The 52,580-nt window shown below is 37.1% G+C and overlaps 2 protein-coding genes and 2 pseudogenes across 2 annotated transcripts; 3 read left to right on the plus strand and 1 right to left on the minus strand.

The window, feature by feature from the left end:
• The first annotated feature begins 12,743 nt into the window (after nt 1-12,743).
• OR7G61 (olfactory receptor family 7 subfamily G member 61) lies at nt 12,744-13,745 on the plus strand. The gene has a single exon (XM_005612264.3). It carries the CDS (start codon nt 12,744-12,746, stop codon nt 13,743-13,745), a length of 1,002 nt encoding a protein of 333 aa, XP_005612321.2.
• On the plus strand, nt 17,836-18,736 carry OR7G78P (olfactory receptor family 7 subfamily G member 78, pseudogene; annotated as a pseudogene).
• OR7G66 (olfactory receptor family 7 subfamily G member 66) lies at nt 28,235-29,152 on the plus strand. The gene is given in 1 exon segment (NM_001391174.1): nt 28,235-29,152. A coding segment is annotated over 1 exon segment (918 nt).
• Nucleotides 42,377-43,320, minus strand: OR7G71P (olfactory receptor family 7 subfamily G member 71, pseudogene; annotated as a pseudogene).

Consider the following 52,580-nt stretch of genomic DNA (forward strand, 5'->3'; position numbering starts at 1 on the left):
TTTTGTTTTTCATTTTGTTGATGTAGTGTATCACGTTGATTGACTTGCGGATGTTGAACCATCCCTGTGTCCCTGGTATAAATCCCACTTGATCATGGTGTATAATCTTTTTGATGTATTGCTGTATTCGGTTTGCCAGAATTTTGTTGAGGATTTTTGCATCTATGTTCATCAGTGATATCGGCCTGTAGTTCTCCTTCTTTGTGTTGTCCTTGTCAGGTTTGGGGATCAGAGTGATGTTGGCTTCATAGAATGTGTTAGGGAGTACTCCATCTTCCTCAATTTTCTGGAATAGTTTGAGAAGGATAGGTATTAAATCTTCTTTGAATGTTTGGTAGAATTCTTCAGAGAAGCCGTCTGATCCTGGACTCTTATTTTTGGGCAGGTTTTTATTACTGTTTCTATTTCCTTACTTGTGATTGGCCTATTGAGATTCTCCATTTCTTCCTGATGCAGTTTGGGGAGGTTGTAGGAGTCTAGGAATTTGTCCACTTCTTCCAGGTTGTTCAATTTTTTTGGCATATAGTTTTCATAGTATTCTCTTATGATGCCTTGTATTTCTTTGGTATCTGTTGTGATTTCTCCTCTCTCATTACTAATTTTATTTATTTGAGATTTCTCTCTTCTTTTCTTGGTGAGTCTGGCTAAGGGTTTGTCGATTTTGTTAATTTTTTCGAAGAACCAACTCTTTGTTTCATTGATCCTTTCTACTGTCTTTTTTGTTTCAATATCATTTATTTCTGCTCTTATTTTTATTATTTCCGTCCTTCTACAGACTCTGGGCTTTGTTTGTTCTTCTTTTTCTACTTCTGTTAGGTGTCGTTTGAGGTTGCTTATGTGAGCTTTTTCTTGTTTAGTGAGGTGAGCCTGTATTGCAATGAATTTCCCTTAGGACTGCTTTTGCTGCATCCCAAATGATTTGGTATGTCGTGTTCTCATTTTCATTTGTCTCCAGATAATATTTGATTTCTTCTTTAATTTCTTCAATGATCCATTGTTTGTTCAGAAGTGTGTTGTTTAGTCTCCACATTTTTGCACCTTTCTCTGCTTTTTTCTTGTAGTTGATTTCTAGTTTCATAGCATTATGATCAGAAAAGATGCTTGAGATTATTTCAGCTCTCTTGTATTTCTTGATGTTTGCTTTGTTTCCCAAAATATGGTCAATTCTTGAGAATGTTCCTTGTGCACTTGAGAAAAATGTGTAACCTGCTGTTTTTGGATGAAATGTTCTATATATATCTATTAAGTCCATCTGGTCTAATTTTTCATTTAATTCTATTATTTCCTTGTTGATTTTTCTGTCTGGATGTTCTGTCCATTGGTGTTAATGGTGTGTTCATGTCCCCTACTATTATTGTATTGTTGTTGATGTCTTCTTTTAGTTCTGTTAAGAGTTGCTTTACAAATTTTGGTTCTCCTGTGTTGGGTGCGTATATATTTATAAGTGTTATGTCTTCTTGGTGGAGAGTCCCTTTTATCATTATATACTGTCCCTCTTTGTCTTTCTTTATCTGTTTTGCTTTGAAGTCTACCTGGTCTAATATTAGTATAGCAACACCTGCTTTCTTTTGTTCATTATTAGCTTGGAGTATTGTTCTCCATCCCTTCACTCTGAGTCTGTGTTTGTCTTTGGGGCTGAGGTGTGTTTCCTGGAGGCAGCATATTGTTGGGTCTTGTTCTTTGATCCATCCTGCCACTCTGTGTCTTTTGATTGGGGAGTTCAATCCATTTACATTTAGAGTGGTTATTGAGATATGGGGGCCTAGCGCTACCATTTTATGTCTTGTTTTCTGGTTTTCTTCAATTTCCTTTGTTTCTCGTCCCATGGTTTAATCTGTTCTGATGAAGAGCTGCTACTCTCTGTTGTCCTTCTACTTATCTCCTCTGCTCTTGGTTTTGTAGTCCCTTTCCTTTTTTGGATTTTTCAGGACTGAGGGTTTTCCTGAGGATTTCCTGAAGAGGAGGTTTTGTGGCAATGAACTCCCTTAATTTTTGTTTATCTGGGAAAGTTTTTATTTCTCCATCGTATTTGAAGGATATTTCCACTGGGTAGAGAATTCTTGGCTGTCGGTTTTTGTCCTTCAGATTTTTGAATATATCATTCCACTCTCTTCTAGCCTGTAAAGTTTCTGCTGAGAAATCTGCTGATAGCCTGATGGGGGTTCCTTTGTAGGTTAGTTTCTTTTGCCTGGCTGTCCTTAGTATTTTCTCCTTGTCGTTCACTTTTGCTAGCTTCACTACTATATGCCGTGGGGTTGGTCTTCTTGCATTGATAAAGTTTGGAGATCTATTGGCTTCTGTCACCTGAAGATCCATCTCTCTCACCAGATTTGGGAAGTTCTCTGCCATTATTTCTTTGAATGGGCTTTCTGCCCCTTTCTCCTTCTCTTCTCCCTCTGGTATACCTATAATCCTTACGTTGCATCTCCTAATTGTGTCTGATAATTCTCGGAGAGTTTCTTCATTTCCTTTTAGTCTTACTTCTCTCTCCTCCTCTGCCTGCAGCATTTCTATATTCCCATCTTCCAAATTGCTAATTCTTTCCTCCATATTATCGGCCCTACTGTTCAGTGCATCTAGATTTTTCTTAATCTGCTCTATTGTTTTCTTCATTTCCAGTATTTCTGTTTGGTTCTTCTTTATCGTATCAAACTCTTTTGTGACATAGCTCCTGAACTCGTTGAGTTGTCTAACTGAATTCTCTCAACTCATTGAGTATTTTAACGATGGCTGTTTTGAAGTCATCGTCATTTAGGTTATATATTTCATTTTCTTTGGGACTGTTTTCTGTGTATTTGTTATTTTCCTTCTGTTCTGGAGATTTAATGTATTTTTTCATATTACTTGATGTTGTAGATTTGTGCCTCCGCATAGAGATAGAGTTTAGTTGCTCCTTCCACTTGTTTCTGCTGGTGTGGTGGGGGAGCAGCTGTTTATACTGCACCCACCAGGAACCCTATCCGCAGTTGCTAACTGGGCCTGGGCCCCTCCTCATAGTCACAGTGGTCCTTTGGATTCCCTCTTCTGCCATGGGGGCTGTCATGGGGCGGCTTCAGGCTGCTGGTGCCTACTGTTGCAGCCCACCTAGACGTGCTCCCTCCTTGGGGTCTGCAATGGTGTTATGGGCTTCTCCAGCAGCCAGGGGTAGGATCACTTATATTTGCCACTCTGTCACTGTCGGCACCCACAAAATCTCACTTGTCCACTATGGGTCACAGCAGAGCTATTGGCATCTTCTACAGTCTGTGGTTAGCTCACCTAGCTATGCTACTTTTGTCCTGGTGTCTTCCAGCTTTGTGGCTGCCGGATGGGTGCTCTCTACTAGTGCTGTGCAGAGGCTTTCACTGAGGCTGCTGTGAGCCTGTAGGGTTTCCCCCTAGGCTATGGAGCCGGGTTGCTGGAACTCCACCCAGCCCCAGTCCTGTTCCCCAGGAACTCGGGGAGCCCTTTGCCCTGTCTTGGGGATAGCCAGAGATCCTGATTTCAGTGGTAGCTGGTCAGCTGCTGCCCTGCCTGATATTCTCCTCTCCGGGACCCTCCCGGTGTTGTGGATGCTGGGCGTGGCCCCTCCGCTAATGGCAGACAGAGAGTTTTGTCTGCTGCCCGGGTGGAACTCTGGAGCTTCCCCTCCGGGCCACGGAGCTGGCCTCTGGTGCTCCAAGCAGCCCCAGTCCTCTCTGAGATCTCCAGAAATCCCTTGCCCCATGGGGAGGGCAACGGCAGCTGGGGGTCGCCACGCCCTCTGGGATTCTCTCCGGGACTTTCCCAGAGTTGTGAATGCTGGGCGTGGCCCCTCCGCTAATGGCAGACAGAGAGTTTTGTCTGCTGCCTGGGCGGAACTCTCGAGCTGCCCCTCTGGGCCGCGGAGCTGGCCTCTGCAGCTTCACCCAGCCCCAGTCCTCTCTGAGATCTCCAGCAATCCCTAGCCACACCATGCAGGCAGTGGCAGCTGGGGGACCGCCGCACCCTCTGTGATTCTCTCTGGGACCCTCCGGGCACCGTGGACACCAGGTGGGACCTCTCCACCAATGGCGGGGTGAAACTCTTCCCGTGGGCTCAGGTGTGTAACTCTAGAGTTTCCCTCTGTGTTTAGGAGTAATTGCGGGGGGTTTAGGTAGGGCTCTGGTCACCTGTTTCCACCGTCTCTCCTCTGGTGTGTGCTTGCTCCTGCCCTAGGTGTGTGTTGATCTTCTGGAGGCATCCGTTGGAAGAAAGCCGCTTGCAGGTACTAGGCTGTTCAGTCGGGGTCGGAGAGTTTTCACCTATTTCCACCTCCTCCCGGAGGGAAGTCCGTCTGCCTTCTGATGTACAGTCGCATGGGTCTCTCAGACGTCCTGAGATGCCATCTCAAGAATGAAAATAATTTTTAAAACAACACAGAATCACACAAAAGAAAATTCAGATTTGAACTTCAAGTTAAAATATTTGGCCATGAGATTATCTAGTCATTTTAGAATAATTTGCTGACATAAGAATTAGGCTCAAAGAAATATAGGTATCCATGTACCAGAAAAAGAACTGAAATATAAAATGATAGGTGGGCTGGAGCCAAGCAGCTCTGCTGATTTCTTTTTTGACCATATATTGTATGATTTATTTATATGAAATGTCAAGAATAGGCAAACTTAAAATACAGAATACAGATTAGTGGTTGACAAGTACTAGTGAGTGTGAGAGATGGAATGTGAATGCTAATGGATACAGGAGTTCATTTGTTTTTGAAAAATTATTTTATTATTCTTTTTATTGCAGTAGCAGTGGTTTATAACATTATATAAATTTCAGGTGTACATTTTTATATATTTTTATTTCTGTGTAGATTACAACATATTCACCATCCAAAGTCTAATTACAATCCAGCACCACACACATGTGCCTATCATCCCTTTCTCCATCCTCCCTCCCTCCTTCCCCACTGGGGACCACCAATCCAATCTCTGTTTCTATGTGTTTGTTTCTCATTGTTTTTATCTTCTACTTATGAGTGAGATCATACAGTATTTGACTTTCTCCCTCTGACTTATTTCACTTAGTATAATAACGTCAAGGTCCATCCATGTTGTCACAAATGGCTGGATTTCATCATTTCTTATGGCTGAGTAGTATTCCATTGTGTATATATATCACATCTTCTTTATCTATTCGCCCTTTGATGGATACCTAGGTTGCTTCCAAGTCTTGGCTCTTGTGAGTAATGTGATGAACAAAGGGGTGCATGTATCTTTATGCATTTGTCTTTTCAAATGGTTTGGATAAAAACCCAGCAGTGGAATAGCTGGATCATATGGTATATCTATTCTTAACTTCTGAGGAAAGTCCATACTGTTTTCCATAATGGCTGCACCAGTGTGTACTCCCACCAGCAGTGTACGACAGCTCCTGTCTCTCCACATAAAATGCTGCTAAGACTGATGTCAAAGAGCATACTGCCTATGTTTTCTTCTAGAAGTTGCACAGTTTCAGGTCTTAAATTCAAGTCTTTAATCCATTTTGAGTTAATTTTTGTGTATGGTATAAGGTAATGGTCTACTTTCATTCTTTTCCATATGGCTGTCCAGTTTTCCCAACACCATTTTTTTATCTTTTATTTTTTCTTTTCATTTATTTGTTTATTTTAGGATGTACATCATAACATATTTCTAATTCTGTGTAGATTAAATCACCCGAAAACTAATTATAGTCCATCCCCTCACATGTAAGCTTAATCATCCCTTTTGCTCTCTCTCCTCCCCCCTTCCCTATGGTAACCACCAATCCAATCTCCAATGCTATGTATTTATCGTTGTTTTTATCGTCTACTTATGAGTGAGATCATACGGTAGTTGACTTTCTCTCTCTGACTTATTTCACTCAGCAGAATAACCTCAAGGTCCATCCATGTTGTCACAAATGGCCGGCTTTCATCATTTCTTACGGCTGAGTAGTATTCCATCATGTATAAATATCACATCTTAGATACCATTTTTAGATAGCAGCGACATCTCTATCTAACTAATGATATCAGAAAATTAGACTCTAACTTTAAGTGTGAAAACATAGTTTATATATGTGGGTATAAAATATATATTTATAGATACAGCTTAGCTCTTGTAAAATGCACTCAAAGAGGTTTCTTTCTAAGAGTTGCTGAATGTTTCTTGAACCTTAATCTTTATTCTATATATTTTATACAGCAGATTCCAATCCAAAATCTGCAAGCAATTTTGACTGTGATCAATATAGATGGATTTTATGATTTTATAAACACCATTTTCAATTTCAACACAATAGTTTCAGTGTCCATTTTTCTTTCACATTAGGCGATCATGCATTGAAATTATGGCTCTTTTTTTTTAATAGAATAATGCGAATTTATAATGTCACTGCCAAAGAATTAGTATGCTGCTCCATCTATCCTCTCACTAGAATGAGCGAGATTCCAACCATAATTTAATAGGTGAAGATGATGCTCTAGGTTAATACTTAATTATAAACTTTCCTTGTGAATGAATTTAATATGTTCATTCATTTATCAGTTTATTTTACCACATGATAACTCTTTCCATATGAACTTTGATTTTTAATCAACAGAGTTCTTGATATAGTATTTGAAAAAAGCATGTGACAGGATGGCATTTGAAGGTCATCCATTCACTTCAACACACTAAATAATAGGAAAAATATTAAAAGCCATAGCTGGTCTCATAAAACAAGGGAAAGGTTTCCATGTGCCACAAAAATAACTCAAACAAAGAGTGAGCAGACAAAAGCCAAAGTTCCTATGGATTTACTTCTGTAATGAAGGAGTTACTCTCTCCAGGAAATGAGCATCCTGGAAGCTAGATGTCCTAGAAGAGATTAGGTGCTTGAGGTCAAAGGAAAAAGTGGAGCTTCTATATTTGAGAAATGTAGGTGAACACGAACATTGTGGACACTCTCTGGGCCCATGAATGTGGACTTGCAACAGCTGAAAGTTTCAGAAAAGCTGCAGGGAAGAACTTAACCAAGTTACCTTCTGGTGTGGTGACTGGATTTGTGATACAACATATCCAAGCAGCAGGAGATTCAAAACTACACTTAGGACTGGAGAACTGATTGGTGATTGGTGAAGCTGCTAGATGAGAAAACATGAGCCTATGGGTGAAAAGAGAGAGAGAGTGGAAATCCTTCCCACCCAAATAGAACCTGAAAATCAAAATGTACATAGGAAGAAAAATAATCCTGAAACAGATAATTACCATAATGAATGAACAGCACATGAGGAGGCCAGCGTGGCTGAAATAGAATGAAAGATGTGGAAAATAGTGAAGAGGAGGTAGTGTCAGCCTGACTACACAAAAGGCTACTGATAAGGGCAGAGGCAGGGTAGCCCAGCTGTGGTGGAATTTGAAAAAACCTCTCACAAGAATTTCTGTCTGTGCACAGTTTCATCACCAGCACCTAGAAAAGTGATTGACAAGAGTGTGCTCTCAATTAATATTTATTGAATGAATTAATAAAAATCATATGTGTGTATTAGAATTCTAATGTGATTTAACACATTTATAAGGTAAGAGTAAAATATATCATTATTTTCAATAGATGGAGAAAAGAATTTGAAGAAAAAGCAATATCCTTCCATGATAATAAAAATAGTGAAGTAAGAATAGAAGAAACCACCTTAACTCAAAACAGAGCATTTCAGAAGTAATCTATATTAAATGAAATGGTCAATGGTAAAATATTTTAAAACCATTCTCTTTAAACTGAAGAAAATATAACAGATAGCAACTGACACTACTTTCATTAGAATAACACAGTGTAGGTCTGAGCTATTGAGAATACATGAACAAGTCACAATTAGAGATAAAATTAGCTCCTGGTAGAGAATGCCAAGGAATATATAGATAATTTATTAGAGAAAACAATAGAATGTAGCAAATTTGCTTGAATGAAAATCGCTATAAAAATATAAATTGCATGCTTTTACAAAGGAAAATTTATTTGGAAAGTGTGATTTCTAAAAGATATTTTTAACAATCTCATCAGATAAATACTGGAAGAGATCTGAAAGCATGCTATGGAAAAATCTATAACATTTTACTGAAGGGCGCAAAATAAGAACTAAAAATGGAGAAATATTCTCATTTTGAATAGACATACACGGCATCATAGATATGTCAATTTTCCTCAGATATCTTTATATATTGAAGGCAAGTACTGGGATTTTATTGTATTTGGCAGGCTGATTTTAAACTTTATATGAAAGAGAAATTGAAAAAGAAGATTTGACTTGACAAATAAAAACAAAGTGTAGTACTTGCCTTACAAGACATATTATGGAACAATAGTAACTAAAATGATAAGGTTATGTAAAAGACAGAAAAACCATACCAATAAAACCCTTATCTATATGGAGATTTTTTTAGGACAGAGGAGGCATTGAATACTGTAAGACAAAGTGGCATTACAGGGAAAGAAGAGTGCAATTAAGTTAATTTTTCAGTTAATAATTCAGTTTAATTTTCAGTTAATAATTTCAGTGCTGAAATTATTGTATTCATATCAGAGAAACTAAAATTTGATTGTATCTCAAAGCATACTAAAAAATCATTCCAAAGTAACAAACCCTTAAGCCTGAAAGACAAAACGATTAAGTGTTTTGAAAACAATATAGGAAAACATCCTTATCATGTTGGAGGGTAAGTATTCTTTAAATAATATAATCACAGTACAAAAAAGAAAAGAGTGAGGGGCTGGCCCCGTGGCCGAGTGGTTGAGTTCGCGTGCTCCGCTGCAGGCGGCCCAGTGTTTCGTTGGTTCGAATCCTGGGCGCGGACATGGCACTGCTCATCAGACCACGCTGAGGCAGCGTCCCACATGCCACAACTAGAAGAACCCACAACGAAGAATACACAACTATGTACTGGGGGGCTTTGGGGAGAAAAAGGAAAAAATAAAATCTTTCAAAAAAAAAAGAAAAAAGAAAAGAGTGAGAAGTTCAACTACTTTAAATAAGATGATAATGGCTTAATATCCTGAAAATATAATGAACTCCCACAACTCAACAACAAAAAGCACAAAATATAATTTAAAATGGGAAAATGACTTGCATAGACTTTCCTCAAAAAAGAAAACTAGAATTCATTACAAAGGAGTGTGTGTGCATGTGTGCAAGGTATGTGGAATGAAGGTGAACATGAAGAGGTAGAGAGAACTGGGTGGTGTACACTTGGCCTAAAAAGGTCAGGGATTAGCCATCATGAATTTCTCTCTTCTACTGTCTTGGTCTTTAAGGATTTGCAGTGCCCAGGGGTCAGAATGACACTAAAAATATTTGTTTAATGAGGCACCTTGGATATTGATCTCCAAGGGATATAGAGACTATAAAGAGTCAGCCTGTGCAACCTCATTCAACAGCCCTTGCCTGGTCAGGAGCAAGCACAACTGAGGCTCCATCCAGCGATGATCTGCCTTGGCCAGGAGCCCATTGCCTCACTTGGTGCTTCCTTCATTCTTAAAGGTATATCTTCTGTCTTTAAAGTCCAGGTAAATTGTCAAGCATCATTCCAAAGTGATGACAGTCAGGTAACTTGAAGCCCCTGAGTTAACACTTTGGTAATGAGGATAGCTGTTTTACTACAAATTCATTTATGTGTAGAAATGAGGAGAATACACACATGAAATGATCAGAACCAAGCTTCCATGGGACTGAAGCCTAACTGTCTTTTGTTGACAAGTTCTCATGTACATATGTACGAATATACAACCAGCTTTCAATCTGCTAGTCTACTATTTTTGGTAAAAAATGGCAGAACCAATTTTCCTCCTGAGCAGAAATCTTCCCCTTAGCAACCATAATGACCATTCTAAAACTTCCTGACTTTGTAGTGAATTCTTGTTTTATCATGAAGAAGGGGTTTGGTTAGCTTTTCCTTTCATTTTCAGTCCTGGTTCTTGACACACTGCTATATGGAGGAGGGTTTGTATTATCCCTGTAGCTGGGCTGTGAAAACACAGGGGCAAGAGTGGAGACACAGAGACATAGCCAGCTACCTTCCGAGTACACCTGTTTCTCTTTATAAAATTATCAGGTATTTTATGTAAGAACAACACAGAGAGTATCATAAATAAAAACATATGACCACCCTTCAACTCATTCCAGAGTTCACAAATGTTGACATTCTGCTATATCAGCTTCAAGTCTTTTTTATAAGGCAACAAAATAATATGCGTACAGAGGGCACCTCTTTTGTATCCCTCTCAGCTCTTGTTTTCTCCTTGCTAAAGACAGCACCATGTAGAATGTGATGGTATCCCCCGAATGGCTTTATATTTTATGTGTATTCATAGGCATATATGGGATGAAAGGCATAACCATAATACCTATCATGTAAGGAACAGAGAAGTAAAACATGAGGTAAGAAATAGTGGACGCTCTTCGGTAATTAAAATTAATAAAGCAGGATTAAATATATCAACAATAAAGAAGAAATAAATTACATAAGAATGCCAAATGTAAATGACATGAACTGTATGGTTTTGTTTATATAAAGCTTTCAAAATACAAAACAATGCAATTGTTTAAGGAACAATAATATTAATTATAGTAAAAATTGTACAGGAGTAATATATATGAAGTTCATGTAGTGGTTCCCCTGAGGAAGGAAAAGAATGAAGAAATTGCAGATACATGATGTAGGTGCTTCCTACATACCGGTATTATTTATTGCAATAAAATATGTAGAATGAAGATAGTGAAGAGTGTGAATTTTATACTGTTGACTAGCAGATACCAGTACTTCATTGTTATCTCTGAATTTTTTTGGCTTGAATAATCTATAACAAAAATAAATGTACACAGATTCGTTTTTATTATGGATTATTACTTGCAAGGGTTCCAGATATATTTAAAATTTTCTAATGATGTGTACTTTATGTAATTTGAAAATATTTCTCATAGGTTTCCATTATTTTTATTGTAACATATATCTAATTCATTTTATTACTTTATTTTAATTGTTATATATTTCGTCATGTGTCCATTTCAAATGAATATTATTATCCTTAATGTTTCTTTCATTCCTTTTCTACATAATGTAGGTTCCCAGATAGAGTTTCAATGCAGAAACTCTCCCCTGAAATTTGCAGTTAACATCCAGGGATGTTCTCTCTTTCTATTTTCTTTCTTCAACTAGCCTCACTCCATTGTTTTCTTCTGAGGAGTGAAACGTGCCAGGAGATTTCCTCATGGTGGAAAAAAAGGAAATGTCGGTATAGGGTCCCGTATGCTGAGTGCTGTGCTGGATGCCTTTCTTCCATTCATTTTTCATCTTTGCAACAACTCCATAAGGTTTTATGACTGTTCCCATTATACAAATGAAGACACCAGGATTCCATACAGGTGAATGATTTTCCCCTTCACAGAGGATGTGCTGGTCTGGATTAAATTCAGGGTTTGAATCTAAGTTAATACATCAATAATAAAGACTGTTATAGCCACTTCTGTCTGCTCCAGGTGATGGAGAACCACTGCTTTACATGGACACTCCTGTTAGGACACCTGATTATCTTGTAAGTCAAATAAGTCTGTCTTATTTTGTAATTCTCTGTCTTCCAAGGACCAAAAATTACTGCTATTTTAATCTATTTTTTTAATTTATTTTTTCTATTGCTTTTCATTCTTTCTCTCACTTACCTGTTTCTTTTAAATGATATGCCATCTATCATCTGAGGAGAATAAGTCCCCTTAGGACAAAACAGAGAATGCCATTTACATTTACAAAGCTTCTCCTAGAATTAATTGTTAATGTAGATGAATAGCATTTCCATGCTGGAGTCTTATGAGCTCCTAGCTTATAAGCAGCATTTTCAAATTTTTGCTCAGGTGCAGAGAATATATTTGGATGGGTGCCATGCACCTACCACACAATACTTCATGGGTAGAGGTGGAGATTCCTTACAGGGAAGTGAAAAGATTTGGGGCATTGGGATGAAATATTACAATTTTAAAGAGGAATTATGAAATATGATTGTTGCATCAGGAATGCTAATTCTGTTACACAGAGGCATTAAAAATGATTGGTCAAGAGAGTCATCTCAGCCTTCAGATGATCTGAGCTTAGACCTAGTCTGTGCTGTGAACTAACCATGTACTTTGTATCCATGATGTTACCTTATCTTACCTAAGTTTCCCTGTGGATAAATGTAGTGACTGTATACGCTAACTCATTTATAATTTGACAAGCTCTTTGGATGTTTCTGAGGCATACCAAATTGGGGACCAGACTCTACAAGAAAGTTTTATAAGTTCGTTCTAGTCTTTCTGTTTGTTTGAAGGTAAGGAATATTTCTGAAGGAAAGATCATGTCTTATTCTTTGTTTCAATCTCAGCACTTGGCACAAGGTGGGATACAGAGCTGGTGATAAATAAAAAGAAGGATCAGAAAAGGAAGTGGATGGAAGAGGAAGTGTGAAAAATAATGGAGAGAGAAATCAGCGGAGGAAGAGATTAGAATATTCTCATGGGTTCACAATATAGAGGTTTTTTTTTTTTCTTTTTATTCAAGCATTGGCTCTTAAGCTTTAGCACATTTCAAATTAATCTGGAGGGCTTGTTAAAACAGGCTGGTGGTCCTTATCCCAGAATTTATGAGCAGTAAGTCAAGTAGTACCAAGAATTTGCCTTTCTAAATAGCTCCCAGTTGATGCTTTTGCTGGCCATCTGGGGACCATTAATTTCATTTTCCTTTCACCCTAACTTTTTCATCAGATTTATCAACAACATGGAACCCAGAAATCACACAGATGTTTCAGAATTCCTTCTCCTGGGATTGACAGATGATCCAGAAATTCAGTCCTTCTTATTCTGCCTGTTCCTGTCCATGTATCTGGTCACCATCTTGGGAAACCTGCTCATCATCCTTACTGTCAGCTCTGACTCCCACCTCCACACCCCAATGTATTTCTTTCTCTCCAATCTATCTTTTACTGATATCTGCATAAGCACAACTACAATTCCAAAGATGCTGCTGAACATACAAGCCCATAATCAGGGCATCACTTATGTAGGTTGCCTCACTCAGATTGGCTTTGTCTTGGTGTTTGGTGGATATGAGAATTTTCTCCTTGTAGCAATGGCCTATGACCGCTATGTGGCCATTTGTCAGCCACTGCTGTACACGGTCATCATGAACCCCCAACTCTGCGGCCTGTTGATTCTACTGTCTCTGTTTCTTAGCATTGTGGTTGCCTTGCTCCATAGTGTGATGGTGTTTCAGCTGTCGTTTTGCAAGGACCTGGAAATCCCTCACTTCTTCTGTGAACTTGCTCAGGTCCTCAAGCTTGCTTGTTCTGATACACTCATCAATAACATCATCATAAATTTTGTTACTGGCCTATTTGGTGGTATTTCTCTCTCTGGGATCATTTTCTCTTATACTCAAATTGTCTCTTCCATTTTGAGAATGCCATCAGCAGAGGGGAAGCTTAAAGCTTTTTCCACCTGTGGTTCTCACTTCTTAGTTGTTTCCTTATTCTATGGGACTGTTTTTGGAGTGTATCTTAGTTCTGCAGTTACTGAATCTTCCAGGAAGACTGCGGTGGCTTCAATGATGTACATTGTTCTTCCCCAAATGATGAATCCCTTCATCTACAGCCTGAGGAACAGGGACATGAAGAGAGCCTTGAGAAAATTTATCAGTGGAATATCTTCTTTTCTGATATTGTTTCATCTACTTAGAGCTAGGGTTTCTAGAATGAAGCAAAGTGATAGGAATCCTAGGTGAGCCATAATGCTTGATTCCTCTGTCACCAAATTCTTCTAAAATGGCTAGATAACATAATGGCCAAGTTAATACTAAGTTAGCTTTGAAACCTTACTTTATTTTTGTTTAGGTCTATGATGTCTGACACATGATTTCAATTCTCTAAACTCAATTTCATTGCTCAGATTCTATAGTGGCAGAGCCTGAGGGAAATTTTCTAGATTTTAGTGATTTTTTTGGATCACTCTCAGAAGAAGGAAAGTTGCAGAAGGTGAACTGGACAGGGACAGTAATGAAGCAAGGCTCATATCTAGAGACTAAATTCCACCTTATCCCATGGTAACGCCATGTCAATTTCATCCTGGAATTAGGCCTATAGTGAAGTAAGGGAACAGACCTTATACACACTTTTTTAGTAATTAATTAGATTGTTCACTGGTAAATCATATCCCTCTGAAGAACATTAGCATCTGCCATAGCTTCATTGTCTATGAAACTTTCCTAATTAGATTATCTCAGTCGTTTGAGATGATTGGGAGATATTTAAACTTCATCAGTGAGAAACCCTTCAATTTTAATAAGAAAAAGAGTCTCCAACTTTAATATGCCCAAACAATGAAGAGAGTTATTTTTCATTAAAAGGATTTCAGAGGTAAAGAAGGTATAGGAACAGGGGAATAGGGATTTATTTAATCCTCCATGTGTTGTTTTGTCCTAGGACTGGCTGTCCCCAGAGTTACCAATTGGTGGCACCAGATGGAGATGTCATACCAGAAAATAATTCCCAGACAGAACTCTGATCATTCTTCTTTGTGTCAGATAATTATGAATTTCCCATGGAGTCAACCAGAAAATATCTCTGTAGTAGATGAATAGGGGCCCTCAAAATGATTTGTCCATATCCTATTTCCCCTAAATTATTAATAATATATGATTAAATGAGTGAATGTTGCTTAGTTGAAATTAGAGTCTTTGTAGAAGACAAGCTTGTCTTAGATTATCTGAGTAGGCTGTAAATATAATCATATGTATCCTTGTAAGATAGACAGAAGTGGAAATGACACAGAGAAAAGGAAGAAGCAATGTAACCATGGTGACAGTAATTGGATTGATACAGCCAGTATTTGATTTCCAGTATTTGATCATTTTTCCCAGCTTTATTCAGATATGATTGACATATAAAATTGTATATGATTAAGGTGCACAACATATTGGATTGGTACATTTATATATTGCAGAATGATTTCCTCTATAACATTAGCTAAAACCTCCATACTATCACATAATTGCTATTTCTTTTTAGAGTTGAGAACATTTAAAATCTACTCTCTCAGAAATATTCAAGAGTATGACACAAACTTATTAGCTATAATCATCTTAAATATTAGGTACACAGAACTAAATCTTATAACTGGAAATTTTGTACCCCTTAATCAACATCTTCCTATTTCCTCCACATCCCACCGCATGGTAACCACCACTTTGCTCTCTGCTTGAGTTTGGCTGTTTTAGATTCCACATGTAAATGATTTCACACAGTATTTGTCTTTCTTTGACTTATTTCAGTTAGCAAAATGCTTTCAGTTTCATCCAAGTTGCCACAAATGGCAGGATTTCTTTCTTTCTCATGGCTGAATAATATTCTATTGTATGTATATAGCACTTATTCTTTATCCATTCATGCATTGACAAGCTTGACAGACACTTAGATTGTTTCCAAAACCAGGTTATTGTGAATAATGCTGTAATGAACATGGGAATGCAGATATTTCTACGGGATCCGTATTTCAATTCCTTTCGATATATACACAGATTGCTGGATCACACGGCATATTGTCATAAAGAAACTGTCCAATGCTTCTTCGGTCTTCAATAAAACACAATAAAATTTTCATATAGCTGAAGTTTTAGTTGCTACTATTTTTATGTCTGTTCCAGAATCATACCATTTTAGTTTCTATAGTTCCATAATATCTTGATATTTGATAAGGCAAGTAACTTCATTTTGTTCCTATTTGCCCTCAACTCAAATAACCTTTCTCCATTGCTCTCACATACGAGTTTCAGAACCAGCTTCGCAAATACAATAAAATCCCAGATTTAACTTAAATCTATGAAGCTATTTGAGGAAAACTGACTACTCTATCATATTGTGTATGTCTATCCAAAATTAGATATTCTTTCAATTTTTAGATGTTCTTTAGTGTCTTTCAGTAAAATATGATAGATTTTCCCACCATATGCTTTCATATATTTTCTTAGAATTCTTTCCAGATTCTGGTGTTGTAAGTGCTGATGATGAAACTGTGAATAAAGAGAGAGAAATCCTGGTCCTCAGAGAGTGTTCATCCATGAAAAGAGAAGCAGGTGCTATAAAAGAGAGATAAGTGTGGGGGACATTGTGATGTATCACCCCCATCTTTTCAGGAAGAAATTAATTATTACCCATCTTCTAGGAGTGCCACTGACAGCCCTTCAATGTCAGCCTCTTCTGGGGCGACGTCTCAGATGAGAGCCACTGCACCTAAGGCTACTCCCCCTTCCCAGAATAACAGCAAATATAAGAAAAAGTGTAGGTGGATAATGTAAAGCAAGTTAGTGTAGTGGTTTCCGCATGGAAGGAAAAAATCAAAATTGTACAAATATGTGATGTGGGGTCATCAATAATACTTATTATTTATTTCAATGAGAATACCTAAGAAAAGGAAGGAGAAGAGTGTGAATTTGATAGGGTTGACTGGTGGGTATCCAGTCCTTCATTATTATTCTCTATGCTTTTTTATATACTTGCATTCATAATAAAAATAAATATACTCAGGTAGGTTAAAATATCTTAAAATTTCACATGCTGTAGACCTTGTATCAAACAATATTTTCTATTCTGGGATTTCATTGCTTGAATTGATCCACGTATCTAATTTATTTTATTACTTAATTCATTTTAGTTGCTTTATGTTCACAACAAATGAGTATTGATATCATTGATCTTTTCTTACTTTTTCTTATATATGATTAAGATCCCCGAAATTTGCGATTATCATGTAAGGGAAGCTCTCTCTTTCTCTCCTCTTTCCTCAAGTTGCCCCGCAATGCTACTTCCCTCCTAGGAGTAAAACGTGCCGGTTGCTATTGTTCATGGCAGAAAAAAAAATCACAATAGAACTGTCACATTGAGGTTCCCATATGCTGAGCACTGTGCTGGCTGCTTTAAGCCCATTCCCTTCTCATCATTGCAAGAAGCTCACAAAGTTTTATGACAGCCCCCAATATACAAACAAGAACACTGAGCTTCTCATACAGTTAAATAGATTTTGCATTCACAAACCAAGTGCTGGTGCCTGCATTCAATTCAGACTGTCTGAGGCAAAGTGTTAACCAAATGGCTGATCCTCTGATGGCCACTTCTGTGTCCCTCAGAGGGAAAACCAGGGCTGCACAGGGACATGCCTGTTAGGATTCCTGGTGCTTGTGTTATCTTACAAGTCTCTGTCTTCCAAAGAACAATAAATTGCTGCTGTTTTTATCTCTCTTATTAGGATACAATCCATTTCATCTTTTCTTCAATTCAGTTTGGACTTTTGTTTCTTTGTTTTTGATCACTTATCACCTTAGGGGAAGAACATACTTAAAGATGAGACAAATTATGTAATTTTATTCTTACATTTCTGATTGTTTAAAGCTGTAGGATATTTCTGAAGAAATAAAACTGCATCTTCTTTATTTCATTCTCAGGACTTGCCTATGTGTTATAAAGTCATTGCTCAATAAAATTTTGGATGATTGAATGAGTAAAGGGAAGAGGAGGAAGGAGATAAAAGGATGGAGGGAGAAATAAGCAGAGAGAAATATTTGAATATTCACTTGGATTCACAATACAGAAGAGCGTTTTTCTAGAGCAGTGGTTCTCAAAGTTTAGTGTAAGAATCCTCTGGAAAGCTTGTTAAAACAAATTGCTGGTCATTAATTCTGGAGCTTTTATCATCAGTGAGTCTGGACTAGGGCCCAAGAATTGGCATTTCGAACAACTTCCCAGGTACTGCTGATGTAGCTTCAGGAACCATACATTTTATTTTCTTGTCACCCAATGTTTTCCATCAGATTCAAAGACAACATGGAACCCAGAAACCAGACAGATATTTCAGAATTCCTTCTCCTGGGATTGACATATGATCTAGAACTGCAGCATCTTATCTTCTACCTGTTCTTGTCCATATACCTGGTCACCATCCTGGGAAGACTGTTCATCATCCTGGCTGTCATCTATGACTCCCACCTCTACACCACATTTATTTCTTTCTCTACAATCGGTCCTTTAATTACTTCTGTTTAAGCACAAGCACAATCCTAAAGATGCTGGTGAAAATCCAAGTACAGAATCAAAGCATCAGTTACATAGGCCACCTCACCCAGCTTTTCTTTGTCCTGGTTTTTGTTGGTTTTGAAAATTGTCTCCTTGCAGCAATGGCCTATGATCACCATGTGGCCATTTGTAACCCCCTGATGCACATAGTCATCATGAACCTCAGCCTCTGTTGACTGTTGATTCTACTCTCTTTGGGCATTAATGTTGTGAATGCCTTTCTCCACAGTCCAATGGCTTTTTAGCTGTCTTTTTGCACTGACTTGGAAATCCTCCACTTCTATCAATTTGCTTGGGTCATCGAGCTTGTCTATTCTGATTACTTCATCAATAGCCTCCTGGATAATTTTATGGATAGTGTTCTGAGTATATTCTCTCTCTGGGAACGTTTACTCTTGTATTCCAAAGATCACTTTTCTTTTGAGAATACCAACAACGGTAGAAAATATAAAGCCTTTTCCACCTGTGAATCTCATCTCTTAGTTGTCACCTTATTATATGGTACAGGATTGGGAGTGTACATTAGTTCTACAGTTATTGTCACTTTCAAGAAGGCTGCAGCGGCTTCAGTGATGTACACTGTGGTTCCTCAAATGGTAAACCCTTCATCTACAGCCTGAGGAACAGGAATATGAAGGGAGCCTTGAGATAAGTAATCAGTAGGAGAAGTTTTCTTTAATGATTTTGTCATCATATTTGGGTCAGGTTTCTAGAATATTTCAAAGTGAAAGGTGTTATGGTGTCCCAGCATACCTAACTCTTCTATCATGAAGGTTTTCTAAAATGACTAGATAACATTATGACTAAGTGCACTCCAACTTGGCCTTGAAATCTGGTTTTAGTCTTTGTCTAACTCTGTTTGACAAATGATTTCACATGTCTAACTTCAGTTTTTTGCATCATGTCCATAGAAGAAGAACCTAAGCCCTGGAATCTTGTTAGAGTGGTTTTGGGTGATGGAATTCTCAGAACAAAGTAGGAAAAAGTAGATAGGGAAGGGAAAGGATTCAAAGAAGGCCATGGTTATAGTAGCGAACAACTTCCACCTTATCCAACAGTTAGGACCATGTGAATTTTACCCCAGGCTTAGGCCTTCTGTGAGGCAAAGGAGCTAACCATTCTCATCCCAACATAATAATTACTGAGAGTTGTCTTTATTAAAGTGTATCTCTCCAGAGAAATATCAGAATCTACCATACTCAGTTTCATCATCAGTGACATTGGTACAAAGTTATTATCTCAGTGGTTTGAGACGATTTTGAAATCTGTAAACTTCAAGCTGAAGAAGTCTTCATTTCTAATAAGAAAAAGAAATCCTGACTCTAATATTCTCAAACAAGAAAGATAATTATTTTTCATTCCAGGTACTGCAGAGGTATGGAATGCATGAGGATAAAAGATTATAGATGCGTTCAGTCCTTCTTGAGGTTGATTTGCCCTAGGACTGGTTGCGGCAGCAGTTGCAGGTATCTGATTCAGCCCTGATGCTCAGAGACTAAAATCTGACTGTCCTTCCCTGGGTCATTAGACATTTGACCTTTCCATGGCATAATCCCTAATATATGCCTTAGTCTCATAACTTAGAATAGGATCATATGTCTCTTCTTAATATGACTACTAGTGTTGGGAAAACTGGTTAGTATGAAAGCCTTAAATTGACCATCTAGGGTTAATTCCTGTTGGCCCATGACTCTCATAAGCGCTACAAACAATATATTGCCTGCCATAGAGTGGTACTCAGTAACATTTAACAGGTATTGCAGTATTCCAAATCTTGCTTGGACTCATAAGTCTTGTAATCCTTTTGTACTCACATATTTCTACCACCTGCTTCTGAATTATATATTTTTCCCTTTATTGTAATATCTATCAGCAGCGTTTTTGGGTCTGAGTAGTAAAATCGAATCACCACTTAAGGAGTTGGCAGGGTAATGATTGTTAAAGTTTTTTCTATGATACCTTATTTGCTTTGATTCCTTCTCATTGATTAATTGACATGAATGCATCTAAGTTTTACTTATTTGTTTAGTGTCCTCATCTTGATTTTTTTTCTTATTCATCTCTGGTGGGGTATACAAAGAGAAACATGGTAGAAGAAAATTAATGGAATGACTTAAGGCTTAAAGAGTAGCTGCATAATTAGGGTTCTTATGCAACACTTCATAATGTCTTTTTTTGAAGAAAATGCTATTTCTTTGGTGGAAATGTTGAGTGTAAAATAGACAGTAGAAAAGAGATGCTGGTAGGATTAGGGGCCATCACCTTTTCCATAAGTACAAAATGCGGCCCATCAAACAGAAACGTCTTTCTTGATGTGTGCGTGAGGGGATAACGATGTAGTTCTCTTAGGAGGTTCAACAGGGTGCCGTTTATCAGAGTGGAGACGATGCATTGTGTCAGCACTACAACTGGAGGGCAGCTCCCTCCCTGCTACCCATGGTGTCTTCTAGTGCAGTTTTACCAACTGATATTCACAGAACACCTGCACAGTTGGATCACCTGAGGCCATTGTTCATACTGCAGATTTCCAAATCTCACCTGAAAACTACTGACTGAATCTCTAGGAGACATCCAAAGGATGAATTTTATAAATAAGCATTTTATGAGTTTCTGATGCATATTGAAATATGAGAAACATGTTTTAATTATTAAAAGAATATGAGAGAATGTACTCGTATCTTGGAATATGAAAGTCCTTACCTCGATTTTACTTTTTAAAATATCATGGATGAAGTGGTGTATAAAACGTATCTAGAGTTTTTAAAGAGTAGTAAATGGCGAAAATACATATGCCTATTATCAGGTAAGAATAAAGCATAGAAAATGATAGAAGAGTGTCCCAGTCACATTACATCTCTCTACCAGGGATAATCATTAGCCTGAGTTCTGTATTTATCATTCATTTTGATGTTCTATTAGGTTGAATACTATGAAATTGCCAGTATTTGATATGTTTGCTCTATACACTGGCATTTTAATAAGATTCATCACGATTCTTTTTTCACCCCTGAAAGCGTCCCTATACAATTTATTAATTATATATATATATATTTTAAATTTGCTTGTTTTTGAATTTGTTAAAAGTTAATCTCCATATATGAATTCTGTGCTTTGCTTATTTTTTGCATCATCATGCTTTTGGGATTTAAATCTATTGCTGGATGTATCACTAATAATTCACTTTCTGTGCCATATAATTTTGTGTATGGTTGTATTACACAATAGTTATTTTTTTTACGTGGATGGAAATTTTGGTCGCTAATTTTCTGCTATTATGACTATAGCTGTTTGAATAATCTCATACATGTCTCCTGGTAGAAATGAGGGAAAATTTCACATTAGGAGTGAAGTTTTGGGGTATAACGGAGTGCCAAAACTCCTTTGAGTAGTTCCAAAGAGTTTTCTTAAGTGGCTCTACCAGTTTTCATCCTCTAGATGTTTCTTTAGATCCACATCATCTTCAACATGTTTTCATTTACCCTGGCAACCTTGTAGGTGTAAAACATCATTTAAACAGTTTACATTTCTCTGAGTCAGACAGAGAAAGACAAATACCATGTGATTTCACTTATATGTGGAATGTGAAAAGCAAAACAAAGAGGCCAGCCCAGTGACATAGTAGTAAAGTTCATGCACTCTGTTTCAGTGGCCCAGGGCTTGCAGATTTGGATCCTGGGTGCGGACCTAGCACCACTTGTCAAGTCATGCTTTGGTGGCATCCCACGTAAAATAAAGGAAGATTGGCACAGATTTTAGCTTAGCAACCACCTTACTCAAGCAAAAATAGGAAGATTAACAACAGATGTTAGCTCAGCAACAATCTTCTTCAAAATAAATAAGTCAATAAATAAATAGCAAAACAAATGAACAAGACAGAAACATACTTATACATACTGAGAACAAACTGGTGGTTGCCAAAGGGAAGGAGTGTGGGGGTTTGGGCAAATAAGTGAAAGAGATTAAGAGTTACAAACTTCCAATTAGAAAATAAAAGAGCCATGGGGATGTAATACATAGTATAGGGAATATAGTGAATAATATTCTAACAACTTTATAGGGGGACCGATGGTAACTAGGCTTATCACAATGATTATTTCACAATGTTTATAAATATCAAATCACTGGGTGGTACACCTGAAACTGACATAATGTTGTATGTAAAAATACTTCAATAAAAATAAAGAAAGAAATTACAATCCTTTTATTGTGAGATTGAGAGTCTTCTCACAAATTACGAGACATTTATTTTTCCCCTTTCACAAAATATCTGTTTATGGTATTTCTTCTATTGAGCTGACTTTTTTCCCTTTTACTTCATAACAGTTTTTTAATCTAATTGGAATAATAACCCTTTGTTATATTCCTTAAAATTTATTTAATGTGTATGTGGTTTGCCTTGCATGTCATTTGTAATGTGTTTCGGATGAACATAAATGCTTAGGTTTAATAGAGCTGAATTTGTCAATATTTTCTTTAGTGGTTTATTCTCAATAGGTCTTGTTTCTGTAGCCCATAATTACCTCAAAATAAAACATTTATACTTTTCCCTTGTACATTTCAGGAATGAACCCACAAGGAGTTTAATTTTGGCTTAATAAGAGATAGGAATCCAAATTCATGTTATGTCCCTAAACCATTTTGTTTGTTCATCCATTCTTTGTATCTCCACTACTTCAATAATTAAACTGTCCATTTACATCTTGGTTTTGATTTGGGCTCTCCTTTCTGATCAACGTCTATTGTATCTGTCCTTTTCTTAACAACTGCAATATAATAGTCAGATAAAGTAAAATATGTTATTATATCAAAAAAAACCCAAATCTTAGGGTTACATCCTCAAAGGTATGATGTATTCCAGGTTGACTGCTACTCTGATAATTTCTAATTTCCTGCAACAATACTGATAACCAAGAACCATAATTTCAACCCATGCTCCATTGTGAAAAAATATAATTTGAAATTGATATTAAAAGGGAGACAGTTGGTAATGAAATTCTATAAAGAGGATACATGCCTCTTATATTTGAGTAAAAAGAATATATTAGAAACATAATATGCACAAGCAGAATCAAGCTTCAATGAGGTATACCTAAAATTAGCCCCTAGTGTTTGCATTTTTAGGGTACATTCATATATTATTGCATGTATTTATATAGGTAATATATATGTACTCACATAAAGAAACTGTATTTATGATCTTACATAAAGACCTTATCAGTCTTCCAGATATTGTTGTTAGGACATGGTTGCCTTTAAGCATACCTTCAAAAGGAAGACTAGAACCCAGTCATAGAGGGAAGGTGTGTTGAGGTGTGCAAGATACTTGGAATGGATGCTGGTCAAGAAAGGTGTAGGGAATAAGATGGAATACATTTGCTCTCTCAAGGTGGGAGAATCACGAAAGCAAAGTTCTTGCTCTCTCAGCCTTGCTCCACAAGGACTTCTGCTGCCCTGTGATCACATGAGTGTAGAAGTTTGACTAATGAGGAGCTTTGGATATTGAACACCCAGGGGAAACAGACTGCAGTTATCTGCCTGTGGCCATCACACTTAACAGCCATGCCCAGGTCATTATGCAACACAACTGGACCTAGTCCCATGGGGCATCATTTCTGCACAGGAGCCCAGTATTTCGCTGTCTTTATGCATTCCCTGAGAACAGAGCTTCTATTTTTCTCCTTCACATCCCGGGAAGACTGGAATTTCATTCCTTAGTGTTGACACTCAGGTAATCTGAAGTCCTCCAGTTTTTGTTTTGCAAATAGGGACAAGTCTTATTTACAAGTCCAACCAGGGGCAGCTGAGGGGAGTCCATGTGGAAGATGAGCAGAACTAGGTCACCTTTGAGGTGCCTGTTGAATGATCTACCATCATCTTCTGAACTTATTTGCTTGTATCTTTGTACCAATACTTGAGTATCTCTCATTCTAATAATCTCCTACTCTGATTCCAAAGTCTTGGGACCTTTTCCATTCTCCAAAGCAATCTGGTCTTGCTCTATTTTGAAGAATGTTTTATAATTCCCTAGCATTTTCTTTAATTTCTTTGGTAGTGGGCAGAGGGACGTGACCAACTTATCTTTTCCATTCCACTCCTGGTTCATGATTCCAATTTCTAGAAGAGATCTGTGGTTTTGACACTGTCTCCTGGTTATGAGTATTCTGAGAGAGAGAAAATGGAGAATGAGGCACATCCCAAAAGTACACCCTAGTCTACCTGTTTCTCTACAGTAACTTATGAAATATTTTAAAAGGCAGGAAAGCAAGGAATTATAAAACAGATAAGCTTGTGTCATTGCTTCCAGAAGTAGTAAATGTTGATATTTGCTATTAGAGTTGTTTTCTTAAAGTAAGAAAATAACATGAATAAATATAACACACTTTTTATGTTTCCCTCCATTCCCAGAAGCAACTACAGTCTTGAATTTGGTTGTTTTCTATGTGTTATTTAAAATTGTTTTACCCACTATGTGTGTGTGTGTGTAAAAGGCAGTAATGAGAATACCTCTCAGTCGGAGAAGGGACTTGTTCCCTTTCTTGTTAAATAAATTGTGATGTAATAAAACGTTAGAATAAGGTAAGGCAGTTAAAGTTAATGAGCCAGATGGAAAAACGTACTAAGACATTAAATGTATTATTTTCAAAAAACAAATGAAAAATGCCATATTTGATAGGTAGTGATTAAAATTCAAAACAAGAACATAGTTTATGAATAGAATCATACTCAGTTACTACAACCACAGGGGAATAATGCATACCAAGTTCAGTAAAGTGGTTCTTTGAAAGAGGAAAAGTGATTGAGGATTCAGAAAAATAAATATGTATTATGCTATTTCTTTGAAAATATCTGATAAAAATATGGCAATTAACTTTAGTTTAGTGGTGCTTGGTGGTGAATACCCAGGATGTTATTGCTTTCTCTGTACTTTTTTATGCCTGAAAAATCTCATACAAAAATTAAAGTTTTATCATTGTTATTTTAGACATTTAAATTTTACCATGATTAGATATCTTGTTAGGCAATTTACTTTGCTCTTGGAAGATTTTATCATTTGTGCTCATCCATCTACATCTAATTTATTTATTTTGTTTGCTATACATTTTATATTTCCTTGAGAAATGAACATTAATCAATAATGGCTGTTTGTATTGTTCACTCCTCCTGTTTCTCTGCATAAACGTGATTCCCAGCAGGAGATTCAGCACATCCATTCTTCCCTGAAATCTACAGTTGTCACACTAAAGATGTTCTTTCTTTCTTCACTCTTCCTTCACCTTGCCCTACCCATCACTTCCCTTCTGTAATTAACCATGTCAGGTGGTGCACTTGTGTCCATGGCAGTAATAAATCATGATAGGAAATATAAAGAGTGTCTCATATATCAAACACTGTGCTTAGTAATTTTGTCTACTTATTATTCATCCTTGCAACATTCCCATGAGGTTTTGTCGTGGTTCCCATAATCCAAATGAGGAGACTGAGTCTTCTCACACAGTTGAAAATCCCTTCTTGTTTAACAAAGCAAGTGTAGTTTGAATTAAGTTCAGGTGTGCCTGAGTTAAAATCTTGATTGATATGTTAAGATTACTTGTTTTCATTAACCTAAGGACCCGTATTTTTCTCTCTGGTGAAGCAGAGTTTACCTAGAGACATCTGTTCCAATCATTCATGTCATAATGATTTGTTAACACAAGAGAATTCTTTACAATCTTTTTCTAAATTACTGGTTAATAACAATAGTTGGCAGAGACATTGATCAACCAAGGACATAGCAAATTAGCTCTTTCCTATTTTGGATGACCATATGACTATATTCTCAGGAACTTATCATAACACAGAAAGGGGAGTGTCCTGGAGTTGTTCCTGGTATACAAACTAAGGATTTCTTTGGGAGCCAGTAACCAGCTTGCCTAACAGAAACACAGGTGGGATGATCTGAACTTACATGGTTGATTTTCAGTTTTCTATTCCTAACGTTATCGGTTTATTATACAACAGAGACAGAGGTGTCAAAAAGATAAAATCAATAGGCAATCAATCGAACAGCTGAGTAGCAAGGGATTAATTATTTCCTTAACCTAATAAACAAGAGAGAAATGAAGGAAGGGACAGATCTCGACAGGTTGCCTTGAAAGGGAGAAAAGAACAGGAAAAACAGATTTAGAAGTAATTACCTATTAATAAGATAATTACGACTCTTGTTAGTTTAAAATTTAATTAATTTAAATATGTATGTTGTATTTTTATTGCTTTGCTTGTAAAAACATGATTGGAAATTAAACAGAAAAGAGTGTGCACGTATTTATTTCATACACTGCTGTGGGGGGGTATGTATTTGTGCTGAGAAAAGTAAGTAATTTCCAAAATAAGGTATCATTTTCTCATCCAATAGTTGTGACCATCTTAATTCACAAGTACTTCATACTCATCAGGTGCTGGGCTCCGATTTATATTGATCAAATTTTTTAAGTCCCTCAACTATCAATGCATTTCAAGTATCTAGATATACCATTCTCAATTCTCTTTTTCCCTCTTTGGCTAAGTTGTCAATTTTCTCTGTCTTCCTACTACTGTAGCAACACTGCCGTCAAGAAGCCTGGGCATAGGTGTTGGTAGATTCCATCTTTTGCATCTCAGGATTCTGCTCTGGACACACTAACAAATTGTTGCTTTTTAATTTTTTGTCATTAATTTCAAGACCCCATATATTTCAACCTCCCTCCAATTCTTCATTTTGAAAAAAAAGGAGATGTGTTATGTATTGCTTTATGAGACTGCTTTAATATTCTAATATTGGGAGAAAATAGAATCACATTGATGTAATAGGTTAAGGTTTCAAGGAGCATATTCTAATCTTGATCTCAGGTTATGATATGGATCCTGTTCTGATGCTGTCACCTGCTAGACACTACCTATGTGGCCAGAGATGAGAAGACCTTAAAAATCAGGGAAATCATGTGTGGCTTTCTTCAGGTGGAAGTTTCAAAAGGCAATTAAGTGAATCTGATCCGCCCTTCAGGAGACTTAAATCTGTACTGCTTAGTATTTGCATCACATGGTGGTATGAGTTCAGCTCCAAAGTCTGGAATCCCTTCACCACCTCTTACTAAAGTGTCAAGTATTTTATATTCAAATCTTCACTTCCCTTGAACTTTATATTTACATGAAGTCACAGGTAAACAAGAGGATGGTAGGAGCACTTGATTCATAGGTCACTAGAGAGCATAAAAATAGTTAGTATGATAAAAAGTGCTGACAACTGTGAATGGCAACAGAATGCCTTAAGTGCAAATGGCAGCGGGAGCAGTTTATGGTAATTATTATAATTATTTTGTGGTATCTGCTAATATCATTATTAATTGCAATGATCATAGCAAGGGTTTTGTGATAAGAACCCAATGTTGAGACAGTGAAATATAAACAGGAAATAAAAAGGACAGATTTTGATGACCTATTGAAAATGAAGAGGTTTAATTGAGTCATGGACTTAAACTCACAGACACATAAATCTGCAGAGCATTGATGAGTCAGGCCATCAGTTTCCTCAATAATTGTGCTCGTTCAGCTCTAACCTGTGGACCAGTTGATTTTCCATTCCCACAATGAACCGTATTCTACAACAGTGGTCCTCAGGTAAAACCCAACCAGAAGCACCATTTGGAAATTTGTTAGAAAGGCAAATTTTCAGCCCCATGTATAATCTCCTGAATTTCATATTCTCAATGTGGGGCCTAACAATACAGGTTTTAACAAACCCACCAGCTGATTCTGATGCAAGTACAGTTTGAGAAAGTATGCTTTAAAACTCACATTTAATATGATTGGTTGTGATTTTCCTGCTTGCTAATTTGAAGCTTTTGAGAATTCTCAAGGAAAAGGGTATATGTTGCTTTGTATTTTGTTTCTATTAGCTGGCACTATGTAGGAATCAAGTAAATAAGATTTGGGTAGTTGGGTAGTGTAGGAGAGAGGACAGAAACAATAGAGTTTGAGGAAGGAAGAGACACAGAGGGGCAGAAGAGAAAGGGAAAGATGAATAATGTTCACTTCAATTCATAATAGAGGTGCCAGGGATTTCTAAAATAAGGGGTTCTTGTACATCTGTTATGGGCTTTATCACCTATATTTTCCCATCAGATTCATCAACAACATGGAAGCAGAAAACCAAACAAATGTGGCAGAATTCCTCCTCCTGGGTCTCTCCGAGGATCCAGAACTGCAGTCCTTTATCTTTGGACTTTTCCTGACCATATACCTGATCACTCTGCTTGGAAATCTGCTTATCATCCTGGCCATCTGCTATGACTTCCACCTCCACACACCCATGTACTTCTTCCTCTCCCAACTCTCCTTCAATGACATCTGTTTCAGCACCACCACGGTCCTCAAGCTTCTTGTGAACATCCAAAGACAGAGCAAATCCATCAGTTACACTGACTGTCTCACTCAGGTGGGCTTCGTTCTATTTTTTGCAGGCTTGGAAAATTTTCTTCTTGCAGCAATGGCTTATGACCGTTATGTGGCCATCTGCCATCCACTGACATACAGAGTCTTCATGAACCCACGCCTCTGTGGCCTGCTTATTCTACTCTCTCTGATCATTAGCATTGCAGATGCACTCCTCCACAGTCTGATGGTGTTACGACTGTCCTTCTGCACAGACCTGGAAATCCCTCATTTCTTCTGTGAACTTGCTCAGGTCATCAAGATTGCCTGTTCTGATACTCTCATCAATAACATCCTAGTATATTTAGTGACTAGCATATTGGGTGGTGTTCCTCTCCTTGGGATTGTTTTTTCTTACACTCAAATTGTCTCTTCCATTCTGAGAATACCATCAACTGGGGGAAAATATAAAGCCTTTTCTACCTGTGGATCTCATCTCTTGGTTGTTTCCTTATTCTATGGCACAGCCTTTGGTGTGTACATTAGTTCTGCAGTTACCCACTCTTCCAAAAAGACTGCAATAGCCTCAGTGATGTACACTGTGGTCCCTCCAATGTTGAACCCCTTTATCTATAGCCTGAGGAACAGGGACATGAATGAAGCCTTGAAGAAACTAATCTGAGGAACATTTCTATTTTTGCTATTGCATTGTCTGTCTTGGACTTGGCCCTTGAGAATGAGTCACATTACAAAAAAACCTGGGTGAATCTGAATGTCTGACTCTTCCTTCACCAAGTTCTTAAGCTGTAATGGTTAAATACCAAATAACAAGGATAATTCAAATGAGGTTTGAAAACTGACTTTGGTCTTCTCTAACATTGAGATTTTTGAAAGTTTATGTGAACTCCCTGCACTTGATTATTTGGTCATGTTCCACTGAAGTAGAACTTGAGTAAGGGATTCTTTCTATGTGATTTTGAGGGGAATGTTCTTAGGACAACTGTGAGTGGCAGAAAGAGGATAAGACCAGGGAAGGAATTAAACAAGGGTTTCATCATAGCCAAGAGACTAATCAGTTAGATTTCAGGTGCTTTTACTACAACAAAAAAATGTAATTATGTGCTGATATAGAGATGTTAATTCACGTAACTCTAGCAAAAATTTCCTTATGTACGTATATCAAATCATCATGTTGCTTACCTTACATATACAAAAAAAAATTTAAAGAAGTAGAGAGAAAAGTGTACCATTCTCTTTGTCTCTCAGGGTGAGGCAATCAGCCAATATGAATCTGCAAAGAAGGAATTTGTTAAATTAAGGTCATTTTGTTAATGGTTTCCTTTCCTACGCAAAATATTTTTAGTTTGAGGTAGTCTTACCCATTTATTTTTCTTTGCTGCCTTTGTTTTTGATGTCAATTCCAAAAATATCATTGCCAAAACCAATCTCAGAGAACTTACCCCCTACATTTTCTTCTAAGAGTTTTAGTTTCAGATTTTACATTTAAGTCTTAAATCCATTCTGAGTTGACTTTTGTGACAGGTGTAAGTTGGGGGTCCACTTTCATTCTTTTTTTATTTTTAATGTTTTATTGAGGCAACATTGGTATCTGACATTATATAAATTTCAGGTGTACATAATTATGTTTCAACTTCTTTATACATTCTTGAACTCTCAATATTTGAAAGAGTAAGTACCCATCTATGAAAGAAGTCAGTGGAGCTGCTGGGCTCCAGCCCATCAACCATTTCACACTTCAGGTCTTTTTGTGGTACATGGAAGACTATATCTTTTTTGAGTCTAATTCTTCTGTCACCAGATTATTCTAAAATGGCTAGATAACATAATGGCCAAATACATTTTAACTTGACATTGAAACTTGACTTTTCTTTTGTGTAGTTCTGTGTTGTTTGACAGATGATTTTCATTCTTACTTCAATCCCTTGTCTCAGGTTTCACATAAAAATAACCTGGGGCAGTGGTTAAAGTTTTAGTAACATTTTTGTTGATGACTCTCAGAAGAAGGAAAAACTTAGAAGATGGATAATGCAGAGAAAGAATGGAATCAGGAAGGATGACTGTCATATATACAGAACTGGCTTCCACATGTTCCCATGATAACAACATGTCAATTTAATTCCAAAGTTGAGCCTACAGCAGGGCATGGAGCTTACCTTTCATACAGCAATTCAGTAACTGCTGAGACCAGTCACTGGTAAGCCATATCCCTTTGATTCAACACTAGTATCCATTATTCTTAGTTTTATTATCTATAAATTTGGCATAATTATATCATCTCCGTGGTTTCAGATAACTATGAGATGTTTTAACATTATCAGTAAGGAAGCATACAGTTATAACCAGAAAAAATTCCTATCTCTAATACAGTCAAACAATAAAGAGAGCTGTCTGTCATTACAAGCACCTCAGAGATAGAGCATCTACAAGAACAGGAGAGTTTGGCTCATTCATTTCCCCATGTGGTAGCTTAGTCCTAGGCATGGTTCTCAATTTCACAAGTTGGCGGCAGCATATATAGGTGTCAAACTTGATCAGGATGGCTAGAGACAAAAAACCATCCTTCCCTGGTTCAGATGATAATAGATCTTTTGATGGAGTCAACCAGAGGACGTCTATAGTGAGTGCAATTGTGGCCCTCAATACAATATGTCTACGTGTTAATCCCTCTAATTTGTGATTAACTTATATGATAAAAGGATGAATGTTAGTTATTTGGAAAAAGGATCTCTGCACAGAATGCACTTACCCTGGTTATTCTCCAGGGTGCAAGAATAATCACATGTATCCTTATAAAATAGATAGAAGTGAGAAAATATAAAGAAAAAGATGAGGCAATGTGACCATGGAGAGAGATATTGCATTGATGCAGGCAGTTTTTGACGTCCACGATTTCATTATTTTGTCCTACAAAACGAGCATTTTCGTAGAATTCTAATGCATCTTTTTATCACTCCTTTATGTTTCCCAAAACCGTGTATTAAGTGAATTTGCCTTAATATTAACTTTGTAAAAAGTTTAAAATTAGTAAATGAATTCTCACTGACATAAGCAATATGGCAGCAGACGATATTCCTAACCGCCCACCTTCCAGGAATACATTGACTATACAGGTACACAAAATCAATTCCCTGTGAGAGAAATCCAGAAACTGATTGAGTGACTCTTGCTTATCAGGAGACTGAAAAACTACCCACACCCCACAGGTAGGAAAAGCTGAGATACAGTCACACCACAAAACACCACTTCTGGTACAGCACAATAGAACCTGGTGAGAATCCAGTGCTCTCAGCTTATCCTTGGGGTGTGAAGGCTTTGGGCCACACATGTAGGGCCACAACTTTTATGGAAAACCTGAGGGACTGGCTTCAAAATCATGTAGCTGTGAGAGCCAACAGGGCTTGGCATTTGTGAGACCTCTAGTACCACAGAAAGCAAAAAGGCCACTTTTAAATGTATAGGCAAGCAGTTACTATGGCTCTTCCCCTAGGCTCAGACGAGAAGGAGGATGCAAAAACAAGGCTCCCACATTCTTCCTGGAAGGGTCTTGACTGAATACTTTCCCAACTGTTACCCAAGGGTTGACCTCTAAGCAGCCTGTCTCTGTGATCTGACCTAACTCCTCAGAAAGCCTGAAATGGTTTCTGGACACCACCAAAGGAGGCATGACACTTCCTGATTTCAAACTATATTACAAAGCTATAGTAATCAAAACTGTGTGGTACTGGCATAAAATCACACATAGACCAGTGGAACAGAATCAAGAGCCCAGAAATAAACCTTCATGTATACAGTCAGCTTATATTTGGAAAAAATAGCCAAGAGTACTCAAAAAGGATAGTCTCTTAATAAATGGTGTCAGAAATATTGCATAACCACATGCAGAAGAATCAAATTGGACACTATCTGACATCACTCACAAAAATTAACTTGAAATGAATCAACAACTTAAACATAAGACCTGAAGTCATGAAACTCCTAGAAGAAAATAACGGGGGAAAAACTTCTTGACATTGGTCTTAGCAGAAATTACACCAAAAAGACAAGTAAGAGTAACAAAAATTAGTGAGGGAGTATACATCAAACTAAAAACTTACACACAGCAAAATAAGCCATCAACAAACTGAAACTTCTACCTATTGATTGGGATAATTGCAAACCATTTATCTGATAAAAGGTTAATCTCCAAAATATATAAAGAACTCATAAACTCAATAAGAAACACATAAGCAGTGAAGTTAAAAATTGGGCTGAGCAGCAGAATAGACATTTTTATAAAGAAGACATACAAATGGCAACAGGTACATGAAAGCATGGTTAGCATCACTAATCACTATAGCATTACTATAAAGGGATATCACCTCGCATTTGTTAGAATGGCCCTCAACAAAAAGACAAGAGATAACAACTGTTGGCAAAGATGTGGGGAAAATGGAAGCCTGACACACGGTTAATGGGAATGTAAAATGGTATAGTCATTATGGAAAAAAAGTATGAATTTCCTCAAAAATATAAAACTATATTATAGTTTTTATATTTATATTACATATTTATTTAAAAAACATAAAACTAGAACTACCATATGATCCAGCATTCCCACTTCTGGAAATACACCTAAGGAGATGAAATCTTGGAGAGATATTTGTGCTCCAATGTTTATTGCAACATTATATACAATAGCCAAGACATGGGAACCTAAGTATCTTGCAACAAATGATTGGAAAAAGAAAATCTAGTATAGAGAGTAACATCAGAAACATGGTGGAGTGAGCTGTTCCCTTTGTTTCTCCCCCTCTGATTTACAACTCAGTGGACATTCACTGACCAATGGAGGGTAGCCACACAGCACAAGAGTATGCCTGAGAGACCCAAGCAACTATCCATCTGAAAGTGGATGGACTGGGTCCCTGGGTAGCAGTGCTGATAGGGGAGTGCTCCCCTACTCCCCGCTGGTAGGAGTGAGCCAGATTGCAGGTCCTCTTGTAGCAGCTGGCGCTACTCTAAGAGGAGGCAGTGATGGCCCAGAATGCAGGTGAATACTATCCCAGCCCATGGGAGTCCACACCATGCTGCTGCATCCCCACTAGCTGGAATTCACCTTAGCATGATAGTAGGAGGAGGCAGTGGTAGTCCTGCACATGTGTGAATGTTTTCGTGGATCGTGAGAGTACCTGCTGTACCACCGATGTCCAACCAGTGGGAATGCACTATGGCACAACCATAAGAGGACTTTGAGGCAGTCCTACTTGAGTGCATGAATGATGTTCTGGCCTTCAGGAGTGCCTGCCATGCCACCACGGCCCCAACAAATGGCCCCAGCTCAGACTGCAAGAAAGGCCCTGCCCATCAAGCACAGTGGCTGGCTCAACTGTAAGCAGAGGTGGAGGCAGCCTGGTGCATGTGTGAATGCTATCCCAGACTGTGGGAACACCCCCGCTTACCCACACAACTTCCAGAGGATAGAGTGGGATGAGAAACACAGTGGTCGCAGGTGGAATCTGCCACTTGATACTACCACAAATGTGCCAGTAAAGGATTAGTTCATCTAATACCATTAAAAACTGCAGTAAAAATTCAGGGCAGAGGGAAATGGAAAATCTCCAGAAACAAACTCTGAATTCATAGAAATTTACAATCTAAATGACAGAGAATTCAATGTAGCTGTCATAAAGCAACACAATAAGCTACAAGAAAACTCAGAATACAGTTCAATGAAGTCAGGGATAAAATTAATGAGAAGAAGGAAAACTTAACTAAAGAGATTGAAACTATAAAAAATACCAAATAAACAGAAATTATGGATATGAAGAATGCATATAATGAGACAAAAAATAAATAGAATCCTTAAAAAATTGAGCTCATGTAATGGAGGAAAGAATTAGTGAGTTAGAGTATAGAAATAGAGAAATGATTCAGGTATAGGAAGAGAGAGAACTAAGATTTTTTAAAAATGAAGCAATTCTTCAAGAAATAGCTGGCTCAATTAACAAAAGCAACATAAGATTGTCAGTATTCCAGAAGGAGAAGGCAGGGAGACACAAGCAGAGAGCTTGTTCAAAGAAATTATAGCTGAGAACTTCCCAAACCTTGGGAAAGAACTAGACTTACAAATACATGAAGTCAACAGAACCCATAGTTACGTCAATTCAAAAAACCTTCTCAAAGGCGTATAAAAGTAAAAGTGGCAAACGTCAACAGGGAAAACATGTAAAAGACTTCAAGGTAAAAAAAGAAAATAATCTACAAAGGAACTCCCAACAGGCTTTCAGTGGATTTCCTGGCAGAAACATGACAGGCGAGGAGATAATGGAATGATATATTCAAAATACTGAAAGAAAAAAACTTACAGCCAAGAAAAGTCTATCCAGTGAAACTACCCTTCAACTATGATGGAGAAATAAAAGCTTTCTCAGATAAAGAAAAGCTGAGGGAGTTCATAGCCACTAGACCTCCCTCACAAGATATGGTAAAGAGAGCCCTCATACTGAAACAAAAAAGGAAAGCTTTGAACGAGGGCATAACTAGACAGACAAAATGAGAAAACTGTAGCTTTCTATCAGAACAGATTAGCAAGACTGAATTATAACATAAAAGGTTAAGTGAAGGAAAGCATAAAAAATAATCAGAAACACTTCAACTTAAGTCACAAACTCACAACACAAAATAGGATAATTTGTGACAGCAGCAATTCAGAAGGGGAAGAGGAAGGAGATGAAACCTGTTTAGGCTAAGGAGCTACGAGGCTATCAGAAAATAGACTCTCTCATCTATGAGATGTCTCATATATAAACATAACAATAATCACTAAAAAAATCAGAGCAGAGTCACAATTCATAAACAAAATAGAACTGAGAAAACCACCACAGAAAACTACCAAACTGAAGTTGCAATCAGAAACACAAGAGCGGAGAAGCCATGGAAATATATAACAACCAGAAAGCAAGAGACAAAATGGCAATATTTACTCCCATAGAACAATAATCACTCTAAATATAAATGGAATGAATCAAAAGACACAGAGTAGCTGGATAGATTAAAAAGGAAGACCCAAAAATATGCTGCCTCCAGGAAACAAATCTCAGCTCTAAAGACAAGCATAGGCTGAGAGTGAAGAGATGGAAGATGATGCTCCAAGCAAACAGCATAAAGAAGAAATCAGGTGTTCCCATAGTTATAACAGATGAAACAGACTTGAAGAAAAAGAAGACAATGAGAGAAAAAGAAGGGCAGTATATAATGATAAAAGAGACTTTTCACCAAGAGGACATAACATTATGAATATATATCCACCTAAAACAGGAGTCCCAAAATATATAAAGCAAATATTAACAGACCTAAAGAGAGAAATTAAAAGTAACACAATAATAATAGGAGACCTCAACACTCCATTTACATCAATGGATAGGTGGATGATCTGGATAGACAGAATGTCAACAAGGAAAGAATGGATTTAAATGAAACTCTTTATCAGATGAACTTAATAGATAGATGATAGATAGATAGATAGATAGATAGATCGATCGATCGATCGATCGATAGATAGATCATTCCACCCAAAGAAAACCAGAATACACATTCTTCTCAGGTGCTCATGGAACATTCTCAAAGATAGACAATACGTTAGGAAATGAGGCAACCCTCAACAAATTTAAGAAGATTGAACACATATCAAACAACTTTTCCAACCATAATGATATGAAATTAAAATCAACTACAAGAAAGAAGCTGGGAAAGTCACAACTATGTGGAGACTAAACAATATGCTACTGATCAACCATTGGATCAATGGAGAAATCTAAGGAGAAAGTAAAAAATATCTGGAGACAAATGAAAATAAAAATACAACATACCAGCTCTTATGGGATGTAGCAAAAGCAGTACTAAGAGGGAAATTCCTAGCAGTTCAGGCCCACCTCAACAAATAAGAAAAATATCAAATAAAAGATGAAAAAATAGTAGAAGAGATCAATGAAACTAAGACCTAGTTCTTTGAGAAGAAAAACAAAATTGACAATCCCCTACCCAAAATCAACAAGAAGAAAAAGAGAGAAGCATCAAATAAATAAAATTAGAAATGAAAGAAGAGAAATTACAACAGATACCACAGAAATACAAAGGACTATAAGAGAATATCATAAAAAACCATATGCCAACATTGAACAACCTAGAAGAAATTGTTGAATTCTCAGACACAGACAACCTCTCAAAGATGAATCAAGAAGAAATAGAGAATATGAATAGTCTAATCACAAGTAAAGAGATCAAAACAATAATCAAAAACCTGCCAAAAAACAAATATTCAGAACCAGATGGTTTCTCAGGAGAATTCTACTAAACATTCAAAGAAGATATACACCTAACTTTCTCAAACTATTGCAAAAAGTTGAACAAGTCAGAATGCTTCCTTGTGTATTCTCTGAGACCAGCATTACCCTGATACCAAAACCAGGCAAGGACAATGCAAAGAAGGAAAATTACAGGCCAATATGATTGATGAACATAGATGCAAAAAAATTTTGCAAACCAAATACAACAATACATTAAAAGAGTCAAACACCATGATGAAGTGAAATTTATACAAGGGACACAGGGACAGTTCAAAATATGTAAATCAATCAATGTGATACACCACATTAACAAAATGAAGAATAAAAATCCTATAATCATCTCAGATGCAGAGAAATCATTTGGCAAGATCCAACATCCATTTACGATAAAAACTCTCAATAAAATGGGTATAGAAGGAAAGTACACCAGCATAATAAAGGCCATATGTGACAAATCCACAGTGAAGATCAGACTTAATTGTGAAATATTGAAAGCCATCACTCTGAGAACAAGAACAAGACAAGGATGCCCACTCTCACCACTCCTATTCAACATAGTACTGGAAGTTTTGTCCCAAGCAATCAGACAAGAAAAAAATAAAAGTTATTCAAATAGGAAAGGAATAACAGAAACTCCCACTGGTTGTGGATAACATGATTCTATATATAGAAAACCCTAAAGCATCCATCAGAAAATTACTAGAAATAATAAAAAACTACAGCAAAGTTGCAGGGTACAAAACCAACTTACAAAAATCAGTTGCATTTATACTCTAATAACGAACTAGCAGATAGAGAAGTCAAGAATACAATCTCATTTAAAATTGCAGCAAAAAGAATAAAATATCTAGGATTAAATTTAACCAAAGATGTTAAAGACCAGTACACTGAAAACAAGACATTATTGAAAGAAATTGAAGAAAATATGAAGAAACGGAAAGATATTCCATGCTCACTGACTGGAAGAATAAACATAGTTAAAATGCCCATATCATTAACACAGTCTGCAGATTCAATGCAACCCTAATCAGAATCCCACTGACGTTCTTACAGAAACAGAACAAAGAATCCTAAAATTCATGTGGGACAAAATGGACCCCGAATAGCCAACTAAATCCTGAGAAAAAAGAATAAAGCTGGAGGCACTACAATCTCTGACTTGAAAATATACTACAAAGCTATTGTAATCAAAACAGCATGATACTGGCACAAAAACAGACATAAAGCTCAGTGTAACAGAACTGAAATCCCAGAAATAAAACCACACATCTATGAGCAGCTAATCTTTGACAAAAGAGCCAAGAATATACAACAGAGAAAGGAAAGTCTCTTCAATAGACATGTTGGTAAAACTGGACAACCACTTGCAAAAGAATGAAAGCAGACCATTATCTTGCACCATACACAAAAACTAACTCAAAATGGGTTAAGGACTTGAATGTAAGACCTGAAACTATAAAACTCCTAGAATAAAATGTATACAATATGCACTTTAACCTCACTTTTAGCAGTATATTTCTGAATACCATGTCTACTCTGGCAAGGGGAAAAAAAGAAAAAAAATTAACAAATGGGATTACATCAGAATAGAAAGCTTCTGAAAGGCAAAGTAAACTATGAACAAAATGAGAGGAAAACCCACCAACTGGTAGAAAATATTTGCAAATAATATATCTGATGAGGGGTTAATTTCTAAAATATATAGAGAACTCATACAACTCAACAACAAACAAATAACCTGATCTCAAAATGGGCAGGGGCTATGAACATACATTTTTCCAAAGAAGATATACAGATACCCAATAGGCACATGAAAAGATGTTCCACATCACTAATTACTAGGGAAATGTGAATCTAAACTACAATGAGATATCACCTATCACCTGACAGACTGTTTATAATTAATAAGACAAAAAATAACAAATGTTGGAGAGGATATGGAGACCAGAGAATCCTCATGTACTGCTGGTGGGAAGGTGAACTAGTGCAATCACTATGGAAAACAGTTTGGAGATTTCGCCAAAAGTTAAAAATAATAACCATATGATCCAGCTATCCTACTACTGGATATTTATCCAAGGAACATGAAAATCAACAATTCAAAGATATTTATGTTCATCGCAGCATTATTCACAATAGCCATGACATAGAAGCAATCCAAGTGCCCTTCAGCTGATGAATGGATAAAAATGATGCATTATATGTATGCAACGGAATACTACTCAGACATAAAAAGGACGAAATTGTCTCCTTTGCAACAGCATGGATGGTCCTTGAGAGTATGATATTAAGCAAAATAAGCCTGACAGAGAAAGAGAAGCTCTGCATGATTTGTGGAAAATAAATACATGGATAAAAGGAACAGATTAGTGCTTACCAGAGGGGAAGGGGGTTAGAGAATGGTTGAAAGGAATAAAGGGGCATATATGCATGTTGATGGATAAAAATTAGACTATTGATTGGCCATCCCGGTGGTGTATTGGTTATGTCTGCATGCTCTGCTTTCATGGCCTGGGGTTTCCTGGCTTGGATCCTGGGCTGGGACCTATACACCGCTCACCACGCCAAGCTGTTGTGGCATCCCATATACATAAACAGAGGAAGAGTAGCACAGATGTTAGCTCAGGGACAATCTTCCTCACCAAAAATAAATTAGACTATTGGTGATGATCATGAAGTAGTCTATACAGAAACTGATGAATAATAATGTACACCTGAAATTACACAATGTTATAAACCATTATGGCCTCAATAAAATAATTGAAAAAATATGGTATAGATAGATAGATAGATGATAGATAGATAGATAGATAGATAGATATAGATATAGATAGATAGATAGAGATATATATGGAATAATATAGAGAGAATATTATTCAATCATAAAAAGAAGGAAATCCTGCAATTTGAGACAACCAGGATGGACCTTGAGGGCATTAAGTTAAGCAAAATAAGTCAGATCGAGAAAGACAAATACCATATGATCTCCTTTATATGTGGAGTCTAAAACAAACAGAAAAAAAACTGACCTCATACATACAGAGAACAGATTGGTGGTTGTCATAGGTGGGGAGTGGGGGTGGGCAAAATGGGTGAAGGGAGTCAAAAGTTACATACTTCCAGATATGAAATACATGTCATGGTGATATAATGTACAGCATGGTGACTATAGTTAATACTGCATTGAATATTTGAAAGTTGCTAAGAGTGTAAATTTTAGAGTTCTCATCACAAGAGAAAGTTTGTAATTATATATACTATGTATGGTGACAGATGTTAACTTGACTTATAGTGATCATTTTCCAATCTATACAAATATTGAATTATTGTGCTGTACACCTGAAACTAATATAGTGCTATGTGTAAAGTATACCTTAATTTAATGAAAAAACATAAAAATAGAATTACTATATGATCCTGCTATCTCACTTTTGAGTATATGTGCAGAGGAAACAATATAAGTATTCTGAAGTGATATCTGCTGTCATACGTTCATTTCAGCATTGTACATAATAGCCAAGATAAAGAAACAACTTAATTGTCCATTGATGGATGCATGGGTAAAAAAAATTTGGTATATATATAGGAAAAAAAACCTATTATTTAGCCACACATACACAACACACTATTATTTAGCCACAAAAAAAGGAAATTCTACTATTTGTTAAAACATAAATGAACTCAGAGGACATTATTCTATAAAACAAGCCCAACAGAAAAGAACAAATACTATACAGTATCACTTAAATGCAGAATTTAACAAGAAAGAAAAAGTCAAACTCATAGAAACAGTGAGTAGAATGGTGGTCGATACGTGCTGAGGGCTTGGGGTAAACGGAGAGATATTGGTCAAATGGTACAAACTTTAAGTTACAAGATGACCAAGTTCTGAGGATCTAATGTACAGCCTGGTGAATGTACTTACTAAAACCCTATTGTATACTTGAAATTTGTGAAGACGGTATATCTTAAGGGTTCTAACTAAAATAAGTAGAAACTATGTGAGGTGATTGATGTGTTAATTAATTTGATTTGCTAATCATTTCACAATGGATACATATATAAAACCATCACATTTTACACTTTAAAAATATACTTTTATGTCTCAATAAAGCTGGGAAAATACAAATAAAATATTTTTAAAACTTCAAATGTTACTATTTTTTAATGTTACCACATATAGTATAAAAATAGAGAGCATTGAAAGTAAATAAATAACTTCTAAACCCAAAAACATGATTGAATCTCAGAAGAACAATGATTGGAATAACAACCAAGACAAAGAATTTATTCATTAATTTCAAACTTTAGCAAGGTGGAAAGGAAGCCAACTTACTTAGTAAATTATACAGAGATATATATCACGGTCATAGAGAGATGCATCAGAGTTTTAAGATAATGACAGTCTTATAAGACAAGAATGATCAAATACTGGCTAAATCAATCCAACTTCTGCCTACATAGCTACAGTGTCTCTTCCTTTTCTCTGTATATTCTTCACTTCTGTCTATCTTAAAGGTGTAGATGTGATTACATTTGGGACTCACCCAGATAATATGGAATAAGCTCCCCTGTAAATATCTTTTTCCAAATCAGCACAATCATCCTCTTCTCATAAGTTAATACTGATAAGTCAGGAAGATGTGAGTATGGACATATTTTGAGGGCCAACATTCAACTCACTATGGAGATGCCGTTGATTGCATGGAAATATATATTAACAACTTAGTCAGGTAAAGGCAGTCAGATTTCTATCTCTGGGCATGATGTCTGAGTACAACACCTGCATTTGCTGCCACAACCTGGTGACCCTGACAAGAACCAGTCCTAAGACAAAGACTCTTCATGGAAAACTGAATGAATCCCTACTCTTTCTGTACATTTCTTATGTCTGAAGTCCCCGTAATAAAAGATAACTTTTACTATTTGGTCATCCTAAATGTGGAGTTTCTTCTTATTAGAACTGAAGACTTTCTCATGGATGAAGTCAGTTGTATCATAATCCTCTCATACTAGTGATATAATCTAATTATGCCAATTTTATAGATAATGAAACTGAGTATGGTGGATGCTAATGTTGCCTCAGAAGGATATGGTTTAACAGTGACTGGTCACACTAATTACTAAATTAGAAAATGAAGGGTCAGCTCCCTGTCCCCACAGTAAGTCTAATTCTGGGATGCAACTGACATGGCTCTATCATGGGATCAGGTGGAAGCTAATCTCTAGATTTTCCCACAGTCTTGTTTCAATTTTTTCCCTGCCCTATACACCTCCTACAACTTTTATTCTACTGAAATCCTTTAAAATCACCACTAAAACTATAACTCCTACATCAGTCTCTGCTTCTAAGGAACCTGACCAAAGAAATTCAATTTAGAGAATTGAAATCACTGGTTAAACATCATAGAACCAGAATAACAACAAAGTCATGATTCAAAGGCAAAGATGAAATACTCTTAGCCATTGTGTCATTTACTCATTTGAGAAGAACTTGCAGATGGAAGAATTAAATATCCTGACCCACCCAGGATTTCTGTCACTTTGACTCATTCTAGAAACCCCAGTTCAAATTTGATGTCATATTCACAAAAAGAAGGTCGGTTTCCAATGAGTTTCCTCAAGATGTCTTTCATGTTCCTGTTTGTCAGGCTGTAGATAACAGGATTCATCATTTGAGGAACCTCAATGTACATCACTGAAGCCACTGCAGTCTTCCTGGAACTGTCAGTAAATGCAGAACTAGCGTACACTCTAAAAACTGTCCCATAGAGCCAAAAAACAACTGAAAGATGAGACCCACAGGTAGAAAACACTTCAAGCTTTCCCCTTGCTGTGAAAATTCTCAAAATGGAGAAGACAATTTGAGTGTAAGAGAAAATGATCTCAAAGAGAGGCATGCCCTCAAATAGGCTAGCCATAGAACACATCAGGATGTTATTGATGAGTGTATCAGAACAGGCAAGCTTGAGGAACTGAGCAAGTTCACAGAAGAAATGAGCAATTTCCAGGCCCATGAAGAAGGATAGGTGCAACAGCACCAGACTGTGGAACAAGGCATCCACAATGCTAAGAAACGGAGAGAGTAGAATCAGCAGCCCACGGAGTTGGGGGTTCATGATGACCGTGTACATCAGTGGGTCACAAATGGCCACAGAGCTGTCATAAGCCATTACTGCAAGGAGAAAATTCTCAAAGAAACCAAGACAAATCCAATCTGGGTGAGGCAACCCACATAAGTGATGCTTTGTTTCTGTGTTTTTATGTTCACAAGCATCTTTTGGATTGTGGTTGTACTTACACAGATGTCAGTAAAAGACAGATTAGAGAGAAAGAAATGCATGGGAGTGTGGAGGTGGGAGTCACAGCTGACAGCCAGAATAACGAGCAGATTTCCTAAGACAGTGACCAGATACATGGACAGGAACAGGCTGAAGATGAAGGGCTGCAGTTCTGGATCATCTATCAACCCCAGGAAAAGGAATTCCGGGGCATCTGTATTTCTAGGTTACACGTTGTTGATGAATCTGTTGGAAAAGATGGAATAAAATAAATAAACAAAATGAATGCTCCCTGGCTAAGCAGCAGAAACATCAATTGGGAACTTGTTGTAAATGAATAATGGTGGTACCACTCCAGACTTACTGTTAATAAAATCTGGTGTAAGGAGTGGGATGAGCAATCTAAGTTTTAATAAGCCTTCCAGGTGCATTTGACATGTACTAAAGTTTGAGAACCAGTTCTTCAAATAAAGAAGAGAAATGCTGTACAGTTTGAATTAAAAAAATATTCAAATCTTTCCTTCTGCTAATTTCTCCTTCCATCATCATCTCTTTCTCTTCCTCTTCCCTCCACTTCCTTTTTCAGCTCTTCTTTTTATTGATTGCCAACTCTATTTCCCATCTGTGTGTCGAGTGCTAAACTGAAACAAAGAACAAGATGCGATATTTCCTTCAGAAATAACCCTTGCTTTCAAAACAAAAAGAAAGACAAGAATGAAGTTATCCAATGTCTCTTCTAGAGTATCATCCCCAAACTTTAGCATGCCTCAGGATCATCTGATGACTTGTGAAATTACGGATGAGTTAGGTGATACCATTGCTCCATCTATCCATGGAGAAACTTAGGTCAATTGAGATTACATCATGGACATGAAGTACATGGTTAGTTCATGGCAAAGGCTGGAGTTGAGATCAGATCATCTGACTGCTGAATTGACTCATTTGACTACTCTCTGTTAATGCCTCTGGGATAGTAGAGAACTAGCATTCACAAATAATCACTGCTATTTCATAATCCCCATTTAAAATGGAAATATTTCATCCTGAACAATGCCCCAAGTCTTTTCAATTCCCTAAAAAGTATATCCACCTTTACCCATGAAGTGTTGTGTGGCAGACGCATGGCATTCATCCATTTATATGCTCTGCACCTGAGCAATGATTATAAAATGTTACCTATAAACTTGAAGTTCATAAGTCTCTCCCATGGATGTACTATCCAGCTACATTAGCAATGGATTTCAAGATAACTGGAAAACTATGTCAATGAAATCTCTGTTTCCTCCCAAGGGAATTTCATCCCCTAGGGTGACAGGTTGCTTATCATCTAAAAAAATAGCTAAATGAGAGAAAGAATGACATGCATTGGCTTTTAAGAAAACAGATGAAAATAGCTTCAATTTTTGGTCCTTGGAAGATAGAGACTTCAAAATAAGACAGACTTATATGATACTTTTAAGATAATCAAGTGTCTTAATAGGATTGTCTCTGTAAAGCATTCTCTCAAGGGGTAGAAAGAAGTGAACATGACAGTCTTTATCATCTAGTGTATTAGTTAGACTCAAACATTCTGAATTTAATCCAGACCAGGGCTTCTTTTGTGAAGGGATGAAATTGTTCACCTGTATGAAAATCCCATTTCTATAAGGGAACTGTCATAAAAACTCATGGGATGTTGCAATGATGAGAAATGAATGGAGGAAAAGCATCTGCCACAACACTTCACATCTGGGACCCTCATACTGACATTTCCTATTGTGTTTTTTTTCCCCTGCTGAACAACATCTCCTGGCATGTTTCACTGCTCAGAAGGAAGTAATGTGGTGGAGCAAGTTGAGGAAAGAATACAGAAAGAGAGAACACCCTTAGATAGTACCTGGAAATTTCAGGGAAGAGATTCTGAGATGAAAGTCCAGGCGGGAACATTTATTGTACAAAAATGAAGGAAAGGTCAATGACATAAATAATCATTGGCATAGACACATGAAAAATGTAACAATTAGGATGAATCAAATAATAAAAAGAATCAGGTATATGTAATAACACAAACAATGAAATCCTATATGAGAAAAAAAATTGTATGACAAAAGTCTACAGCATGAGAAAATTCAAGCTATCTCTTGATCCTACATTGATATGTTTATTTTCGTTATGGATTATTCAAGTAAAACAAAAGAATGGAGTGGGTCTGGCCCCATGGTCAAGTGGTTAAAGTTCTGCTCACTCTGCTTCAGTGGCCCAGGTTCACAGGTTCGGATCCCAGATGTGGACCTACTCCACTCATCAGCCAAGCTGTGGAGGCATCCCACATATAAAGTAGAAGAAGATTAGCACAGATGTTACCTCAGGCCTAATCATCCTCAAGCAAATAAAAGAGGAGGAGGTTAAAAGTGGTTAAAATTGCATGCTCAGCTTTGGTGGCCTAGGGTTTGCTGGTTCAGATCTCGGGCACCACTTACCAAGCCACGCTGTGGGAGGCATCCCACAAATAAAACAGAGGAAGATGGGCACAGATGTTAGCTCAGAGCCAATATTCCTCATCAAAAAGAGGAGGATTGGTAGTAGAAGTTAGCCCAGTGCTAATCATCCTCAAAAAAAAGAAAGAAAAGAAAAAAATAAAGAGGAGGATTGGCCACAGATGTTAGTTCAGGGCCAATCTTCCTCACCAAAAAAAAAAAAAAAAGAAAAACTACAGGGTAACAATGAAGAGTTTTGTACACATCAATCAAATTTAACAAATTCATACATTTAACTACATCATTGTATGTGTTTTTATTGCAATAAATAACACAGGTGTATGTGAAGCCCCCATATCATGTATTTGCACAATCTTGATTCTTTTCCTTCCCCAGGGGAACCACTATATGATCTTCACACATGTCATTCCTCTGCAACTTTTACTATAAGTAGTATTATTGTTCTGTAAACAATTATGTTGTTTTGCATTTTCAAAGCTTTACATAAACTGAATAATACTGAACTTGTCATTTACAGTTGTCACCTTTATGTAATACAATTTTGACTAACATTTATATATTTAGTCCCACTTCATAAATTTTAGTTAGCAGAGACTACTCCACATTATTGTTACATCATGTTTTATTATTCCATTCCATAACTGATAAGTGTACGATTACTGCCTTTCATTTTGTATGTGCTTATTAATATATATACAACATAAAGTCTTGCATAGGGGACACCATCACATTCTAGACGATGTTGTCTCTAGGAAGCGGAGGACAAGGACTGAGGCGGACTCAAAACAAGTGTCTTGTGTATGCACATTACTTTGTTACATTACAACAAAGACCTGAAATTAATATAGCAGAATGGCAACGCTTTTTTATTCTGGAATTAGGGAAGGATGGTGATATGTGTTTTTTTATTATACTATTTCTGCTGTTCTTATATGAAATACACGGTGATTTTACACAGAGAAACAGGTGTACTATGAAGGGAGCGGGCTGAGTCTCTCTCTGTCTCCACTTTCTCTCCAGTATCCTCACAGCCAAGTTATAGGGATAACAGAAACACTCTTCTGTACAATTGTGTATCAAGAACCAGGAACAGAAGTGAAAGGAAAAACTGACCAAACCCCTTTACCATAACCACATAAAAATTGAAATAAATGTCACAAGGTTTTATAACAGTGATCAGACTTGAGAAGAGGCAGATTTCTGCTCAGGAGGAAAAAAGGTTCTGACAATTTTTAGAGAAAATACGAGACTAGCAGATTGAGAGCTGGCTGAGTGTTGGCACATGCATACATGAGAGCTTGTCAACAAGAAGACAGTTAGCCTGCAGTCCCATCCGACACTTTGCTCTGATCATTTCATGGGTGTGTTATTTTCAATTCTTGCCACAGATGAATTTGAAGTAAAACATCTATCTTCCTCACTAAAGCATTAACTAAAAGGCTTTAAGTTACCTGACTGGCTTCATTGTGGAATGGTGCTTGACATGTCACCTGGATATTGAAAACAGAAGATATGTCTTCAGGCAGAGTAGAAACACCAAGTGAGGCAGTGGCCTGTCCAGGAAAGATCATCCCTGGATGGAGCCTCAGTTGTGCCTGTTCTAACCAGGCAAGGGCTGTTGAATGTTATTGTCACAGGCTGACTCTTTACTGTCTCTATATTCCTGGGGGATCAATATCCAAAGTTCCTCATTAGATAAGTATTTTTAGTGTCATTATGATCCTTGAGCACTGCAAATTCTTATAGAGCAAGACCACAGTCAAAATTTACAGCAGCCAAGTTAGTGCCGAATCAATTAAAAAGCAGTTTCAAAGTGCTAGAAAATTTACAGCAGCCAAGTGAGTGTGGAATCAAGTAAAAACAGCTACAAAGTGGTAGAAAAGCTTTGTGGCATTTTTGCTTGCCTCACCCCACTGCCTCCCTGGCATGGCAGTAGTCTTAGTCTTAAAATGGTCACAGTCTGTGTTCTCAGTACAAGATCCTGGTCCGTGGATTCAGAGGAAGCAGAGTAGGTTTTTCTCAAATCATTCTAACCTGTTGGGTTGCTACCTGAGGGACTGACACAGGGCATTCATCTCTGTTTTTCCCAACTCAGAACTCATGCTGGAAAAGCAGTGAACAGTGTTTTAAAACACTGAAAACCAAACAGCCTACATATGCCTATGGTGAAAGGTTAAAGTCAAAACACATAATAAACCAGCTAAAAAGAAGAAAAAACAGGGGAAATTTTCTTTAGGAAATTAAGATATTTAAAAGTAACCAATTATATGGGAGAATTTAGAAAGCCACATGAATGTCCATAGGAAGACATATACTCAGAAAAGACCAGAGCAAATCCTAAACTTTCATACTGATCTCCAGGCTCAGTGCAAACCTGAATTCAGGTTAAAACAGTACTGTAGCACAGATCTTATCTGTAACTATTGAGAGATGTGTGTTATTTCTTTCTTTGTTTGTATCACTACTGCCGTTCAAGGAAATCTATCAAAGCGCTGGATGAACACAGCTAAATAAAATATATTTCAATGTCACATACAGCAAGAATTTCACTCTTTGCACATATATTTTGGGAAAGTCACTAAATGAATAGCATATGACCACTTCATTTTTTTTTTAAATAAAACTCTAGGTATGATTCTTATATAGAAAGCTACCACATTATAATATAGAGTCTAAGGAGCAGAAAGAAAAAAGAATGAAGGAAAGTGAGCAGACCACAAGTGACCTATGGGACACCATCAACTGAAAAAAATTTGCATTTTATGAGTCCCAGAAGAAGAGAATGAGAAAGAGATGGAAAAAAATTTGAGAGAATAAAGGTCAAAAACTTCCCAAATATGGTTAAAGATATGAAACTAGAAAACCAAGAGTCTCCATGAATTCCAAGGAGGATTCTTCAAAGATAATAACACTAAAACACATTATCGTCAAACTAGCAAAGCCAAAGTGAAAGAGAGACTCTTGAAAGGAGCTCATAAAGTACAACTGAAGAGAAAATCAACTTCTCACATAGAAGAGATCCACAATAAGATTATCAACCAATTTCTCCCAAGAATATGGAGGCCAAAGGATAGCAGGATGACATATTTAAAATGCTGAAAGAAAGAAATTGTCAAGGAAGAATTTTATATCTGAAAAACTTTTCCTTTAAAAAATGAGAGAATAAAACTTTCCCATGCAAATGAACATTAGCATAAGCATAAAATTTACCTTTGTAACCAGTTTTATTAGTTGTATAATTACAACTATATAATTATATAGCTACCTATATAGGTATATATAATATATATTTAATACATATGTCTATATAACATGTAAATTATATATAGTTATATATACTTATATAAATATATAACTACCTATAATTATAAAGTTAATTAATGTTAATTGCTTCTCATTGCTATGCAACCAATCTCCAGAAATCTTTTCATCTGGCAAAAATAAAACTCTGTGTCCTTTAAACAAGACCCAACCTCTGCCTCTCCCAGCCCCCGTAACTACCAGTCCATGATTTGATTTCTAAATTTGACTACTCTAGGTACCTCATGTAGATGGAATCATTCAGTATTTGTCTTTTTCTAACCAGCTTTTTTCACTTAGCATGATGTCCTCAGGGTTCATCTATGTTTTAAAATGGGTCAGATTGTCCTTCCTTTTTAATGCTAAATAATATTCCATTGAATTTATATACCATCTTTTGCTTATCCAGTGTGCACCATTGCAGAACCCAGTTCCCCACTCCACAAAGAAACCTGCTACAGCTGCTACAGACTTCCCTCAGCAGTTGTCACTAAGTGTTCTGCAGGTTTTGCAGACTCCTAGAGGTTCAGTCCCATCCCATCCCCTCTGCTATGGAGATTTGATGTTAGAACCCAGTGTGGATACTGAGCACACATCCACAGCTGGAACCAGCCCCCACAGCTGCACGCATGCATGCAACTAACTCACTTCCTGTCACTGGCCTCCACCTCCATGCATAGCCCCAGCTATCCCTGTAGTGCCACAAATGCAAACCACTAGCCTCAGAAACCACAACTGTGCACAAAAGGCATACAGCCTCAAGCTCTAGCGCTGACCTCTACCACCATGCTGACCCCAGCCAATGGACATGACCCCCACCAGCAGGCAAATGCCCACAGCTGGCTTGTGCCATAATGCAGGAAACTGCAGCCAGCATGTAGAGCAGACTGCATGCACACTGCTAGCCCTGGCCCATCACAACTGCCTGCCCTAGTCTCTCATCACTGGCGGGTCATCTAATACAAGGGAAATCACATAAGGTACTCAGTAGATTTCTCAGCAAAAATCTTGTAAATCAGGAGAGAATGAGATGATATATATGAAATATTGAAAGAAAAGAAACCTTGACTAACAAAAATACAAGACTTGAATGTAAGACCCGAAACCATGAGACTTCTAGAAGAAATCATAGGCAGTATGCTCTATGACATTGGTCTGAGCAGCATATTTTCAAGTCCCATGTATGACTGGGCAAGGGAAACAAAAGAAAAAATGAAGAAATGGGACTACATCAAACTAAAAAGTTTCTGCACAGCAAAGGAAACCATCAACAAAACGAAAGACAAGCTAACAATTGGGAGAAGATATTTGCAAACCACATATCAGATAAGGGGTTAATATCTAAAATATACAAAGAACTCATACAGCTCAACAACAAAAAAACCAACAATCCAATGAGAAAATGGGCAAAAGATCTGAACAGAGATTTCTCCAAAGAAGATATACAGATGGCCATCAGGCATATGAAAAGATGCTTAACATCATTAGCTATCAGGGAAATGCAAATCAAAACTACAATGAGGTATCACCTCACTCCGGTCAGAATGGCTATAATTAACAAGACAGGAAACAACAAATGTTGGAGAGGGTGTGGAGAGAAGGGAACCCTTGTTCACTGCTGGTGGCAGTGCAAACTGGTACAGCCACTATGGAAAGCAGTTTGGAGTATCCTCAGAAAATCAAATATAGATCTACCATATGATCCAGCTATTCCACTGCTGGGTATTTATCCAAAGAACTTGAAAACACAAAGGCATAAAGATACATGCACCCCAATGTTCATTGTGGCATTATACACAATAGCCAAGACTTGGAAGCAACCTAGGTGTCCATCAAGGAATGAATGGATAAAGAAGATGTGGTATTTATACACGATGGACTACTACTCAACCATAAGAAATGATGAAATCCGGCCATTTGTGACAACATGGATGGACCTTGAGGGTACTATGCTGAGTGAAATAAGTCAGAGGGAGAAAGTCAAATACCATATGATCTCACTCATAAGTAGAAGATAAAAATGACAAAAAAAAAAAACCCACAAAACATAGCATTGGAGATTGGACTGGTGATTACCATTGGGGCAGGGGGGAGGAGGGAGGGCAAAAGGGGTGATTAGGGTCACATGTGAGGGGATGTACTATAATTAGTGTTCTGGTGGTGAACATGATGTAATGTATACAGAATTTGAAGTATGATGTACATCCGAAAAAAAATAAAAATTAAAAAAAATACATTACCCAGCAAGCTGTCCTTTAGAACGGAAGAACGCACACATACAAAGATAAGAACAGAAATAAATGAAACAGAGAACAGAAAACCTAGAAAATATCAACAGGGGCCAGCCCAGTGGTGCAACAGGTTAAATTCGTATGTTCCACTTTGGCAGCACAGGGTTCGCCTGTTCGGATCCCTGGTGCAGACATGGCGCTGCTTGGCAAGCCATGCTGTGGTAGGCATCCCACATGTAAAGTAGAGGAAGATGGGCATGGATGTTAGCTCAGGGCCAGTCTTCCTCAGGAAAAAGAAAAAGAAAAAAGAAAATATCAACAAATTAAGAGCTGATTTTTTGAAAAGATAAACAAAATTGCCTAACATTTAGCTAGACTGAAAAAAGAGAAGACAAATAAAATCATAAAAGAAAGAGGAGATACTACAACTGATACCACAGAAACACAAAGGTCATAAGAGACTATTACGAAGAATTATATCCAACAAATTGGATAACTTAAAATATACAGATAAATTCCTAGAAACATACAACATACCAGGACTGAATCATGAAGAAATAGAAAATCTGAACAGACCAATAATGAGTAAGGAGATTGAATCAGTAATCAGAAACATCCCAACACAGAAAACCTCATAACGACACGGTTTCACTCATTGATTCTACTAAACATTTAAAGAAGAATTAACAACAATATTTCTCAAACTCAACACAAAAATTTCAAGATGTAGCAACACTTCTTAAATCATCTCGTGAAGCCAGCATTACCCTGACAACAAAGCCATGTAAAAACATCACCAGAAAAGGAAATTATGAAGCAATATCCCTGATGAATGCAGATGCAAAGCTTCTCAACAAAATATTCACAAAATGAATCCAACTCCACGTTAAAAGGATTATTTACCATAACCAAATGGCATTTATCCAGGAACACAGGGGAGTCGATAAGAAAATTAATCAATGTGATACGTCACATTAGCAAAACAAAGGAAAAAACACACGATCATCTCAATTGATAAAGAAAAGGATCTCATAAAATTCAAACCTGTTCATGATTTTAAAAACTCTCAGAAAACTAGAGAAAATGGGATAATTTCTCAACGAAGGATATTTTTGAAAAGCCCACAGCTAACATCATACTCAATGACAAAAGACTGAAAACTTTCTCTTTGATATCAGGAAGAAGGCAAGGAAGCCTGCTTCACCACTGCTGATCAACACTGTACTGGAAGTTCTAGCCAGAGCTGTTAGTCAAGAAAACATAATAAAAGGCATCCAAATTGGAAAGGAAGAAGTAAAACTACCTCCATCCACAAGAACATGATCCCATATACAGAAAGCAACAACGAATGCACAAGAAAGCTACTGAGCAAAGAACTCTACAAAGTTGCTGGATACATGATCAACACACCAAAATCAGTTATGTTTTTATACTTCTGAAAGTAATATAAAAAAGATATTACATTGAAAATAACAT

This window comes from Equus caballus, chromosome 7 (genome assembly GCF_041296265.1).
Source record: "Equus caballus isolate H_3958 breed thoroughbred chromosome 7, TB-T2T, whole genome shotgun sequence".
NCBI classification, from domain to species: domain Eukaryota; kingdom Metazoa; phylum Chordata; class Mammalia; order Perissodactyla; family Equidae; genus Equus; species Equus caballus.

What these genes read in the sequence shown, in the direction of transcription:
- OR7G61 (XM_005612264.3), top strand. Translation starts at nt 12,744, where the DNA reads ATGGAACCCAGAAATCACACAGATGTTTCAGAATTCCTTCTCCTGGGA.